The 69,401-nt window shown below is 37.2% G+C and overlaps 8 protein-coding genes across 13 annotated transcripts in view; 6 read left to right on the forward strand and 2 right to left on the reverse strand.

The window, feature by feature from the left end:
- Positions 1 to 2,615: 2,615 nt before the first annotated feature.
- Positions 2,616 to 5,565, forward strand: LOC112188124 (plant UBX domain-containing protein 4). Its single transcript, XM_024327172.2, has 4 exons — positions 2,616 to 3,198; positions 3,798 to 4,074; positions 4,741 to 4,836; positions 4,935 to 5,565. The coding sequence occupies exons 1-4, from the start codon at positions 2,708 to 2,710 to the stop codon at positions 5,325 to 5,327; spliced, it is 1,257 nt and encodes a 418-aa protein (XP_024182940.1). The 5' UTR covers positions 2,616 to 2,707; the 3' UTR covers positions 5,328 to 5,565.
- A 3,535-nt stretch (positions 5,566 to 9,100) lies between these two features.
- On the forward strand, positions 9,101 to 12,212 carry LOC112188125 (homeobox protein knotted-1-like LET6). The gene is made up of 4 exons (XM_024327173.2): positions 9,101 to 9,575; positions 9,679 to 9,931; positions 11,367 to 11,611; positions 11,866 to 12,212. The coding sequence occupies exons 1-4, from the start codon at positions 9,237 to 9,239 to the stop codon at positions 12,076 to 12,078; spliced, it is 1,050 nt and encodes a 349-aa protein (XP_024182941.1). The 5' UTR covers positions 9,101 to 9,236; the 3' UTR covers positions 12,079 to 12,212.
- A 7,593-nt stretch (positions 12,213 to 19,805) lies between these two features.
- On the forward strand, positions 19,806 to 23,467 carry LOC112188126 (chromatin remodeling protein EBS). Its single transcript, XM_024327174.2, has 5 exons — positions 19,806 to 20,148; positions 20,379 to 20,721; positions 20,822 to 20,890; positions 22,440 to 22,578; positions 22,914 to 23,467. Exons 1-5 carry the CDS (start codon positions 20,076 to 20,078, stop codon positions 22,938 to 22,940), a joined length of 651 nt encoding a protein of 216 aa, XP_024182942.1. The 5' UTR covers positions 19,806 to 20,075; the 3' UTR covers positions 22,941 to 23,467.
- A 1,523-nt stretch (positions 23,468 to 24,990) lies between these two features.
- On the forward strand, positions 24,991 to 28,603 carry LOC112188123 (serine/threonine protein phosphatase 2A 59 kDa regulatory subunit B' gamma isoform). The gene is made up of 2 exons (XM_024327171.2): positions 24,991 to 26,652; positions 27,917 to 28,603. Exons 1-2 carry the CDS (start codon positions 25,435 to 25,437, stop codon positions 28,301 to 28,303), a joined length of 1,605 nt encoding a protein of 534 aa, XP_024182939.1. The 5' UTR covers positions 24,991 to 25,434; the 3' UTR covers positions 28,304 to 28,603.
- Positions 28,604 to 28,788: 185 nt separating this feature from the next.
- Positions 28,789 to 30,030, reverse strand: LOC112188127. Of its 4 annotated transcripts, none has more exons than XM_040514841.1 (3): positions 29,881 to 29,949; positions 29,551 to 29,669; positions 28,789 to 29,306 (listed from the first exon to the last, which is right to left on the reverse strand). In XM_040514841.1, the coding sequence occupies exon 3, from the start codon at positions 29,294 to 29,296 to the stop codon at positions 28,859 to 28,861; it is 438 nt and encodes a 145-aa protein (XP_040370775.1). In that variant the 5' UTR covers positions 29,297 to 29,306; positions 29,551 to 29,669; positions 29,881 to 29,949; the 3' UTR covers positions 28,789 to 28,858. The 4 variants fall into 4 exon arrangements, with proteins under 4 accessions (XP_040370775.1, XP_024182944.1, XP_024182943.1 ...); XM_024327176.2 differs by having other exon boundaries at positions 29,551 to 29,656; positions 29,881 to 29,899; XM_024327175.2 differs by lacking the exon at positions 29,551 to 29,669 and having other exon boundaries at positions 29,881 to 30,030.
- Positions 30,031 to 30,130: 100 nt separating this feature from the next.
- Positions 30,131 to 34,526, forward strand: LOC112188432. 2 transcript variants are annotated; one of them, XM_024327551.2, is made up of 18 exons: positions 30,131 to 30,401; positions 30,540 to 30,657; positions 30,753 to 30,940; positions 31,050 to 31,157; positions 31,246 to 31,310; positions 31,509 to 31,614; positions 31,963 to 32,046; positions 32,212 to 32,358; positions 32,445 to 32,573; positions 32,672 to 32,739; positions 32,948 to 32,981; positions 33,069 to 33,153; positions 33,246 to 33,313; positions 33,413 to 33,526; positions 33,627 to 33,662; positions 33,777 to 33,863; positions 33,974 to 34,065; positions 34,148 to 34,526. In XM_024327551.2, exons 1-18 carry the CDS (start codon positions 30,267 to 30,269, stop codon positions 34,242 to 34,244), a joined length of 1,761 nt encoding a protein of 586 aa, XP_024183319.1. In that variant the 5' UTR covers positions 30,131 to 30,266; the 3' UTR covers positions 34,245 to 34,526. The 2 variants fall into 2 exon arrangements, 1 of the variants encoding a protein (XP_024183319.1); XR_002931433.2 differs by lacking the exons at positions 33,974 to 34,065; positions 34,148 to 34,526 and having other exon boundaries at positions 33,394 to 33,526.
- A 273-nt stretch (positions 34,527 to 34,799) lies between these two features.
- Positions 34,800 to 37,574, reverse strand: LOC112188433. The gene is made up of 5 exons (XM_024327552.2): positions 37,094 to 37,574; positions 36,481 to 36,605; positions 35,824 to 35,915; positions 35,055 to 35,141; positions 34,800 to 34,956 (listed from the first exon to the last, which is right to left on the reverse strand). The coding sequence occupies exons 1-5, from the start codon at positions 37,438 to 37,440 to the stop codon at positions 34,843 to 34,845; spliced, it is 765 nt and encodes a 254-aa protein (XP_024183320.1). The 5' UTR covers positions 37,441 to 37,574; the 3' UTR covers positions 34,800 to 34,842.
- A 24,714-nt stretch (positions 37,575 to 62,288) lies between these two features.
- Positions 62,289 to 69,401, forward strand: part of LOC112187135 (chitin elicitor receptor kinase 1) — an 8,278-nt gene continuing 1,165 nt past the window's right edge. Inside the window, exons 1-9 of one of the 2 annotated variants that reach the window (XM_024325792.2) lie at positions 62,289 to 63,433; positions 66,229 to 66,262; positions 66,374 to 66,381; positions 66,487 to 66,642; positions 67,249 to 67,439; positions 67,599 to 67,688; positions 68,603 to 68,696; positions 68,775 to 68,926; positions 69,014 to 69,105. In XM_024325792.2, coding sequence (XP_024181560.1) covers positions 62,797 to 63,433; positions 66,229 to 66,262; positions 66,374 to 66,381; positions 66,487 to 66,642; positions 67,249 to 67,439; positions 67,599 to 67,688; positions 68,603 to 68,696; positions 68,775 to 68,926; positions 69,014 to 69,105 — 1,454 coding nt within the window. In that variant the 5' untranslated portion in view covers positions 62,289 to 62,796. Of the gene's footprint in view, positions 63,434 to 64,659; positions 65,514 to 66,228; positions 66,263 to 66,373; positions 66,382 to 66,486; positions 66,643 to 67,248; positions 67,440 to 67,598; positions 67,689 to 68,602; positions 68,697 to 68,774; positions 68,927 to 69,013; positions 69,106 to 69,401 lie in introns of those variants that run through there. The other variant, XM_024325791.2, reaches the window with a different exon arrangement.

Below are 69,401 nucleotides of genomic sequence, written 5' to 3' on the forward strand. Positions count from 1 at the left end.
AATAAAGGGTGGTGCTATTCACACACTCCTCTATTTTTCTATTAATTTAATTCAATTTTATTTTCACAAATTACCCTAACTACCCTTCCTTGCAATTCTAGTTCTTTTTCTTTTTTCTATTTGGCAAGTTAATCATGAATCAAACTTCAACACATCATTATACAATAAATCAAAAAAAAAATTCACCTATAAATGAAGTAAAAATAATACGTTCATTAAGTGGAATGACATGTATTATTAGACAAGGAATATGCTTCCCAGGTTATTAACTGATTCTAAATTGTAAAGTTTGTCCTCAGCCTTGCATATTATATTCTTATTATTTATGGATGAGTGTTTTTTCAATATAGCTATCTAAAATACATTATATTATGAGTTCATACATTTGTCTAGCCCCTCAGGTTAGTCTTACTCAAACAATTAATTTTGAATCATACTCCATTTTTTTTTGTACCTACAAATTTCTCAAATTTCAGACTGCGTTTGAAAATGGCTTATTGCCAATCTATAAGAGACGAGAAACTCTAATAAGCTAGGTGGAATATTAGAACCTGAGACAACAAGGGAGTAAAGCATGTGTCTTACCCCTTCTATTTGTATGAGGACAAACTTTGCAAATTAGATTCAGTTGGATGAACGTAATTATTTGGGAAGCATATTCCTCGTCTAATAACACAAGTCATTCCACTTAATGAACGTATTATTTTTCCTTCATTTATAGTAAAAGAAAATTGATTTATTGCATAATGATGTTTGATTCATGATTGACTTACCTAATCACAGCAAAACATTTCAAAACCCAATTACACTGACGGATTGAGCAGCCCTAATCCCTAAACCCCATTTGTTCTTCCCTCTCAGTCCACTCTTCCGCTGACTCGATAATAAGTTGATCAATAATCAGATCCCACAATTCATCATCATCATCAGATCCAATCTCCATGTTCCAATCATCCGCGTTTTCAATGCAAACAAACTTAAAACTCTCATCAACATCATCTTCGTCCAAATACTTATTCGGTAAAAGATCAGCGTCACTGTGTTCGATGAAAAATGATAAAAGATAAAAGATAAACGATATAAGGGAGGATAGTTAGGGTAATTTGTAAAAAAAAAAATTAAAAAATTAAAAAATTAGAAAAATATAGAGGGTGTGTGAATAGCACCACCCAAAATAAAAAGAAATACAAACCTCTTCCATCTCTCGGAAGACTCTGTGAGTCTCCTCCTCCACTTCCTCGCTTAGAGTTAGGTTCTCCACGTCGATTTCCTCCGAAACCTCCACTAGATCTACAAAACCAATCAAACACTATTAAACCCTTATTCCTAATTTCAACAAACTATGAGAAATCAAATTAGGGTTAAGGAAGTTCACCGGTTGTTGCTGCCTTTGGCGACGACGACAAAGAGGCCATTGAATGAAGGTTGGTTTTGTGGGAGAGGGTTTTCAAACAGTAGAGGTATACACTGAGAAGAAGTGAGAACGTCGTCAAAGCTGGTCCTCTTTTTAGTGCCCAGCCCATAAAGGAACATGCTTAAAGATCCCAACAATTTATACAAATAACCTATACCTGCCACATCATCATCCTAAACTTCATAATTTCCAGCATGTCTTCCTATCAAATTCCTTTTGAATCTAAAATAAAAATCAATAATTAAAAAAAAATTATTTTGATATATTGTTTATTAGAAAACTGATATTATCGATGAATTAAGGGATATAGCTTTGAACTTACGTTCGTATAATTTCTCCAAAACTTACGTTCGTATAATTTCTCCAAAAAATTTCACATCAACTCGGTGATCGAACTTGGATTTTCTCTTCATCTTAGTGCACAATTTCGGATAATTTTGTTCTCTTTGCCTTCCCAGTCCATCACATCACCTATTTTTCTGAAAAGTTACATATAAATATTATTGGCTTAGATCTGGTAGAATTGTTAGTTCACTTGCATCGCCAAGAATTTTCCCTACTTTAGAGAGCTAAATTAATATTACACACTTTTGGGTGGTGTTGGTGTGTTTTAAATGGATAATGATCGTCAATTGCTATCGGTATAAAGAGATTCAAATTATAAACCACATTTACTAAGAATTTTACACTAACAGTAAACGAGGTAAAGAGTATCACTAACACTAACAGTGAACGAGGTAGAGAGTATCACTATTAAAAATGATGACAAGGAGACGATTCAAGATATTCTTGTTAATATTCCTATTGCTCGAGGATTCACATCTAACTACGTCCAACCCTATAATTGATATAGCAATATGAGAGAAATTAGATGCAACGGATATAAAAACTATAATCGTTAATTATATTTTTATTTTTAGTTGAACAGTTATTAAATGCAAATTGATGATTTCCCAATCAAGTAAGAATTTGTCAGACATGCAATGAGAACCATATTCATTAATTATATTTATTTAGTTGAGTAATCATCCTTTACACTCTATAACCTAAATATTATTTATTTTTTGTTGATTTAAACTTAAATAAGAGATATAATGAAACAGAGCAGTTGGGCCTATTCTTTTTCGGTTTAGGCATGGACTGAGCCCAATGTTTTCAGACTTTAAAAGCGGATTGTAAAGCGAGACGGGGAGGACGCATATATAAGATAGAGCGTAGAAGCTCCCAAACTGTTGTCTTGGAAAGCAATTTAAGAATCCGATCAAAAGAGTGAATAAGAAGAAGAGGAACACTATGGAAGCCGAAGCTCAAGAATCGAGCCCCCAAAACGACGCCGTCATCACCTCCTTCTGCGAGATCACCTCCGCCTCCAAACAAGAAGCCCTCTTCTTCCTCGAATCCCACAATTACGACCTCGACGCCGCCGTTTCCACTTTCTTGGACAACGAAAACGCCGCCGCTGACGACGACGCCGCCGTCACCGTCACCAACCCGGTCCAGCCCTCCCACTCGCTCTCGCCGTCTCCGTCACACTCGCCCGAGTACTCGCCCTCCCAGTCGCCCACGCGCTCTCGCTCCCCGTCGCCGGCTCCGTCTCGCCCGGCCTACCAGCTCCGGTCCAAACGCGCCGCCTCCGGGACCAGCAAGGAGGACAACAAGCCGCCGGCTGCGCGTACACGTGGCGGCATTCGCACGCTTTCCGATCTGAATCGGCGTCCGGTGAAGGATGGGTCTGACAGTGACTCCGATGAGCCCAACGAGTACTACACTGGTGGCGAGAAAAGGTATATTCTTTTTTGGTTCCCAAAACTTTGGAGTAAAATTATTGGCTTTTGTCCTTAGTAAGGATAATTTGCTGGTTTAGTAATGTGAATACAGAATCCAATGGTTTGTGTTAGTAATTTGCCATATTAACTCACTTACTGCATTAAGCTGCAAATTTTTGTTCTTAGCAATTGATAGGTTACTGAGAAAAGTAAAGGGTTTGCAGGAGAAACCATCTAAACTCGGCTGAATATGTTTTCGAGTTTGGTTTAGACAAACTCTTCTATCCCATGGAAATCCAATGCTACATTTTTTGTTGGTATATGTGTTTAATAAGCAATCATGCACTTCTTGCAAAAATTGTTTTGATCGGAAAGCAGGTTATTCCAATCATTATGTCCCAATTGTAGGTAGCCTTTACAAGAATCAACTTTTTGGAATTGAGGAGTCTATTATTAGTGGTCTACTCATCCTAAAACGTATTCCAATCACTGTCAAGTTTATTAGACATTCTTGCTTTTGTCAACCTGAAATTTCTTTGAGTTTTTATTTTATCCAGATATAGACCCTGTAGCATGTTTAATAATTTGCAATTGTTAATGTTGTTTGGTTGTTCCAGTGGTATGCTTGTCCAAGACCCCACCAGAGGCGGGGGTGACGTGGATTCAATTTTCACTCAAGCCAGACAGTTTGCACAAGGACCTCTGGAACCTTCGTCAAGCTCAAAAAGTTTTACTGGAACAGCTAGAACACTTACAGGAGAGACCGTTCCAACTGCTGCACCTCAGCCACCTGAGTCCATCAATCACACCATTACTTTCTGGAGGAATGGCTTTTCCATAGATGACGGTCCGCTGCGGAGGCTGGATGATCCTGCAAATGCAGCCTTCTTGGAAGTAAGTTTTCATGAAATTATCCAATCGTTTCAATTATTTTCAGAGCTCTATACCTTTTTATATATTTTTTGGCATACCAGCTTTTGTTTTAAGTGAAGTTTACTGCTTGGGATCCAGATCTTCTGTTTAGTCAACTAGCTCTTTGCTGTTTTACTTTTAGTCATCCCATTGTCCAAATGTCATTGGATTCTGAAAAGTTATATAAGATGCTAGATTGAAAATGTCCAAGTTTTAAAACAACATTACATGGTTTTGATACAAAGAGACCTGAAAGACTAAGGGAAGATGGTAGCCTATTGTTCTGGAATCCTTAAATTTATATTTTCTGCTAGAGATTGACGGTCAAGCAACGTATGGCGCTGCAGAGGAGAGTGTTCTATTTAAAGATGATTGGCCCAGATTTGATCGAAACTCTTAGGAATGACCGGATCTACTTCAACATGTTTTGCCTTCAATATTTTGATAATATGTCAGTAGTTAAAGAAAAATAAGAGGAGAGAGATGTATATACAAGTTGGTTTATTAGTTTTCATATGTGATTGCTTACATGCCATAATTAGTTGCTCTTCTTTTGCCTTTTTTGCACTTGTTTGTGGTACTTTATTTTTCTCTGTTTTCTGGTTTTATCTCTCTTCTGATAGAGATGATGTCTTATTTTAAATACAGAGCATCAAGAAGTCTGAGTGCCCAAAAGAGCTTGAACCAGCTAGTAGGAGGACTACTGTTCATGTCAGTCTTATGAAGCGGGAGGAAGACTACCCTGTATGTGCTAGTTCTTTTCTATTCTCTCGTAGTATGTTTGTTGTTGATCTTCATCCTATTCATTGTTTTTGATGTCTAGTTGCTTAACCTATTTGCAGGAACCATTGAAGCAGCGGGGTCAGGTTGCTTTTCAGGGTGTTGGAAGAACATTAGGTGGCAGCAGCTCGGAGTCAGCTGCCTCTGAGTCAACTGCTGCTGCCAGTCCTCCTCTTACAACTGCTCCATTGCCATCAATGGGCTTAACTGTTGATCAGTCATTGCCGTCGACCTCTATTCAGCTAAGGTTGGCAGATGGTACCCGGATGGTGTCTCGCTTCAACAACCACCATACAATCAGAGAAATCCATGCTTTTATCGATGCATCAAGACCTGGTGGGGTAAGAAATTACCGATTGCAGACAATGGGTTTTCCTCCAAAACAGCTCACTGATCTGGACCAGACAATTGAGCAGGCCGGTGTCGCCAATTCTGTTATCATCCAAAAACTCTAGGAACGTTGTAGACGCTTGAGTCTCAGAGCCAGATTTAAGTACATCTATCCTAGTTATGATGAATTCTTATTAGACCCAAGGAAGTTGAAATTATCCATGGAGGCGTTCATCAAACGGTTTATGTTTTTCTTATGCAAGATATTATGTGTTTCTAAAGCATAGGAAGCTAGTATGTTAAGTACATTGTTGTTGAATGAAGAACCTCTTTCAGGCAAAATGGCTTTCCTTCGTTCTTTTCTCTTTTCTCGGTCTACTTTTTCCCCTTCTAGTCTTCTACACAACTTCAAATGAATTTGTTTTTCAGGTTTAGCTTCATATATCTGCCAACAGAAAGAAGTGAATACAATCATCAATCATCAATCATCATGTATACTATATTTCAGGGTGGAAATCTGCCAAGCATATATAGTTTAGGATCTATATGCCACTCTATCTGAGTGGCCTGATCTTGCTTTTCAAATGCCATAATGATGCACTGAAGCATAGCTTCACGTACTGTCATTAGGCAAAACTTGTTCATGATCTAGTGAAAACACAAATATCAATCTGCAGTAAAGTTTACCCTTTTTATTTATTTAGGTAGTAGGCTATAACAGGTGTCTGCTCTCACATGTGTTGCCAACGAATTGTCGGTCGGTACTTGCACTTCCACATGTGTTGCCGACAAATTGTCCGTCGGTGTTTGCATTTTTCAAAAATTTTGCTGATATATCGTTGGCGTTGCAAGGTTTTTTGCACTTTCACAAATATATCCAGACAAATTGTTTCTCTAAAAGTGTTTTTTTGCCCTTTCAAAAAAAAGAAGTATTTTTGCTTTTACCGATAAAAAAAGTGTTTAAAGGTGTGTGTTTTCACAACTAGTTTTTCTAACAAACGCTTCATCGCTGAAAGATGTTTATATTTTCACAAGTTTTTCTCGTGAATGTCTTGTCACTAAAAGGTATTTAAACTTTCACAAAATTTACCAACCGGTATGTGGATTCCTTGTTTTGTTTACCTAGATTAACCTCGATCGCCAAATTGTCACTAATTTTCACCCAGCTTGAATCAACTTTTTTATTCCCTTCATAACTATTTTCGATAACAATAAGAGCAATATATTTCTTCCTTTCTTTCCCTTGTGCTGATTGCTGACATATCATCAGATTCCAAAATTTGTCTATGTTGAAAGGGAAGAAAACACGGATCAGAAACTCTTTTTGCTACCAGTCAAGTACCATATTGAATTATTGATAAGTGTCTGATATATATACTAAGCTAATAACCATACATTATTGCTTGATTTAGTTTTTAATGGTTAGTTATATGCATGACACACTGGAAATTATTCTAATGAGATTATTTTATAAAGGTTGGGTCACTTACACCGTCGGTGCATAGAATAATTTCCAATGTTTAGTAACCTAAGAAAAGTTGTTAGAAAGTTTGTAATTAATGTAATAAAATAATGTGTTGTGAGTAATAAATCCCCCCCCCCCCAAATTTTCCTTTGCTTTAGGAAACTGTTGCATTTCCTATTGCATTCCAAATGCAAGAAATGAACAACTTTCATTTTCCGATACTTACTTTATGCGAATCCAACAAGACTTTAATGTATGTATATATGAACTTATAGTTCATAAGGGTAACAATGCACGATGTGGTTTGCATAAGGTCGTTCATATTGTTAAAACAGCGCTTGCAATTTACTGATGATTGATTGTAGTGAGCTCGATTAGCCAGTAACCAATACTTTTGCATAATAATAAGAAAATTAAACTAAATGAAATGAAATAAAGAGTTCATGCACGTACGTGACATAAAAATCATTTTGAAGGCATCCCATATCATGTAACTTTTCATTACTATGATAATGAAATTTGAGGTTATGAACAAAGTAGATGTAAAATATTAGAAGTAAGTTATACGTACTTGAAGGGTGTTGAGTTGGTTAATCTTTCATTATCCAAACTCGAAAGAATAATATTGGATATAAGATTCAAACGTTTATGAAATAAATCTGCAAACTTTAAGGTTGTGTTTGTAGTCTTGTACAAGTGATGTATGTATTTAAGTATATTGTTTCGTAAGGATTTTACAACATTAATTTGCATATAAAGTTAAGGAAATAAGCAGTATGAAAAAACTGAGGTCGATTCTGAATGTTATGTTGAAATTTGCATTTCTCTATATATACGTGGCTCCAAAGAAGCGAAAGCATGAAACTTGCCACGAAAAAATAAGTAATTAATAATTCTAACTTGCAGTGGGAATGAAACCAAAATACGAGCAGAGAAGTGAGGAAGAAGAAGAAGACTGGAGTCAAGGAAAGACAGAAGGGAACTTGCAGTGGGAATGAAACCAAAATACGAGCAGAGAAGCGAGGAAGAAGAAGAAGACTGGAGTCAAGGAAAGACAGAAGGGATGTAGGGACGTTCCGACAGCTTTTCTCTTTTCCCTTCCCCACGGCTACAGCTCCCAAAACCCACTTTTTCTAATCCTGAATTATTAAGAACTAGACCTAAACCTAGCTCAGTCCATGCTTTGATTGATGCTGATCTGCAATTCTGCAACATAGATAGATCAGTATCAACCAGTATCAATTTTCATTTTATATCTTGAGAAGTATACGAATTCTGAGTATAAAAATAAGGACCCTAATTCACATTTTCCATAGATCCAGTTCTGTCCACTCCACAACGAATGAGTAACAACTAGCAACACATTGTGGTTTGCACTTGTTTATATGAGTACATACAGATGTCTTGGAGACTGATTCTGTTTGTTGGTCAATTTTTATGTGGTAGTTAACTAATTTTATCCCTACTAAGTATAAAACTTCAAGTTAGAACTCAAATAAAAACATGATTATGTCCATCAATCAAATAATCTTTGAAAATGAAGACGTACGTAATTAATAAAATTATATAATTTTTTAAGAAACTGGTAAAAGAAGGGAGAAATAGTATTTAAATTCTAAAAACCATTAGTATACATTAGCACGTTTATCGATTGATGCATTAGTAGGTTATTAAATTGGTGTATTATTTATCGACATGTTAATTCATTCTATATTAATGTATTAATACGTTTCTTTTAACATTAGATTACATTTCTGCTGAAGTTGATAATAAATATTAAGGATTGAGATTATTTTATAAAGGTTGGATCACTTACACCTTCGGTCCATAAAATAATTTCCAATTAGAGAGATGGTTATATACATGGGAAAGAGAGAGGGGGCAATGGACACTGGACAAATAGGACAATCCAATCAAATGACCAGAGTATATTAAACAGGTTTTAATGGATGGAAGAAAGGAATGAGACAGACTAGCATCAAGCTCAATCAGTAAAATGACGGTTGACGTTTGATCATTTCCCATCAATCCACCACCACCGGGCCAACTGGCCAAGAAAAAAAAGAGAGGGAGAGACAGAGTATAGTAGTAGTGGTACATACAGATGCTTGTGTCACAGTACTGTCAAACAACATCATTAACCTCTCCCCCTTAAACCCTAATAATTAGACTCAAGACCTGCAATTCAGATACAGTTAGACGTCACTCACTGCGGTTCCAGTAATCGAGATGAAGAAAGACAAAGAGCTAGCTAGCTTTGCTTTTTGTATCGGGAAGGAAACATTTTAAGCTTCAGTAGGAGTTGCACAACTACACGTTAACTCCGCGTGCACACCTCGTTCACTGTGCATATCTCTCTCTCTCTCTCTCATCTCGGGCTCCTGTTTATGCACAGAAGCAAGATGAAAAAAAAAAAAAATTCTTCATGTTTCTGACTGACCGCGACTGTTCACTGCCACACCCCCTTGGTCTTTCTAGCTAGCTGTAAAATGTACACTCTCAAGCTTAAAAACCGGGAGGCATTCCCCTCTTGTAGTAGAGCTCATAATTATTTACCAGCATTGAACAGATGGAGAGTGAAAGATGGTTTAGGGTTTCTAATGTGAGAGAGATAGAGAAGATGGAGGGTGGGAGTAATAATTGTAATAGTAAGTATTACAGTCATGGTGTGATGGGATCTGGGTCTTCTTCTGGGATGTTGATGCCTCCTCCTCTTGTGAATTCTTATGCTACTGCTGCAGATCAAACTAGTAGTTCTAGTAACCAGCAGCACTACGTTTCTCTGCCTTTTACCAACATCAACCCAAACCAAAATGATAGTCAGGAATATGAGATGAGTATGAAAGCTAAGATCATGGGTCATCCTCTCTTCCCTCGCCTCTTGGCCTCTTATGTCAATTGTCAAAAGGTATATATAGCTTCTAGATTCTCTGATCTAGCTGCATGCCCTTGTTATGTCTCTCAATTTATTTGCTATTAATCATGAGGGTTTTTATTTTTATTTTTTCAAGGTTGGGGCACCTGCTGAAGTGGTGGCTAGGTTAGAGCATGCGGCTGCGGCCTCAATATCTTATGCGGCTGCAATTTCGGAAGCATGTGAAGAATCAGAACCAGACCCAGAGCTGGATCAGTTCATGGAGGCCTATTGTGAGATGCTTGCTAAGTACCATGAAGAGCTCACAAAGCCCTTCCATGAAGCCATGCTTGGCCTCTCTAAAATCAACTCCCAGCTCAAAGCTCTATCCGTTTCACCATCATATTCTGGTGACGATCCTTGTTTCTTCTCTAATTTATCTAATACTGCAATGAGATCGATCTAGAGGTCCTTCGAATTCCTTATTCCATGCATGTGTAACTTTTAATGGAATAAGAAAAGGGCTATCTTTCTAGCTTATTAATCAGGAAAAAAGCTTTTTGCTTAGTGGGTAGACTATTTAGTTCTAGCTCTTTTCTTTGTCTGGTCTAGAATGGGGTATCTACTTAGTTACTTGGTTATTTAATTATTGATGTCGTTCCATTTTCTAGTCTGTAGTGTTCAAGCCTTGAACAGTTTTCGAAGGCATTAGGATAATGAACAAGTGCATTTCTTTGAAAGCAATTGGAATGTAACACAAAATTTTAGTTTGGTAGGGTGGAACAAACTTTGCTTGCACAATTGCTGTGTTAGCATCCCAACTATAAAACTATTAATATTTCTCACTTGCAAGTTATTGGTGCATAGAACTAGCTTGATATTACCCTTGGATATACTCAGTTTATGCTTATGGCTGTAGACATTTCTTAAATAATCATGTCTAATCATAATTATAAGGCTGTCCTCAAATGTACCTGAAGAATCCTGATATATTTCTCATTAGCCTTTCATGCATATGGGAGATAGATGAGAAAGGCCATGTTTTCAAGTGAAAACGGGAGTCTTGGAGTCTGAGTTTGAAAATTTATCAAGAATGGACTTGACTGAGGAATTCCCTCTTCAAGCTAGGCATTGCTAAAAGTTGAAAGCATGAGGTTGAGTTAGATATAGATTTTACAGTATGAGGATATATGTAACTATATATACACGTGTGTGTGTGTGTTTCAATTAATTTTCAGATAATCAATTTATGTAGTTGGTTTCTCACTTGTGGTAATGGAAGTTGGATTTCTCTTAGTTTCCAATGGAGTGACTGCTGTTTTAATACTTTATAGTACTATCATTCCCTAATATTAAGTTTTATATATCCATGAGATGGATCTGTTCATTCAAAAGTTACGTGTATGTGAGCTAGGGCACTTATCATTCAGTTCCCATTGATCAGCGTATTTGCTAGTTTATTATATTGTTGATGGAGATGACTTAGCATTCCAATTCAGCTAGCTAGGTGATTGTATAATAATTTTTAAGCATAGCTACATGTATTAGTCACCATATGCCTTTGACATGACACTTAGTTCTCACTCTTTTACTGTTACTCAAATCCTAATCATTTATGCATAATTAAACTCTCTGCTATTTTTGGTTATAAGAAACAAAGTTGATTAGTCAAGTGACTCTAGGCACCTAGGCAAAAATTTGGCCACCAAGTTGAAGCTATATATACTTTTTGCATGTTTTTCTACCCAATCATTTGTTCATTGATGGATATGACTGAAGCATATGGTTAAGTACTTACATTTGCATCTTATATATGATTCTTCCACTGATTTGTGGCACGGTCAGCTAGTACTGGTGATCTTGTTAGACAAAGGGGATCTTCAGAAGAGGCTGATGTGAATGAGAGTGGCATAGATCCAAGAGCCGAAGATTGGGATATTAAAGCTAAGCTTCTGCAAAAATATGGTGGATGTCTTGGCAGTCTCAGCCAGGAGTTGAAGCAGAAGAAAAAAAACGGAAAGTTGCCCAAGGAAGCCCGGGTTCAATTGCAAGAATGGTGGAGCAGAAATTACACATGGCCCTATCCATCGGTATGCATCAGTTCCACTCTATATACATGTTCTTGAACACAATTCAGATTATCTATCTTTACTCTTGCACACGCATAACTCGTGATAGTTAATCTTCATCTGTAGCAGTATCTATGATTGGTTATACATTAGAATAATACTAGTTTGTGCTGGTGATAGTCTTGAATCTATTATTATACATGGTAATCTTCTTTTTCTGATAGTTTTCCGGTATGAATGATACTATATATATATATGTACATTGGTATATGCAGGAGCCTCAAAAGTTCGGACTAGCAGCATCTACAGGTCTGACTGTGAAGCAGATAAACAACTGGTTCATAAACCAAAGGAAACGCCATTGGAAGCCGTCTTCAGAGGGTATGCAACTTGCTATGGTGGACGTGGATCATCCCCAATTCTACTATATGGACCATCTCATCTGCAATCCTTTACCTATGGATTGCACATCTACTCCTTTGGTTTGATTGATCATATGTATGGAACATACCCTAGCTGGCTGAATATCGAAGGGCTAATGTACTTGAACTAGCAATGATGTTTACATATAACTAATTTCCATTTTGAGGCACAGTGAACTTATCAATGTATGGTAAATATGGATTGCACGTCTACTCCTTTGGTTTGATTGATAATATGTATGGAAAATATCCTAGCTTAGCTGATTGATAATCGTTGGGCTCATGTTACTTGGACTTGCAATGATGTTTACATCTAACTAATCACCATTTTGAGGCCACAATTAACGTACCATTGTAAACCGGCTACTTCCTTTGGTAGATTTCCAGATAGAGAACTTCGGTGTCTCTGGAGCCCAACCTACACCGCTTTATCGTTTAATAAATATTCTTTCCTTCTAACTCTTCCCATGAAATCGGCATGAAATTCATTGATTACAAACATAGGGCCTAAAAGAAAATAAAACTGGATTCTAAACTCTGCATGGCTCTCATTTGTTCCTCTTCTCTCATATCATCTCCTTGAACAACTTTACCAGCATCATTTGCAGCACCAACTTCAACAGCACTACTCCAAGGAACATCTTGCATTTTCAGCACCGGGGTTTGAACCATATCACCAGCACCGACATCAGCAGGCGGCTGATACACTGGGATCTCTACAAATCTACAATGTCGGCCAAGTTATGGATTGGGTCCACGGATCCGAACCAGCCTTAAGCTTTAGTAAGGCAATGTGACGGCATCTCTAACTCGCTGCCCTCAGTAACCACCGGCAATTCCCGAATGGTATTGAGGTGCTTCAACTCCAACAACATGCATGATGAACCTGTAGGATTTCCCTCGAGTCGTTGTGACTTGTGAGCCATTCTACAATCCTCGTTTGGTTCGCAGAAAGTAAGCATCAGGAAAGGAAAGTTGTTCATTTCCTGTCTTTGGGATGCAAAAAGAAAGGAAATACTTTCCTGAAGCAAAGGAAATACTTTCCTGAAGCAAAGGGAAATAGGGGGAAAATGGTTCATTCCATACTCCAAATGAATCACTTTCCCCCCTTCTTTCCTTGCATTTATTACTCACAACATATTATTTTATTCCATTAATTACATACTTTTTAACAACTTTCCGGATAACTTTCCTTACATTACCAAACATCGGAATGGAAAGTTCTTTAGAAAGTTCATTTCCCTTCCCATGGGAAAGACAAAGGAACTACTTTCCTTTCTGTGAACCAAACGAGTAAGAGACAAACTCTGACATGCATCATCATTTGATAAAAAAGGAATAGCACATCGCAAAACCAAATTTGATTTTTTCAACAAGTGATCGTGTGCAACTTCTTAGTCCAAATCCCCTATGAAATGGATCAAAGTAATCGAAAAGAAAATATTAATTCGAATCCAAGATCGTATATCAATAAAACACTTTTCTTGCAATATATATCCAATGTTTTCTAAACAGAACAAAGCTAAAGAATCCAAAATAATATACTCAATCATGTGGCTTTAGTTCCAAGAACCGTAGATGAACAAGTCGATTTGATCAAGGACAGGGCCGGTCCTGAGATTTCGGAGGCCTAGAGAGATAATTATAATGAGGCTTACTAATTGTGTATCCATTAAAACACTAGGACAATTTTGGTGCCACAGAGAAAGTAAAATAAGTTTGATAACTTGAAAATGACTATTAAGTACTAAATATAAAGTTTATTTTTGTTGAGTTTCAGTTTCCTTGTTTGTTGTAAGGCCTATATCCTCCAATTTGGTATTTTCAAAAAAACAGCGGCAAAAATTGAGAGAGGAAAGAGAAAGAAAAAAAAGCTAGAGGAAAAGGAAAAATAGGAAAGAAGGAGAGATCATAAAAGGGGAAGAAAGAAAATCTTTCCAAATAAAGACCACTAAATGGGAGAGAGAAAAAAATAAAAAAATAAATAAACATAATTGATAGGAGAGTGGGAGTAGTGAATTAAACCCACAACCAAGAGTCATTTCTATCAGCCACGTTGACAATATTTCTATCAGCCACGTTAACAATTCTGCTATGCATGATATTTGTTATGAGTGAACCTATATATCTACTCAATCAATTAGAAGATCGGAGGCCTCCAAAACTCGGAGGCCTTGTGAGGTTGTACCAGTTGAACTACCCCAGGGCCGGCCCTGATCAAGGACGGTCATGAAGAAACTAATCATATGATTCAAATCAAAGTATACGATAGCTCATCTGGAAAAGCGTAACAATACACTTTTTCTTTTCTTTTTTCTAATAAAGGGTTGGTGCGGTTGCCCTCAAGCCTTGATTAATGAAACTGTAGAATACAAAGAGGGGTATTGAGCCTAAACCCCTGATTACAATAAGCATCTAGAGTATTTTCTGAAATAATATTAGAAATCTCTATAGGAGACTTGTATTATAACAAGCACCAACTAGTAAAGAGTGCACAATTAGCTACTCTATTTGCTTTAACATAACAGTGACATAGCGGAGATATAACTCGATATGTAACCCGACACACATTTTTTCTTTTGCAGGAACGGAATACACAAAAAAACCCAAGAACACACATGTATACACTATAAAGATATTAAATTATTATTTTTTTGTTATTTTTTTTTTTTTGAGAAATATTTTTTTGTTAATGCTACTAACTTAAAGTATCTTTAGCAGACTATCTATCTTGGCTCTTTAGGTATATTAGAGCATCTTTAGTAATGCTAGCCATTTTAAAGTCAAATTTTAACTAAAGTAGCTAAAAAGTCATTTTGACTAACCACTTTAAAAATATGTCTGCATTAATGCTCTCTATTTTAGCTAGTTTTGAATTTATATTAATTTTTAAATAAAGATTAAATCGTTTAAATGTATTTATAAATTACATAAAATAACTTAAAAAGAATGTTTTAAATTATAGAGAGCCTCATCCGACTCTCTATATTTAGGAGTGAGATAGCTAAAAGTTATAATAGAGAGCCACTTAGAGCATCTTTAATTAGCAGACTCTCTATTGTGGCTCCTTAGCTATTTTGGAGAGCATGTTTAGCTTTTTATCTATTTTAGCAGCTGCATCAGACTCCTAAGTGGCTATCTATTATAACTTTTAGCTATCTCGCTCCTAAATATAGAAAGCGGGATGATGCTCTCTATAATTTAAAACATTCATTTTAAGTTATTTTATGTAATTTATAAATACATTTAAACTATTGAATATTCATTTAAAAAATAATATAAATTCAAAACTAGCTAAAATAGAGAGCATTGATGCATACGTAATTCTAAAGTGGCTAGCTAAAATGACTTTGTAGTTACTTTAGCTCAAATTTGACTCAAAAATGGCTAGCATTACTAAAGATGCTCTTAGGAGTCTGATGCAGCTGCTAAGATAGATAAAAAGCTAAACATGCTCTCCAAAATAGCTAAGAAGCCACAATAGAGAGTCTGCTAAAGATGCTCTAAGTGGCTCTCTATTTTAACTATTAGCTATCTCACTCCAAAATATAGAGAGCGAGACAAGACTCTTTATTATTTTTGTTAATTGAAATAATTTTTTCAAGTCATTCTATGTAATTCATAAATATATTTAAATTACTTTTTCTTTATTCAATAAATAATATAAATTCAAATCTAACTAAAATAGAAAAAACTTATACAGACTTTATTTCTAAAGTGGCTAGCCAAAATTATTTTTTAGCTACTCTGACAAAAATTTAACTAAAAAATGGCTAGCATTGCTAAAAAATATTCTTATATGTCTATAATTTATTAAAAAATTTGCATTCAAATCCCTCTAGTATTCGACAATAATTCAATTACTCAATAACGGACCATGTTCTATGAACCAAACAATGTTTTATATGAGTAGTTCTTGCAATGACAATCTAGTAATCAATGAACCATCCTATTCCAACTAACAAATTTTGAGTTGGAATATATATATAAAGGCCTGCTCACCTAAGGGACAGGTTTTAAGTGACTGTGATGGACAAGTGAATCTGACGGCTGAAAATAAATGCACAGTTTTAAGTTATTATAATTTATACTTTTATATTTAATACATGTGGTTAAGATGCATTTGTCCCTCATAGTCCCTTAAAACTGTCCCTTAGGTGAGCAAATCTGTATATATATATAAATATATATATATATATATATATATATATAATTAAGCCAATTCTTGAGGGAATGGTTAAATTTTTGAATTACCATATATGCCCTCACGTAGTATAGATATTAATAAATAAATTATTTCTATATGAGTACAAGATAGTCAATTGACTATATCTATATCGTATTTCAAAATATTGCAATACCTCCCATGAAAAAAGGAGAAACTTCCTGAAAATCAGGAGATAAACTACTGTAACTTTTTTTAATTTAAAAAAATAAAAATAAAAACCAATTGACATGTGCTCCGGGCTAGTATATATATAGTCTAAGGACCTCCTTAGATTTTAAAGTTAAGGATTTCCTTGAATAGATTCACTTTTTTATCACATATCCACATCTTAACCATTTAGTTTTTAGGTATATCATATGAGTAGATCATTTCTGTAAATTTTTAGCCAAATTGATAATCATTAAGGCATTCAAAACTGCGATTTACAATTATAAACACGAAAGGTTCAGGATGGACAAACTCGGTTTGTTCATTGATTTAATTTAGTTCAATACCTTAACGATCATCAATTTGACTGAAAATTTACAGAAAATGATCTATACATTAAGATCTAAAAACTGAACGGTCAAGATGCAAAAATACGATCGAAAAGTGAATCTCATAAGTTATCTCTTAAAATGGCAAAAAAAAGAGAATCTCTTAATAAAATGGCCCTACACACACACACACACACACACATATATATAGAGAGAGAGAGAGTCATGTATGGTTATGTAGACTTCAGCAGGGACGTAGCCAGGAATCCTCGGAGGGTTGGGCTAATTTTAGCCATACAAAAATTTTGCACTGAACTCTTTTCCTAGTGCTCTCATCCAAAGGGCCTTTGGCAAAGGCTGATGAGTTTTGACGGTTTCTGACTCGGCATTGCCTCCTTTTCTCGCAATTGACAAGGCCAAGGACGCCTTGGCCTTATGAATGAGCTAGTCAATGGCCTTGCTTGGTCTATCAAAGCCAAGACGGTCTTGAACATCATAGAACTCTATGGCAGACTGAGCTGAAAGCCGGACCTCCTGTCTCTTCGGCCCTTGGACGTGTAGATCTTGCTGTGCCTGTCTTTTCTCGCAATTGATCTAATAACGTGGCCTCCTTGAACCTTCACAATCCTCATGACACCACCAATCTTGGGATCAATCACATTCAGCAAAAGAATAGTTTCATCTCATCCTGTCCTATATTAGCAGCAAATGGATACACCGGCCTCTGACTTTCCTTGGCAGCAAGCCTCGGTGCCTAAAATATGACCAATATGACTAGAATTAACAACGCATAAACTGAAAGACCTAATCTTTATACACCATTTCTAGTTCTAAACTTAAAAACTATTTCTTGAAACTCATCAAACACAATGTTTCTCCAAAATGGACATAATCAACAAAACCCATCAAAATAAACAGAACTTTCATCTCAAATCACACCAAGGCAAGCCAATTACAATTGCATAAAGGTCATCAATTATCACAGACAATCAATTATCATTTATCAAACATGATGAGCATCATCAACAATTTTTGCCAAAAAAAAAAAAAAACCATCATGAGGTTTCGAGTTTCGACCTCACGGGCAAACACCAAAGTGACCAAACCAGGACCAAACAACACAATCTGGACAACCCATTCCCAATTATCAAACAAACATCATCACTTCATCAGCAATTCAGTAAATTACGACCTCACCCAGTCACATTAAACACCAAACATCACGAATTCACGATTCAAAGTTTCAATTTTCAAACATCATCAGCATGGTAGTGGAGGTACCTGAGAATTTGAGATTCAGGGATTGGAGGTGGCTCGGTGGACTGAAACTCTGAGAATTTGAGATGCTCTGTTGCAGACTCGCAGAGATGCAGACCGTGGCGGAGGAGGTAGCTCAGGCAGGCAGACTGAAAATCTAAAAGGGGAGGTGGCTCGGTGGCTGGAGCCTGGAATTCTAGAAGGCGGAACCGATCTGAAGTTCTGAACGGGGAGACGGCCGACGCGTTTGGTGTTTGAGAGTCGGGACGGACTCGGGACCGACAGCAGCAACTCAACAACTCTTTGAAGCATTAATATTTTATTTATTTATTTGGGATATACCCCTACTTGGCCCATTTTGGGCCAAATTTTCCCTTGAGCTGTAGCCCAAGTAGCCCTGTGAGTGACTACGTCCCTGGACTTTAGTCCAAAATTTGAGAACCAAAAAAATGAAAAATATGATAGAATTGAAGTGCCGAAGGACATGGCATTTTTCATGTCCATGTTTGCAAATTATACAGTGCCACAACGACATTCTGCATAATTATTTCCTATTACTACATACCATGTTTAGATGTCACATCCTTCGTAAAATGATTTGGACTCTGTAAATAAATAATGGAAAGTTATGAGTTTAACCGATACATCATGAACATATATGCTGTATAAGGTTATTGATTAGCTCCATAATTCAGTTAATGATTTTTTAGGTTGACAAAACAATATGAGTTGAGGTTTGGTTCTCTATTCACATGATCAACACTGTCGAAAGAGTTTTGGTTTTAGTAAGGTTAAATAACAATTTAATATTTTATTTTTGCTTGCAGTTTGAGTGAATTTATATCTCAATTCTCTTCACTCTAGAAAATGAGCAAAGATAAACTTTTTATTTCTGTTCGGTAACAATTTTTTGTTGGTCAGCAGTTTGGAAATCGTCATTCAAAATTACAATGCATCTTTGCTATGAGTTTTTCACGGAAAGTACCATGAGTAAACCTTAGAAACAAGTGAAATTATTAGGTTTTAAGGAGGCTATTGAGTTCCATGTGATGATTGAGACATATGTTTCACAAGTTTCTGTATTGCGATTTATAATTTCGTTGACATTATTGAATTGTCTCATGTTCACGAGATCATTCAAGATGCACTTGTTAATAATTGAAATCGTACTGAACTTTTAATAAAGTTACATTCTTTTCTAAAAACATCAAGGTTCTAAAAAACGCTGGCGGTCACTCCGAGACTAGCGCCTAGGGGCCTAAGTGGGGACAAGGCGGTTTTTATTTTTTAAATTATTTTATGACCTATAAAAATAAAAATAAAAATATTTAAAGTCTGAAAATTAATTATAAATATAAAAATAGACAAAATATAGAATAAATTAGGGTTTAGAGCCGCCTAGCACTGCCTAGCCCCCCAAGGCGGACGCCTAGTAGCCTAGTGCCTAAGGGTAATGCCTAGGCCGAAATCCGATCGGTTCCTTAACGCCTACCGCCTAAGCGCTGCCTGAGCCGTTTTTGAGAACATTGAAAAACATAACTTGTTCTTATAATAAGAACGCGTTTCACTCTAATTTATATGCAACTAATAGTGTGTGACGTGGTTTAACTCATTTCACGAATATGACCATATGTGCATTGATTAACCATCGATCGTTCGTGAGCAAAGATGCACTGTAATCTATATCCAAAAAAAAAAGATGCACTGTAATCTCACCAAACCCCTTAATAAAGTTAATTTATTTCTAACAAAGACAACTTTTTAATTTTGGTTTTTTTTAAAGTTTTTATAGATGTGCATGAATGTATGCAAAAATGGATGATGATGATACATGATGATGTGTCATCCATTCCGTTCATCCTCGCAAGTCGCGAAGACACCATTCTCTCTCTCTCTCTCTCTTCTCCGAGCACTCACCTCCTCCCCCTCTATTTTCCAGTCTAGGGTTTCCTTTTACTCCCCAAGACTTTCCCTTCTAAACCCCTTTTCTCAAATCCACCCAACTCTGCTTTAAAGCTCCTCACTTTTCACCTCATCTCCCTCACATTTTCCGCTCAAATCATTTAATCTGAAATCCCACAAGTCCCAGCTCCACAACTTTCATGGCCAAGACCAAACCTGGCAAGAAGGACCTTGACTCCTACAACATCAAGGGCACCAACAAAGCCGTTCGGGGTACTATACTATACTATCTTCATCCCTCTCAAAAACCCAGATTTTATTTTTCAATTTTAGCTTCTGAAAACACTGAAATGTCTACTTTGTTTACTGAATCTTGCTCCAAGAAACCCTAAATTTGATTCTGTGTTATATGCTGAGTTTGTTTCTCAAATCCCAGTAGAACCCAGGTTCAAAGTTCCAAACTTTCTGCTAATGAATTTTTGAAATTTCATATCTCTATGTAGTTGGGGATTGTGTGTTGATGAGACCATCGGACACTGATAAGCCTCCATACGTGGCAAGGGTGGAGAAGCTTGAAGCTGACCACCGGAACAATGTGAAGGTTCGGGTTCGATGGTATTACCGGCCGGAGGAGTCAATAGGAGGAAGGAGACAGTTCCATGGAGCTAAGGAACTGTTTTTGTCAGATCACTTTGATGTGCAGAGTGCACACACTATCGAAGGGAAGTGTACAGTCCACTCCTTCAAGAACTACACTAAGCTTGAGAATGTGGGAGCTGAAGACTATTTTTGTAGGTTTGAGTATAAGGCTGCCACTGGTGGTTTCACACCGGACCGTGTGGCTGTGTAAGTAATGTGTTAGTTTTTGGCTCTTAGGTGGTGTTTATCTGTGTTTGATTGGTAATGAGTGGTATCTGAAGTTATGCTTTTTGGTTTTGGGTTGTAGGTATTGTAAATGTGAGATGCCATACAATCCGGACGACCTTATGGTGCAGTGTGAGGGATGCAAGGACTGGTAAATTTAGCTGCACACCCTTCTTTGTTCATGCTTTGCCATTGTTCAATCCATTTCAAAGTTGCATGCATTTTTCGTCCATCAATTAGTGAATGTGTGATACTATTAATATGAATATTTATCTAGAAGCTTTCTTATTTGAGTTTTCGGGCTTATAGTGCCCATATGATGCCATTTGTAGAAGGTTATGATTGTTGAATTCAGTTGCTTTATTTTTTGGACAATGGGTTACGATGTTTGTCTGACCTTCAGATTTGCTTGATGGCAAACCCCAATTGAGTTTCACATTATGTTATTGGAGTTGGTGAAGCATGAAGCATGTGGAATGTTGCATGATGAGTGTTTATACAAAGCGAATCTTCAGGTCTTATTAATCATGTTTCTGTTTCAGAACATATGCTTTGGTTCAAATTCAGCAGCCCTCAACACTTGAAGTTATTTCTCTTGTTTCCGATATAAACAGTGAGATTTTAATGTGTGTTGGGGTTCATCTGATTTCCATTTTTAGCCCTTTCCAATAATCAGACTGGCCCCTCTCCCTTCCAGTTTGCTGACAAATCAAGGTTATAAATGTTTCCCTATCCTTAACAAATCCGAATCTTTGCACATGGTCTCTTTTGCTTCATTAAGTTCAATAATTGGTGGATAGGTGTTTAAGAACTTGATATAAGGTAAGATATTAGATATCAACAGTAATGAAAATTTGAAATGTTTGATAGTAGATAATTATATATGGAAGTATTGATGAAATATCAATATCGAGAATATTAGATTGCTAGTTTGAACAAAATCTCCTAAAGAAACTTCCAGAAAAGTATTACATCTGATGATGCTCTATAAAATGTAATATATTGGTGATATGTCTTGATGTTTTCAGTATTCGATACTTCATCCAAGCTATATTTGGATAGATGGCGTTGTATGTTTGCATAGTTAAACAAACAAAGAAAGAAAGAGTAATTAATTTTGATCAGGAACCTTTGGTACATAGTACCTGGGCTAGCAAGATGTTTCTAATCTGAGCTTCAAAGAATTTCCCTTGATCTTTTCTTTGAAGTTTGAACGCATCATGAATTATCAAATTTACACGTTAAGTGTGACGTTACTCATGCAAACTCTTAAATATGCATTTTGGAAAATGCAATTACGTGTGCTGGGCTAGGTTTCATGTTTGGTGTTGAGCCTTAATTATGTTACGTTTATTGAATTCCATCATATGAGTTGAGCATATAGAATCAAATTTTGGTTGATTGTTTTTAAGCAACTCTTCAAACACAATGGTAAGTTTGCCTTATAACACACATATTTAAGATCCTCAATCATCCAATGTACCTTTTAACTGCATCAGTGCTTTTGTCTTGGAAACACTGACTTTTTCATGCTTAGGTCAAGCTACATGTTTGTAGAATTTCAAGTGCTAATACACACTAATTTTATTTAGTTTACCAGATGTCATTTACTATATGTTGGTGCTTTGATTGGAACTAACAATTGTGGGCTTGTATTAGTGGTAATAACGGACAGGTTTCCTGGCTTACAATTTTTGCAGGTTTCATCCCTCTTGTATGGGTATGTCCATTGAAGATGCCAAAAAGTTGGAACACTTCCTCTGTTCTGACTGTTCATCTGATGATGATGCCAAAAGATCCATGAATGCATTTCCAATGTCACCCTCTGTTGAGACTAAGGTGATAATCTTATGTTTGTGTGTATGATTTCAAAAGGTCTTGAATGCAGTCCCAGTATTGCCATTATTGAGACTTAGTGGGAGTTTATGTGTTTGTGGTACTAGTGTAACTTTTACCCAATCATTGAATATATTGGAAGATAAATGAGGTAATGCTGTTAGTACATTTTTTTTTTTTGAAGCTATGTCAGAATTAGTAACTATGTCAGAATTTTTTTTTTAGTATAGTTCTGACTGTTTCTGATATAATATATTGTTGCATACATCAATATCTTGCTATTCCTTACCTCTGTTAACTTGGTATGAATAATGGTATTCTGCTTTTAATATTTTTAGGTTGAGCCAAAGCGCCGGAAGAGATGACCTTGTGATTGGGATGCTTAGCGAGGAGTGTTCAACTTCTTTGGCATTACCTCCAGTGTTGTGTGTTGTGGAAAAGTATAGTGCAGAGAAGATACTGTGCTTGCACAATCCAGAGGCGTTTTTTAGATTACCAATGTTTGTATGAGTGTGTTAGACCTAGGCGATGACTCGGTGATCTGTGTTGTCCTTGCAAAAAATTAAAATCATATTTAATCACAGAACACATGAGAACACATCAAACCAACCATTTAGGGGGAACCTTGTATTTGTTGTTTTGAGTTTATTGCTGGCAGTACTAGTATGCATGCGATGATAACTGTTGTAGTTTTTTTTTTTTAAATCCATTTCCCCCATTGTTTCATTGTCTTTCCCTTTTGGGAGGGTGGGGGTTCTTCTGTCAGCCCTTGATAGTGCTGCATCTGTGGACTAGGTTCCAGATATGCAGGTTTTGGAAAGGCTTCGTATTGTGTATCCAGAGGCACGGTGATGCAGTTGCAGGAGCAACTGGAATAGCCCATTTGGCTTAACTGTTGGTTTTGCTTCTATGTTTTTGTAAGCATATCAGTTGCCATTGGGTTTATCTTAAGGAATGGTTCTGTTCTATCAGCCTGCTTTTCTCCCAACCATTTTATGCCATGTTGTTCGAAGATATCAATCAACAGACCTATGAATGTGAAGGTCCATGTTGAATTGTTGAGCATTTAGCACTCACAACTGGTGTTCTACACTACTTGTGCATGCATGACTGAAATTTTGAAGTCACTTCTTGGTACACAAAGCAACATATAGTAGTCATTCATTTTACAATTTGATTAAACCTATGAATTACATCTATTTTTAGCTTCTTTTTGTTTTGTAATTGTGATTCTAACTTTTGTATTGTGGCTTTAGATGCTGAGATTGGACCTCTGGTGTCTTGAACTAATATTTATTTCTGAGAACCCGAGGTCTAATGACCAAATAGACAGATGATATGTTAAAGTGGGCATCTTATGCAATTGATGGTTTCTGTTCACGTTGACTGTGAATCCACCAGATGTTCTTGTATTTTTCAGAAAAAGGAGCTACTATATAAACATTGACCTAAAAGCCGGAAGGGCATTATTGAAAATTTGAAACAAAGAAAAAGTAGAGGATCGTAGTAATTTCATTTCATGTGCCACAAATTTGATCAAGTGGATTTAAAATCTGTGGCATATAATCTTCCATTCGTGCAAATCTTATGCACGTTTGCACCTTGCAGCTTCTATCACTAAATTACTAAAAGTGATTCACTTTTACATGTGACAAATTCAATTTCATTGGCTGTATCGGCATAAGCCTAAGTGCCTAACCATCTGAGTTCCTGATCTGAGAATTCAATTCAGTTACCCTTCTCTGAAGTTCCTAAACATATGTACCGTCTCCCGGTCACTTGGCGATCAAGAATCATGGTCACTCACCTATGTCAATGGAAATTAATTTTGTTCTATTACTAAGAGATATCAAAAACCATCATGGCACCTGATCAACAAACTTCATAAATGATCTCCTAGTCACCTTTTAGCAGAGAAAATATGGTCATTTACCTTTGGGTTCAGCATCAATGATTGAAACTCTATAAAACTAATATAATGTTTGTATATCAATTCTTAATATCGGATTTTAAGTTTTTAACTTGATAACTAGTCGATTCTTTAATTTTCATGTGATTAATAAATTATTACTCCTACAAATGTATTGAATTATTTATTCCTTCATAAATGTTTAGTGCTTGTTTGAAAGATATACATTCTTCACTCTCATTCAAATTTTGAATAACTCTGAGCTCCTGTTTTAAAGACATTCTTTACTTCTATTATAATTCTAAACAACTCTGTTCTCATCGATTCAAGAATTAGAATAACATCCATTACGAATCCAACTCATGATATTATTCTTTTTCCTATTTCTTCTTTTAGAGTATAAGAACTTAAAATATTAAATAGACATTTTACAGTTTAGACAATGAGTCAGTTTCTTTCCATTTGGCCTGCTTTCCTGGCTGTATTTGTATAACAGAAATTTCCTGTTTTATCTAAATTAATTAAAAATTTCCATTCTTTCTGTTTTAGGCCTTTCTTTCTCTCTCTGTTTCTCTTCAAATCAAGACTTAATTAGGGTTTTAAACTTTATCTTTATCCATTGAAGACCCCAAGTCCCTGACTCCCAGCTCCGATTTATAGCTCTTCTTCTCCTATAATTTTCCCCTTTTCCCGGATCCCTTTTTCTTCTGTAGTCAATGTAAGTCAAAATTTCTCTTTCCCCATCTCTTCAAATTCTTCAAAATCCAATCTTTGTTGTTCTTCAATCTGAATTCCCAGCTCAGAATTATGAGGGTTTTGTGCAAAGAATCGTCTAGGGTATGTTCTTCTTATTGGCTTTTTGCTTATCTGCATGGATTATGATAATGCCAAATGATTTGGGCTAGTTTGGAAACTTGATTAGAGTTCAGGGTCGAGGTTTTTTTGTAGATATGATCAAACAAATTCTGGGTAGAATACCTCGAAAACCCTCGAAAGCATCGCAAAACGATGCATATAACGATGGAGGGGTTAATGGGATTGGACCCAATTCCATTAACAGCTCAAAGTCTACTTCTGCTGCTGCATCAAAGTCTTCGAATTCGGGTTCTGGGGCTTCAAGAACCAGCAATGGGATTCTTGCCCCACAGTCAAGTAAGTCCAATCAATCCAAGAAACCCGGTCAAGTAGGTCCTTTGTTGCTTTCAGGAGCCTATGAGGCCCTGCCGAGTTTCAGGGATGTTCCCAGTGCAGAGAAGCAGGGTCTTTTCATCAAGAAATTGAATATGTGTTGTGTTGTATTTGATTTCAATGATCCGTCGAAGAATGTCAGGGAGAAGGACATAAAGCGGCAGACTTTGCTTGAACTTGTGGATTACATTTCATCTGTGAGTTCGAAATTCAATGAGGTGACAATGCAGGGGATTACCAAGATGGTGTCTACCAATTTGTTTCGGACTTTTCCATCTTCGAATCATGAGAAGAAGGCTCTTGAGAGTTATGACCAAGATGAGGAGGACCAGATGTTGGAGCCTGCTTGGTCTCATCTTCAGGTTGTGTATGAGTTTCTGTTGAGATTTGTGGCCTCCCCGGAGACAGATGCTAAGCTAGCTAAAAGATATATTGACCAAGCGTTTGTTTTGAAATTGCTTGATTTGTTTGACTCTGAGGATCAAAGAGAGAGGGAATACTTGAAAACGATTCTCCACCGGGTTTATGGGAAGTTCATGGTACATCGACCGTTCATTAGGAAAGCCATCAACAATATCTTCTTTTGGTTCATATTTGAGACTCAGAAGCACAATGGGATTGCAGAAATGCTTGAAATTCTAGGCAGTATAATCAATGGTTTTGCTTTGCCTTTGAAGGAAGAGCACAAGCTGTTCCTTGTCCGCGCCTTGATTCCCCTTCACAAGCCTAAATGTGTATCTATGTACCATCAGCAACTTTCCTATTGCATTACTCAGTTCGTGGAGAAAGATGCCAAGCTATCTGATACCGTGATTAGAGGACTGTTGAAGTATTGGCCCATAACCAATAGTTCAAAGGAAGTTATGTTCCTTGGTGAATTGGAAGAAGTTCTGGAAGCTACCCAGCCATCAGAATTTCAGCGGTGCATGGTCCCTCTTTTCCGTCAAATTGGTCAGTGCCTCAGCAGCTCACATTTTCAGGTACTTTTCTAATTATTATCTTTATCTTTTACTTAAGTTTGTTTTTTCTACCATGTTTTATCTGTGTATGCACATGGACACAATATTTGCTTCATTTATCTATATTCATTAATATTTGTCCAGTGGAACATTCTTCATCATGCTATGATTTAGATTTTCATCTGAATTGTTGCCTTTTCAACTTGACATGAATAAGATGTTTCAGAGCTGGAGGTTTTGATGTTTGTTGGGATTTTTGTCTTGAACAAACCTGTGCTATATTTGTTTCTTTCTTATGCTATCAAGTTGACCTGCACTCATTCTCATGATGCTCGCTGGCATTGGTTATATGCCTATACCAGTTGTTGGAATAAAAAATTGAGTTCCTGGATGGATAGGAGAGAAATTTTCATAGCAACAATCCAACTACCAATGTAAATGCCCCTTACATTTATTTGGTGGCTTACAAATCTCTCTCTGGTCCACCACTTCAAATTGTGAGAATAATTGTTGTATGTGTTAAGTTCATTGATACGGCAAACCATTGCCTTCTAAAGCTTGAGGAGGTTGAGTATTATGCTAGGAGCCTATTAGTTCTCTCCAGAAGCTCAATTCCACGTCTTGAATAGGTAATTTAATGGTGTCTTGCGCACACATCTAACATCCCACACATTCGGGAATATTTAGAAAGTATCATTATTCCATTTCTAACCAGTTATAATGATTTCCTTTGTTCGGAACTGGGAACTGTTGGTTTACATTAGTAATCGACTAATTGTTTATGGAACCTGGGTGTGTCAACAAACAAGTTGCCACAACTTGGAAGAGTTATCACAACACCTTAGTGTTTTTGGGTGCATAAACAGAAAACTTGATTTTTTTCTGCAAGTTGTGTAATTCTTTAATTATGTCATTTGGAGGAAAAAAAAAAAGGAATCTGAGTGATAGTAGGAATTTAAAAATCATTTGAAGTTGGAAACTATAGGTATCACTAGTAGCTAAGCTTGCTGGTGCACAACCAATGAGGCAGACTATGAGCATTTTTGCTCCTCACAGGTAATGGGAATATGTAGATTCAGTGTTCCACACAAGGCAATGTCTGTTTAAGCACCTTACTCAGATGGTATTTCACATTTTCACTTGATGGTTTAGAAAACTGGAAACTAATGGTTTTACCATGCATGATTGAGTAAATGTGCATTGTTCTATTACTAAAACTAAATTCTACATCATCACTTTAGTTCTAATCAATGAGATGTGTCTTTAACTTCTTTTCCGCTGGCAGGTAGCTGAACGTGCATTGTTTTTGTGGAATAATGATCACATAAGAACTTTGATCACACAGAACCGCCAAGTGATTCTGCCAATAATCTTCCCTGCTATGGAGGAAAACACTCGGAGTCACTGGAATCAAGCTGTTCGGAGTTTGACATTGAATGTGAGAAAGATATTCTCAGATGTTGATCAAGAACTCTTTGATGAGTGCTTGGCTACATTCCAAGAAGATGAAACTAAAGAGAAGGAAACACAGGAGAAACGTGAATCAACCTGGAAGCGCTTGGAAGATGTGGCTGCCTCCAAGGCTTTGAATACTGAAGTCGGGCTTGTCTCAAGGTTTGACTCCACTGCCATTTCTACTAGCCAAAAACCCCGAGCCACTCCTGGTAGTTGATATCCTCGCAATTGCTAAGTGCAAGTCTTACGTGAATGAAAGTGGGTGGGACTCAGCCTCACTTCTCTTGGGCTTGTTGTAACTGTAGTTTTGTTCTGATAAGGGATACTGTGAAGGTGGGGGGCTCTTGCCAATATTGAAACAGCCCCTTGTTTATCAGTCAATTCAGTTTCTTTTGTACTCTTCAGCCATGGAGGGTGTGTGTATCATAAGATATTCGTTGTTATAGTGATAAGTGGTGGTTTGAATTCCCACCAGATAGTTTTTATTGTATAATGGTGCAGAAAGTATTTCATTTTCTCCTTCTGTTTCCATTCAGGCGGTATATCTTGTCTTTGAAATTCATTGTAATACCAATTCCAGAGTTTGATCGACTGTATTACAAACATCCATCCGTCTTTTTCATGTATCATGCCACCATTAAAAACGGTTCAATGAAGAAATTGTTCTAAATCGGATCTTTGTGTTCTGGAAAAGACATTAGCTCTGGCAAAACCATTAAAAGCAGGCAAGAGTACACATATATATCATGTCAAAATATGTAATACAAGTCTATTAATCATCTCCATATGCTCTGAAACTGTAACGCTCTTGGTATGGACCATTGAACCATAGGTCAGCTTCAAACCACTTGGGGTAACGAACAAGATCTCCAGCCACAAATCGCATGAACTTCTTGCTTCCTTCCGGCACAACCCTTACCTCTCCTTCCTCAATGTAAACCAGCTGGTCCACCTGCCAGTCCCACGGCAACTTGCACTTGCCGGTCTTCCATGTTGACCACCTTGAAACTCCAAGCTCTGCTACTCGTTCAGGCGACACTTTGCGCTCGACTCTAACTTCATACAATTCCTCCAGACTTTTCTCCACCCGCATTGCCTTCACCGTTAGACCACTGCGTTTCCCATTAGTACTACTCCATTTGCTGCAATCTCTGCTGCTTCTGTTTACAGAGAATGAGCCCAAGGTTGGGGCCATAATCACACTCGCCATGTTTGGTTCCCTATTATAAATCAAATACAATCAGACATTTCATTATTGATCACTGCCTTCATCACAATCTATGAACTATCAAGATATCCATATGCAAACACTGTACAAAGAAACAAATATGCTATTCTTCTTTATGATGCAAAATGGTTCAATTGCAGACTTGCAGTGTCTACTTTGTATTGCTTGCAGTAATATCAAATTAACATTTATCAAGAAATTCTGATATCTCAAGTAAATTGGAAATTTGGACTTACCCCCTAAAACCCCAATCTCAAATCTCAAACAACTTTTATCTTTGATTCTTAGAATGGTTCTTCTTTTCCTCCTAATTATGTAAAACCCACCTCCAGCCAAGTGAACCTAATAAGACCATCTGGGATGTATTAGGTCAAAGATGTCAACTTTCCTGGGAATTCCACACAAGTTATCTATAAATATTTCAATTCCAAGATTTTTCATTTCTACTTCATAACCCCAAATCAACAAAGGAAGAGAAACCCAGAAACCACAGAGCCAAATATGGACTGGGAAAAAACAAAACTTGAATAGTGAATTAAAGAAGAAATAAGTTGTGGGTGTGTTACCTTCTGAATAAAGCCTTCAGCTTCAGATTCAAAGAAGAAGAGTGAGACTGAGGAGCAGTAGCTTCAGCTCTTAAACCCCAAAAGCAAGGTTTTATCCAGATACTTGAAAACTTACAACGAGGTTAAAGTCACCCAGCTGTGACCTTTCTTTCCTCACCCACGGGACACAATCTACTTTGGACCGGGAACCGGCTCTTTCAGTAACCTTTTCTTTTCCTTTCTTGACAAAAAGAAGGGAAGTCAGTTTTGGTCGTTATTCGTTAACGTGTCTAATCCAGGGACCGTTGAATGAGAAGCTGAGAAACAGTGTAAGAAAGCTTAAGACTTGGTTGGAATTGTGAAATGGGTTAGTAAAGGAATCACTTTTACACATAATTTCAGAACTGATGGTGGTTCTTCAGCTTCAATCCATTAATGGGTTGTTGTTTCAGTGCCCAAAGAAGAGCCCAGTAACTCAGAGAAGAGCCAGGGCTCAAAAATGTCTCTGCTTGCAAACACAGACCCTTCCCTCCAAAACCCAGGTACCTATTTTCTCTGATTCCAAGATTGCATTTTTAATCTTAGTTAAATTGTTATTTTCATGTTTGTAGTTTTGGGTGCTTGAATTGTATGCCAACTGTTTTGAGGTAATGACTGTTTGTGATGATGATTTTTGGTAGAGGATAATGGAGAGTTTGCCGGTGAGTAGTGAAGTTGGTGGTGCTGGTGGAGCTTACTCATATAGTGCTTTGAAGAGGCTGGATCAAGTTTGGTCTAGAATTTGCAAAGCTAAAACCGGTGGGAATAGTTGTTATTTCAGTAATGATGGGATTGTGAATCAGTGTGTGGAAAATGATTCAAATTTTGGGTGGTTTTGACTTGTTATCTTGTAGTTGTGGAAGAACCAAAGGAAGTGGTTTCGAATTTTCCTGGTTTGCTTAGGAATTCTGATCTGGCTGAAAAAGTGGTGGATACATTTGATGTGTTGATTTGTGGTGGAACTCTGGGGATCTTCATAGCAACAGCATTGTGTGCCAAAGGTCTTCGAGTTGGCGTTGTGGAAAGAAATGTACTACAAGGGGTAATATCCTGTTCTATGAAGTTCGTTTTGTTAGATCTAATCATGGTATGGGAATGGCTTGTTGGATTTTCTAGTGAGTGACACGGGATGTTTTGGTATCAATGATCAGAGGGAACAGGAGTGGAATATCTCGAGGAAAGAGCTCTTGGAATTTGTAGAAATCGGAATTCTTGCAGAAGATGAGATTGAACAAGCTACAGCGATGAAATTCAATCCTGTAAGTTGTCTGGTTGCATAGTCTTGCAAAAAAAACTAGTAAGCTACATACTTTAACCATTTGTTTTTGTATTTTGTGAATTGCACAGAACAGATGTGGATTTGAGGGGAAGGGTGATATCTGGGTTGAAGACATTCTTAATCTTGGTATTTCGTGAGTTATCTTGCCTTCTTGTACAATGCATTTGTTAATTTATTTTATATCAGAGACAATTCATTCTCATTGATTGTTTCCTTTCTACACTAGTTGAGGATCTGATAGCGTGATAGGATTATGAGTAAAACCAGAAAATGAATGGTGGTTTATTTCTCCATAACTCATTTCTTGAATGTCTCTGTTGCATCATTACAGACCAGTAAAGCTAATAGAGATTGTGAAGAATCGTTTTATTTCTCTAGGTGGAGTTGTATTGGAAGGCTACAGTATGTCCAGCATTTCCATTTATGAAGATGCAGCTGTGAGTTGTTAACAATTTTCATTTATTTATTCTAGTGCCTTAACTTATATAAGTTTATTCACTAAAGGATTCCTCTTCATTATGTTGCTGTGAGACAATTATGTACCTATGCTTTCTAAAGATGTTGTCTTTTTATAGAAAGGCTAATGGTCCCTAGAAAGGGTATCCGAGTTATGCCAGTTAGCATGCTAAAAAACAAAGGATTAGACTTGTCTCAAAACCTTATACCAACTACCAAAAGCAATCTTATTATTATCTGAGAGATGACTGTATAATGATAATAATATATAAGAAACTTATGACTTATGAACAATGGAATAACACAAATTTCTCTTACTTTTCTCATAGGTCTTGCAACTCGGTGAGGGAAAGATTTTGTCATCCCGCCTCGTCATTGATGCAATGGGGAATTTCTCTCCAGTTGTAAAACAGGCAGGCTTTTCGTTTTCTGAATAATTGCTGATGAGTGTACTTGTGTGTATATCCATGATTCAAATAAGCTATTGATCCTTAGAATCTGAAGATTTCTAAGAGTATCCTTAGAACTTTTACTCACAATCTGCCTAAATTAGCTCTCACTGTTGACTTCATTGGCAGATAAGATCCGGTAGGAAGCCAGATGGTGTTTGCCTTGTTGTTGGATCTTGTGCTCGTGGGTTCAAGAATAACTCTCACAGTGATGTTATATATAGTAGTTCATCGGTGAAGAAGGTCGGGGCCTCTGCAGCACAATTCTTTTGGGAGGTAACTTGATTTCTAGTTTCTCAGTAATTAATGTTGAAAGGAGACTTTTAGCTTTTCAGAATCAAGCTTTCCTAAACATTTCACAGGCATTTCCAGCTGGTTCAGGTCCTACAGATCGTACAACTTATATGTTCACTTATGTTGATCCTCAACCCCAGTCGCCAAAACTGGAAGAATTATTAGAAGAATATTGGAAACTGATGCCCGAATATCAGGTTAGTCTGGATAGTGTTCCAGTTGAAAACTGTCCGCATGCTACTTGTATGTTAACTTATAGCGAAGTTTTAGTAATTTGGAAATGTATATTTTGTAGGGAGTCTCTCTTGATGAGTTGGAGATACAGAGGGTTCTATATGGTATTTTCCCTACATACCGTGACAGGTACTGGTGCAAGTATTGCTTGACCACAATGGGATTTATTTTATGATGATAGAAGTAATTTAGGGTATCAAACCAATTACTGTGTTTTTAATCTGATAAGAAACTGGGGAATCTGCAAACTTTAAATTTATACACTGGATACTTATTTTCTTTATATCTGACACCTTTTCAACTCTTGAATGGGGACGATGAACTTGACACTTGACAGCCCGCTGCCAGCAGCTTTTAATCGTGTTTTACAGGTGGTAAAAATTATACATTACTAAGCATCCTATAGATTATGGTAGATTACCAAAGAGGAAAGACATGATAAAAATCATTCTCTGCAGTTTGGTGATGCTAGTGGAATTCAATCACCTGTTTCATTTGGTGGCTTTGGAAGCTTGACTAGGCATCTCAATAGACTGTCAACAGGTACATATGTACTCCATATGCAATTGATAACCTGTGCAATGGTATGACGTCATGAAATTTACTAGCGTCCATCTTTTTTGCATGTTAAAAAGGAATATACGAAGCAATTAACGGCGATTTTCTTGACTCACACAACTTGTCCCTGCTCAATCCTTACATGGTTTGTGTCTCTCTGATATCTGTTTTAAGTAATAACCTGCCTTTAAATTCTAGTATCTTTCAAGATTATCTGAATTTCAGTTGAATCTATGTTGTGCAGCCCAACTTAAGTTCTTCATGGTTGTTTCAAAGAGCAATGTCAGCAAAGGAACCGTCTAATGTGTCACCAGATTTTATCAATGAGCTTCTGTATGCCAATTTTCAGAGTATGCAGGTAGGTTTGTTTTAGTCTGTCTGGAAAAGTGGAGCAAATGTCTTCTTTTTTGTTTGAATTGCTTCCCATTTTCCTAATGTATGTGTTTCCACTTTTTCAGAAGCTTGGGGATCCAGTACTCAGACCATTTCTTCAGGTAATTGTATTTGATTGGCTATGTGAATCCATCTGATCAATTAGCTGAACTGATGTCAACAGTAATGGTTAGCTTTGTTTCAAATAATAACCAAGAGAACATTTAATTTGACAGGATGTTGTACAGTTTGGGCCTCTTACCAAGACATTAGGCCTAGTCATGTTAAATAAACCTCAAATTATCCCATCAATATTCAAGCAGGTAATCAACGACTTGAGCATCCTTTTTCTTTCTAATAATGTTTATTAGGTACCGTAATTAGCTTATTTCAGTTGGTACACCAAACGAAGTGTAAGTTTCTTGTGTTTCAGGTTGGGATTCCTGTACTTCTTGACTGGTCTGGACATTTTTTCATGCTTGGATACTATACGTTACTCTCAACTTTTGCCGACCCTGTAGTGAGGTAACTACATTTCCATGTCATGGTAAATACACCATATTGACATAAACATAATGTATATCTCTTTTCTTGCATATTTCACAAGGCCTCTATTAAGTGCACTACCGCCGGAGATGAAGTATGGGTGGAAGAGACGTCTCGAGGCTTGGAAATATGGTGCTGGTTTAGATTACAAGCTATGAAGATAACATGACTAGAAGACGATAATGGAGGTCTTGAAGGGGACCTGGTTTGCCTGTTGATAATTCACTTCGGAGGTGGCTCCCCCACAAGTATTCAGCCGGCGAGTACTAATGAGCTTCGAACTCAAAGATATTAGAACAGAAAATATAAAAATGTAAATGAACTTCAAGGGATTGAGTGTTCAGACTGACTTGAGTGACTTTGAAGTAGGCAAGTATGTCTGAGACAATGTCCATAACCACAAGCTTCTTTGAATCACCATTCATCTTTTTGTTGGATTAGAAAAGTGATTTCTATTACAAGTAAATGGCTTTTCAAAAACCCGGGCTAGAAAAAGAAAAAGTTTCTCACAAAAGACTAAAGAAATTCTAATCTTATTACAATAAGTAAACCATATATATATAGGGCCCTTCATGCATATTTTTATATATAGAGGCCACTGATATCACTTATAGAACAAACATCATGCACATGCCCCTCGTCTATTCATCGAGCATTATTCCTATTACTTTCACTTATTCAGCACCACCACTGTTAACTATTTACACCGAAAAAAAAGAACGAAAAAAAAAGTAAATAACAATCATAATTATAACATTATTGTCTGTTGGATGTCTTGGCACCTAACATTTTAGAAAGTGACTTTATAAGAGGCTTCTCCTTTACATCTTCCCCCTTTTCCAAGTGCCATTTCCTGGACATATTTTCAACCTGCATTTAGGAGCTCCAAGTTAATCATGAGCAAGCTAAAGTTTATACAGGAAAAAGAAAAGGCAATCCCCCCACTCAATACTTCAACTTTGACATACCCAAGCCTTTAAGGGGACCAGTTGCTCACGTATCTCTTCAAATTTTGGCTCCACCAGGTCTTTCCCTTTTGTTCGGATGTCATCACTCTGTTCATAAAAATAAAACTCAAAATAAAATTGTCACGACATATAAATTTAAATACACACAATTCATCTTACAATCTGAACCTAATTATAATGGGGGGAATATAGTTATGAACTCACGAGTTAGAGCTTATGGCCCCTAATAGCGCTTAGGGTAAGCAATAACCTATTGAAGACAAGCAGTACACTTTAAGTTAAAATACCAGCTCAGACATTATGAGCTTCTCTCTCTCTCTCCCTAAAACATCAATAATGTAAGGAACTGTTCTGAAAGTCAAGGATTCCCAGATTAAGGTATTGGTTGTCAGTGCTTTACTAAATGCTATGATCTTGTGCATGTCAAAATACTCTCTTTTCTGGAGCTCTTATAGGTGTTGACAACTGTAGACAAATTCCACCAGTTATGTATACTTTTCATATCGACACTTAACTCTGTACTCCATTGCAGAAGTAGAAATTCTATTACTAATTAGTTTTTATTGAAAAAGAATCTCACAATCAGAATGCATTCACCCTAACATATTCACCTTGATTGTATCTTTCGATACATGAGCACATTTGAACACGTACATATATGCACAGAACAAGCAACAGGACATGTACAAATTATACTTTTAGCAGCGTACAGTAAACGAGTACCCCATAGTAATAGAAAGAAGATCAGGAATCAACACACTGTACTTACATTCTGCACCTGTAGCTTTGAGACAGCCATTCCAATTACCAAGGTGGCACCACCAAAAACTATTGCAGTTGCAATAGCAAATGCCACTCCAACTACAGAAAAGCATAATACAACTTTAGAAACAAAAAACAAGTATTGCTGAACCAAAAAAAAAAAAAAGACAATACAAAACAGAAAACAACTATTGCTTGTGAGAATTGTACTAAGCAATATCTTTCAGTACTGAGACAAGAGCGGAAGTGCAGGAATACAAACACAATACCAAAAATCAACATTTACGATAAGTTCCCCATATATTATTTAAAGAAGAATGACGCACCACATTAATGACTTCTCCAGACTCTATAATTTGACTGTTCGTAGTAAGAACAATTTATATGACAAATCTAGTTGAGTTTAATCATGCTTTGTAACAAATGCCTATTCTTTTAGCAAGAGACCTTCTCTCCTTGCCTACACCATCTTCATTGATATTTATTACGCCAAAATCAACATAGGCCTTATATCTGGTAACATGGAGGTTCAGCTCAAGCTTTAACAAAAACATAGAAGCAAAAGCACTGGCGTGCTTCAACACAAGTATGCTCAATAATCACCAACAAGCTTTCTGAACCATATCAAATAAATTGAAAGAATGGAGAGATTCATTGGACCTACTTCGTGTAAGCCCTTCAGCTGCAGCCTTAAACTTTTCAGGATTAATGGGGGTGGGGTGCCTGTCTCGTCGCAATTCATTAGCTGTTGAGGCCAACATCGAGTTTTCTGATTCAGGCAGCTGCCACCTGCATTCAGTAATGTGATGTGTACTAATCAGACACCAGACCAATACACCAAGCAAACTCATCTTAATTTCAACTCACAACACCCTGATTATCTCATTCATATTCATTCCTTCCAAACAGTACTTGATATTCAATTTCCACACTAGAGCATCTCAAAGCTTCAGTCTTTGCACACAAAATCCAAAAAAGTTTTCAGCATTCCCTTACATTCCCCATACACTGATTAGCTCACCATAACAAATTAACAATGCACCAAAGCCAATTTCTCTTAATTTCAACTCAGACTGATTAGCTCATTCATATACATTCCTCCCAAACATACATTATGCATCATAAAGATTCAAACTTTTTGCAAAATTACACAAAATCAAACAACTTTCAGCTATCCCAACATACCCACCAAGCCAAATCCACCTAAAACATCCTAAATTCTTCAATTTCTACCAAACAAATGCAAAATTGAGCAACTACACAAGTAAAGGTAGCACCTTTTGGGGCCAAAAGTGACCTGCGGCAGGGACACATAATCCCTAAGAGGGTTAAGAGTCTGAGAAGAGATGGAAAATGGGTTCTTGGAATCAGATTTAAGAACCCATTTGGAAGCTGTGTCCAGAGACGACGCCATTTCGGGCTGTTGATGGTAAATTCTGGGGGGCAGAGAGTGCCTCAGCACCTCGGGAAGCACGTCGGCTTGGGATTCCTGCTCAGTCGCCGCCGACGGGAGCTTCTTGTGGGCCGGACCTTTCCGGGATACGAGACGGCCCACGGCCTGTTTGGATTCCTGGAAGAAGTAGGCTCCTTCTTTCCCGGCTAATCTTCCCGCGAGAAAACTCATCTCTTTTCCCTTTTATTAAAACTGTGAAAGTCGATCTGAGGCTTTTCTTGCCTTATTGAGTTTCGTGAAAACTATACCCGATATGTAGTTCAAATTTTGCCTTGTCACTCAAGTATCAAGCTTTATTATTTAGCCAATTCAAAGTTTCTAAGGTCACACTTTTTGTATCTTCATGTCATTTTATAAGCCCTTGATCCTCATTACATCACATAACATTAGCTTTTAGTCTTTTACCAAAACTGAAAAAGTACGACTTTTTACCACAGGTAACGAGGAAAATGTTGTTGTTGTTTTCTGTTTTTGCATAGCCAAAAAGAAAATTTATTGGGTTACATCCGAAGGAAAGAGTTGCATGATTGAGAAATATAAGAACAAAAATAAGAGCTGAAATGTTTCAATCATTCTTTTGCCTCTAGAAGGAGGTGGCCGTGAGCAAAACTATCCTCGATTAGCATAACACAAAATAGGAATAGTCTCCTAAGAATGAGGCTCAAGCATGATTGAAGAAACCTTTAATGTGATACATTTTTTTGTTTATGTATCTATGTGTCGTAAAAAAAAATTTAGAAGAAATATGCAGACAGATTTTATCTTATGATAATATTATGTGTTATGATAATATATGTACGTGTTAACTACATACATTGATACTATCACTACTTGATATGGTTTTGGATAAACACTGAAACTTTTACAGTAAAGCCAGTCTCCCTAAACACACACCTTATTACATATTAAAGGCGACAGTATGAGAATAGCACTAGCATGGTTTTCAACAAGCTAGATTCCCGATCTTTGAAAACGTAAGGGACCACACCTTCTTCTTAATATACGTTTGTGCAATCTTTTTTTATTTTTTATTAACGGGCTATATTTTATTTCGACAATTTGCCAAAATAGACAGCTATGAATAGGAATGGAACTGAGGGCATGGTCTGATGCTGATGCTCAACTCTCTTCGATGAGCTAGAAAAAATAAAATAATAATAATAAAAAAACCGAGAATGATTTTTAAGGAGAATGATAGAGCATTGTCAAATGTCAACATTCATGAATTAATTGAATAATAGATGATCAAAATATGTTATAGAATTCACATGAAAACAAGAATAGTCAAATTGTATGTACATTAGAATGCCTCAATTTCTATCCATCTAGCGACGGGATCGATTAATTAGAGCATTTTTCTTCTTGCACAGAAAGCTACCCGATCATGTTGGTTTTGCTTCTCTTTCTTGCTTGGGGGTGAAGTTTTTCCTTTATTTTCTTCAAGTAAATAGAAGCAATAATTAGAAGGAAATTCTCTGGCAATCTCTCCCCTTCTCTCACATCGCACTGTAGTCTCATTCATCCCGATCACCCTTTAAATATCACCTCTAGCTAGACCATCTATTAATTGATAATGATGATCAAACAATCAAATCATCTTTTATTTATTAGCTTTATTTTACATCGATGACTTTCATCGGTGATCATTATGTATTGAAGGAAAATAATAAAGATATTGAAAACGTTACAAGAAAAATGTTGTTAGCATTCCTTTTAAATAATGTGTTTCTGGACTACGAACACTTACAATTGCTCATCGATAACATTCGTATATGTAATAGTTTTTCTTAATTTATAGTATATAATCAAATCTAAATCATCTTAATTTATGTAAAACTTCAAGAAAAGTATACAAATTAGAGAATCGAGATCATCCATTTTGAACACACATCAGTTGTATACATTGGTTGAGCAACAAACCCTAGTTCACCAAAATTAGGGTTTTCTATTACATCCTTCACTAATTTGTCCCATGATCATCGATCTGTATGCTAGCTCTACTCTGCCAATAAACACCGTTGCTGAACAAACTAACACCAATATGGTCCTAAGGCCACTCTGAGACGCGCTCCTTTCCACGTGCCAAGCTAGCCTAATTGGTTGGTGCTTGGGAGTGGGGCAAAGCAATTATAAACACATATTTTGCCAATTGACTTGAAATCATGTTGGTCAAATTTTCAACTGCGTAATAATTTGTTCAACTAATATATCAAGTGCAAATTTTACACGCGCATCCACAGAGACACACTGCACAGTAGTAAAGTAGCTAGTCCATTTCTAAAGGCTGGTTACTGGTGGGGAGGTGGTGTAGGCCAGTTCCTGCACTCACCCACAGTGGACCTCACCCACCTCAGTAAGATTAGTTTTCATCAGCTTTCATGTAGTAGTTTAACCCAGAAAGAAGAAGGAACATTCATATCACAGAATTGAATTGAAATCAATGTGCAACAACTAGATCGACAAGGGCTGTAATAAATATCCCTCTCTGCATTTTCATGCGGTTGAGTTATGGATTGTGGACCAGTACGTTGCATGTATATATATATTTTATTTCCGAATCTGTGTAAGTATGGTATCTGGTTTCTTAATTGCTTGGTGGTTGTAAGAAGTAATGGGAATTTACACACTGTATTCAAATATTGGAGGAGGCTCTGATAATAAAGCTCAGCTGCAGCTAGCTACCAGGCACTACTCAATTGCTATATGGTCATGAGGCCCAGTAGATTTATTAATATGTACACCTTGATTAATGGCATCACCATCTCTCACTTAATGCTTTGCCTTTGTCATAGAGTCAGTGATATGATAACCAACTCAGCCTTAGCCTCATTCATGAAACTCAGCAAACTAATAACTAGTACTCCTCGCATGGAGATAAAGGCCATTGTTAATGCTGCTACTACTGTTTGATCATGTATTTCGTGCAGCAGCAACTGTTTGATGCTCAATTTCCAATGGGGATCACATATATACAGTCAAAAATGCCAGCATCATGTATGCTTTACCAAGGTTTATATTTTTATTCTGGTGCAGATACCTAGAAAAACCATGAAGATTAAAATAAAAGGGGAAATTTTGGTTCTTATTTGCAAGTTGCTGCACAGAGTTTCAAAGATGAAAGAAGTAAGAAACCAAATGCTTGGCATGCATCCAATTTGAATTCCAAAGTACTGCATAAAAAAAAATTAGCTTCATGTTATCATGTACATGTAGCTAGCTAGCATGATCTTTACCAAGCAAAAAACAAAAAGGAAATTTAATTAGTGGTCTATCATATGAACATATAAATATAATTCAATGCAAGCTAATTAGTATATATTCAAACTGGCCCAACACAAAATGATTAAAGTCATCTGTCTTGAAAGCTCTTGATGATAGTATGTTATATATGTACAACAAAACCTCCATAGGAATAATGGAGCTACTGGATGACTATAGATATCTTGATGATCATCATGTAGTATAGAAATTCTTCAACTATATATTCAATCTAAGAAATAACTAGCTAGCAAAAATGAACATATTGTAAAACTATATATGAAACAAGAGCTAGCTAGCTAGCAAGAAGATATAAATAATTATCTGAAAGGGGTCTTCAAAATCTTCATCGCTTGTTGTGTAAGGGGTTGGATCCTGTGGGAACCTTTCGCTTCTCGGATTCGTAGTAGTTCTCTTTGGGTTTAGAAGGACCACTGGTAACTGCTGGCCGGAAATGAAAAACTCGTTGCTGTTGGGTTCTTCTTCTTCTAGCTAATGATGAAGAAGGGCTGGGAAAGCCGGTGATCAGAGTGCCATGACTACTACTCGGAGCAAACAACAGAATCAGAAGAGTAAAGAGAACGCAAAGCTCACGAAAACGATTCATATTCTGGTGAGGATGATGAAGATGAAGGAGGAGGAGAATGAATATGTGAGGGCTTTGTGAGACTCAGTGAGAGTGATATATGAAAAAGTCACACGGTGAAAGGCCTTATATATATGGTTTGACATATATAGATTGGTGTGTTTTTCAATTTGGCAATAGATTTCAGCACCAAAATGCATTATATAATTGGATGAATTAACCACTACCGTCCATTACAGTGATCCCAGTGGTGATCGATCAGTCGGCTAGAATGACGGTTGGGGGGACGGTATGGGGTCATAATTCAATTAGGATGGTGACACATATACCAAAAACCCTACTACACACACAACCAGAAACAAGCTCATCATATGTGAAATGAAATGTTGGAGTAGGCTAGGGCTTTAAAAAACTGTTGGAAGAACCAATATGCCTGCCGGTGTTTATTTCACATTGACAAGATTAATCAACAAGTTTGCCGATTTAACTAATACTTCAAACAGTGAGGGGTATTACGGTCATACGAAAAACAAAGGTCTAATGTCGGCTGCTTTGATCTTCTTTTTTTGATAGGCTGCTTCGATCTTTGATTAGTCTAAGTTAAACAAACGTTATTACTGTTTCTTGCCTGTACGTACTCATAGAAGTTTGGTATACGTCCCTTTTAATCTTCTAAATTCAGGGTATTGTTTAATTATTACCTAGCTTAGCTCCCCATCTTATGATGATCACGTTAGGGAGCTAGTGTAAACGATCACCTAGCTAGCTTAGCTCGCCGGACTCTATCTTATAAAGATCACCAAAGTGATTACTTGGTCATATTCTCATACTATAAATTTACAAGATATTTTAATATTAGGTTTGTAAGTAATGTATTTTTATTGTTTGAATTTTATATTAATATTTTTTATATGTATTTACTTTAAAGTTCTTACTTATTATGTCGTATACGTACTTACATTTTATATTTCAACAAAGTTGATCATAAGTTAGGTATAGAAATAATCTTATGAAGTCTAAAACCAATTGCAACATTTACATACACTGAATCACAATCATTGAATTTGGAAGAAGTCAAGAAACTCAATCACCTATACAGAATTTTAATATGAAACATGTACACCATGTACCTGGATGTCGATCAGTGATGCCCTAAATATTATTTGTAGGATCCCTATTTGTATATGTGATATATTAGAATCCATGAAAGATCGTTACTTAAATAAAAGGTGGTTAGCTAGGGCTGTGTATGCAAGTAATCTTAGTCCTCCTTTTAAAAAGAGCCAACACGTGGGCTCTAGCATTGGCAAATTTTCAAGAAGCAGTTGCTCACTTGCTCCCAAATACGTACGCAATGCTTCTCGAAGAAAGCTTTTTCTGCTAGTGATCAAGACAACGAAATAAACCTTTTTTTTTCCCTATATCTTTTACATTTATGTTTAGACTTTAACTCCTCAACAGAAAATTCAGTCAATTAGCAAGTCATAAGTGGTCTATTCGAAATTATTCATGTCCCAAATGATGCAACTTTGAATGCTATATCATATATCTGTAATATAAAATTGAAAAAGAGCAATGGCACCATAAGTTTCTTAACTTTTCCAAATTAAGTTTTTTTTTGTTTGTTAGTTTTTTTTGTTTTTAAACTCAAAAGTTTATAGAAAATTACACATAAGTGTTATTTTGAAATTTTAATTAGCCATAAGGCCATCTAATTGTTCTTGTTCACATAGGGCCACTTGCATTATCAAATTTCTCTATCCTTCACGATTTTACCCTTCTATCTAAGAAAACAAACTGCTTCTTATTATATTAATCATTCTCTCTCCACTCTCTTCCCCCGACGAAACTCTCTCCTCCCTTTCTCTCTCGCCGGCGAAATACTCCATCTCTCTCTCGCCGGCAATACTCACTCTCTCCACCATCACGTCGGCAACCGGAACTGGAATTGAATCGCCGACTCACTACGCCGTTTCTGGACTGGATCTCCGACGCCGACTTGAACTGGATCTCTGACTCTCTCCTCTTCCTCTCAATTCCACCGACCACATCTCCGTCTCAGGCTCCTCGATGACTCCCTCCGACTCCTTCCCTCCACGGTTTTGTCATCCAAGGCAAGCGAATTTCGAGCCTGACCCGAAACATTTGATTCTCAACAACCGGGTTAACCTTCTGATCTTAGATCTCGACTGCAGAGAATTGACTCAGGAGATCCGTCATTTCTGCTAACGACGGTAATGAGGTCTGTTCTACTTCTGACGAACACAATCGAACGCCAGCGAGTCCAAAGAGCAGCGTCGCCTCAATCGAGAAGCCTCAACAAGTTGAGGTCGTGGATCCGAACGATGATGTTCGACGGCCAGAATCCTGGAACCTCAGGTCTCCGAGAGAAGTTTCGTCTCTGACCTTTTCAATTTCTAATCAAACATTTCAGAAGCTCAATCTATTTCATTCTCTTACTCTGCTTGTAATTTGATTTGTGAATTCTCACATTGTTATCCTTGATCTGGTGTTAACAAATCATCAGATTAGTTCATTTGATTGAAATTGTTTCAGTTTGATCTATATTCGATCAAATGATAATCGCTTGTTGCCTATGTATCGTTGTAGATCCATTGTGGTTTTCTAATTGGATAACATTATAGTTGTAGACAAAATGAGAATTGCTGAAGTTTTGTTAAGAAGGATCGTAGTTTTGTTATGGTTTACATGGATGAATATGATGATTAATTACTTCATTAAGTTCTTGAGTTCTGTTTGGTTGAAGTTGAAATTGGAGTAATTTGATTCTAGTATTTGAGATTTTCAATCTATAGTTGTTTTGATATTTTGGAGTAGCTTTTGTATTGCTTGGTAATATATAGCTTTCATAGTTGTTGGGAGTAGCTTTATTAGTCTCGACTTTAGGGAATAGCTTTTGTTGTACTTAGTAGTAGTTTTTGTTGGTGGTAAGAGTAGTTTTTGTTGTCGGTGACAGTAGCTTTTAGTGTTGGTTACAGTAGTTTTTCTTACCTCGTCGGAAATCTCACTGGAGTAGCTTTTATTGCTGGTGATAGTAATTTTTCTTATCTCGTTAGGAATCTCATTGGAGTAGGTTTTGTTGCTAGTAAGATTAGCTTTTGGTTGTGGAGATAGTAGCTTTTGTTGGTGGGAATAGTAGTTTTTGGTTTTGAGGAGCGTAGCTTTTGGTGGTGGGGACCGTAGCTTTTGCTGGTGATAGTAGCTTTTATTGCTGGTGACAGTAGCTTTTGTGACTTCGCCGAAGGTCGTCGGAAATCTCACCATAGTATCTTTTGTTGCTAGCGACAGTAGTTTTTGATGTTAATAACAGTAGCTTTTGTGGTCATCGAAAACTTTGCCGGAAGTCACCGGAGTTCTCTGAAGGTCAGCCGAAGTTCACCGGAGGTCAGCCGGAGACCTGCCGGAGTTCACCGGAGGTCGACCGGAGACTGGCCGGAGTTCACCGGAGGTCGACCGGAGACTGGCCGGAGAAGGGAGAGAGAATGATTATTGACTTTTTACTCTAGTGGCATTTACGTAAATATGTTAGTTTTTATATCCAAAATTTAAAAACTATTTTAATCTAGTGGCCTTATGAGGGAAAAAAATAGTTGGTGGCCCTATAACAAAAAAAACATTTAAAAATGGCCTTATATGTAATTGGCCCAAAGTTTATAGTGCTTGGAAATAATATATTTTTTTTTTGAATCGAAATAGGTCAACCCGGTTTTATAATTCAGCAAGTAGTACCAAACGACACATCTCAATATAGTCGACAGAAAGAGCTGTCTTTTAGGACATACAAAAATCCTATTCTAGAAAACAGAACCCCGTAAACCCACCTTTTAGGAAATCCACGCACCATTATTCTAACAAAAACTAGATGCTCAGAAGCTAATTAAATAAATATTTTCAACTGAGCACTAGTGTTTGCGACCAATACAGAATTTAAATAAAACTAGTAGTTGAGGATGCCGTGGCATCCTCTATACCTCCTCCATCATTGCCCTTCCATGTGCACATAACCTGAGTCATCTCCAGTCTTCTCATCCGTTGGACCGGCCTTTGCATGACCAACTCTTGCATCCTCCTCCCAGCCTCGCAAAAAGCCAACCATCCAATAACAGACCCAAATGGCCCGGTTGGTGAAGCTGCCAAGATCCAGCCAAACATGGCCCATATGGCCCAAGTGGTCCAAACGACCCTCCACCAGCAACCTAGCAAGGAAACTGCTAAGGCCACCACGTGTAGGTTTAAGCCGCCACCACCGGCCAACTCTGCCACCGCCGTAGAGCTCTAGCCTGCCCATAACTAATCACCACGATCAGCAAAGAAAGCAGACCCACTTTCGCCAACAGAAGGAATCCAACCTCAATCAACCATGACCCAATCTCCATCGTCCTGGGCTCGAACGCTAGCAATCATTTCTTGTGGAAGCCCAAGTGCTCAATCCACCCATGGTGCCATATCCCATAATCAATCCGCCCTTGGAACAGTCGCGAAGCATCGCCCCCAGTCCGACCTCATCAGATCTCGGGCCATCCCATCAAACCAGAGAAGACGTTCTCCATCAAAACTGAAAACCAAACCATCCATCACAAAATCATCTCGAAGTCGAAAGGACTCCGAGATAAGAAGGGAGCGAAGCTCCTGGTGTTCACCGCTATTGGCCATAATTGGAAGATTTATCAAAAGTTGTCGCCGTCGAGTAAACCCTAGCAGAGCGGTAAAAAAAAAAACGGAAAGGATAAAATTTTGAATTCATAAGCCAACGTTAAATAAGTTTATGTTTATTGAATATGTCACACATTGAATTCATCTAATCACTCAAGCCTTTGATTTAACTATACTTCTTATCAGAAGTTCAATGATTTTACCAAATTTGATAATTTTTTTATATTTCAAGTGTAAATACGATCTATATATATATATATATATATATATATATATTCTATAGATTGCTGCTCCAATCTAGATCAACAAGTCTGCATTACCTAGGGTTTGAAGCAGGTTCAAGTCAATAATCTAACAAAGCGAGGTTTGACCTAGACAAGCATGATGAATAATCATTCATCTAAGAATAAGTTGATGAAATCCTTGACGAAATAAATACAATGAAATCGATCAATAGTTCAGACACCTAACCAAGCTGGCAAATCTGAAGAGTTCATCATAACCAGTCATGAATGAAACTATATTGTATACAAGCTTTACGATTTCTATATTCATCATAGAGGTCAAGGAATCACTTTTCCTATTTGTACGGCATCGTGGTGATTATGTTCTCTTTTCCCTTTTCAAACCTAACCCTACAAAAATAACTACAACTACAACCATGTCCATAACTATAACTATAACTATAACTATAATATTAATGGGTGGGCGGTACACGGATTTTCTGGAGTCCGCCACCATAGATATTCACTTTCAAAGTTGTGTTCATTAGATTGTCAAAGATACAAACCGACTCTTTAATTTTGTTATAGTTTTAGGATCCAACCGACCTATTAATCGGAAGAGAGGAACATGTTATCTATAGTTTAAGAATTAAGGGTCTTTCTCGTGTATTTTCATCCATAAACTATATACGAATTGATGTTGTAATTAATGTGATTGTCACATGAATTGATGATGATGCCTAATTAACTTAACTGCTCCGTTTAAGTTTGCATGATGTGGCACCAGCTGCTAATTTCTGAGAAGTTTCTGTGGCAAAAACTGTTTGGTTAATTTCAAGGCAATAATCACTTTTCATTAGTCATTATCATTGTCCTCTCAGAAACTTTACCGCTAATTAATCACACCATCAAATGGATCATTGAGTCTTACTGTGCAACTACACCAAAACTCAGAAGTCACAAACAATCCCTCTATTCCCTAGGGTTCTGCCGTCAAAGAAATTATTATTATTATTATTTTTATAAATTCTTTATTATAATGAACGTATAATGACGCCAGAATTCTAATAAGTGGCTTCATTATAATCGTTTTCATTTGAAAATTTAATGCTGCAAATATATTTCTTTTCGGCAATTTAACTTTTACCCTAAAATCTGTTTAGGTCCTATAATGAAATTTGGCGATATATGTATACTAGTAATGTGCTTGTGTATCTCACAAGCGATATTGTGATGTTAATGAAAAATAGATCGACTAAAAAGAATGGTGGTTATTTATTTTTTGAACATAAAAAAGTGGTGGTTTGACTATTTTTTTAATGTACATTTTTATCTATTTATATTTTATTAACTTAATTTGATAATTATATTATTGAAGGGTATTATAGGCACCTTAAAATTTGGTGAAGCCCTTTGACACCAAAAAAGGGCCTCCATTTATAGTAGTAAAGATAACTACATTTATATAAGGGTGTTTCTAAACGTACCCCGCAAAATTCTTAATGCACCCAACAAATTTATTTATATTTAAATATGTTTTTAAATATTGAATTAAACCTAACAAGTTTCCCAAAGTACCCCATCTTTAACAAAACTATGCACCCATCAAGAGTGATCGACCTATCACTAATGTATTGGTGCAGTTCTGATGCAAACCCTATTTTACCTAGCGGCGATTGCCATGCTCACCCTATCGTTGTCTCCTCATGGCGGCAACATCTATGGCGGCTCCGGCCAGCCTCCAAGCCCAAAAATTTTGGGTCTAATCCTCTTTCTCTCATTGATTGTCTTCGATTTGTCACGATGTGTATTGTCCTCTTGGGATGGCAGCATACAGTCGTGGTGGTGGCCGGATCATTGGAGGCTCCACTTTCATATCCCTATTCTTGATAATGATGGCGGTGGTCTGTACTACGGAGGCGCGGTTTTTACAGTCAGGTTGACTTCGTCCGGAAGCATAACTGCATGTAGGTGCAGTCCAGAGGTTTCCCATCATCAGCATGCTTCATCGACGTCGAACTGGTCTTGGCCGGAACCGCGAGTGCTACCGGAGTTTATGGCGTAGCGTAGTTGGACCTGGGTGTCCAGATCAATGCAAATGGGCCGATTTTGGCCTCCATTCCGAACCCAGCTTGCAATGACTTCAACAAAGGACGTGGCATCGGACATGACCCTCATCGGTGGTCACTTGGATGGCTTCGAATTTTGGCACGGAGATGCTGGCTTGAGCTATGCCGGCAGTGGTGTTACTGCCGCTGGTTTAGAGTGTTGGGCTTGGGCCAATCTCTATGGCTTCGACCTACTTCCTGCTCTGGGCCAGAGAATAAAGATGAAAGAGGAGATGGGCTTGGGCCCTTCATTATTGAGGCATCCATGGTAAGGTGGGTTCGGAGTTTGGGCAGCTGTGGGGCCCACTACATTCTGATGTTGAGCCAATTCTCTATATGGAACGGGCAACACTTGTGCTCGACAAAACATCCAAGCCCTAGCTTGCAGGGCACAGGAAAAATATAGATAGGTGTGGTAGGGGCCTATTTATTATGTCTTGCTATTCTCCATAGTTTATAGGCTCACTTTTAAATAAGTAAGCGTTAGTTCGAATATAGGTGATCTGTTTATATATATCACATTATTTCTCTTACTACAACTTCTTGATCTGTCTAGTTGAAGGCAGCAGAAGGATATGTAATGGCCATTTTGGCATGTGTTAATGAAATCCATATTTCTTTCAAAAAAAAAAAAAAAAAAAACTATGCACCCAGCACAAACGATCCCAGAATTCTGAGCGTACTTCTCCAGCATCACTCTTCCCACAAGACAATGGTTTTAATGTGATAGGAGCATTTTAATGTGATATTTTAATAGTTAATTCCTCACATTTTGCTTAGTTAATTCCTTAACGAATCGATTTTTAACTCAATTTCTATTTTCTTAGGTACATTGGAGTAAATGATGGTGAAATGAGCATTATGTCCACACTTACCTACAAATGGTGGAGATAAAATTGAAGTAAATGAGTAGGAAATCCATCATCATCATCACCCAAAAATATTCCATGTTTTAGGGTGTAATCATCATGTTTTCTCCATCATTACTCACACTAACATACTCCACTTTCATTATTTTTCTTCCACTCATCATTTCACTCTTCTTTTTCTTCCCTATATAAACACCTTCTCCTCTCATTCCAAAATACATTCCTTCATCCATTTCATCTCCTTGTCTCACCATTTCCTCTCCATTTTTCCTTAGTCACCATTACCAATTCCTTCATCCATCTCATCTTCTTTGTCTCTCCATTTCCTTTCCATTTTCCTAAACCAATTCCTTCATCCATCTCATCTTCTTTGTCTCTCCATTTCCTCTCCATATTTCTTTTTCATTCTCTAGTTTTCTTGTTCCATTCTCTAGTTGCAAAGTTCTGCGTTTTCAAGCAAGGAGAGGAAGAAGAAGAAGGAGCCGTGAAGATCATATCCTCCATCATCCACCTTGAAGGCTTGCTTCCAAGATTCAAGATCCAACCATCTAGCTCTCCATCTCCATCTCCCCTCACGGTGTAATTCATTCTTTTTCCTTGTAATGATCTTTTGTTTTCCTTGTTTGAATTCATATGAACTTGTTTCTAGTTAACAATAATGTTTAGGGCAAAGTTTAAGCCCAATTTCTATGTTTAAATAAAGTTTTCGAATTCTATAATTGTGATTCTAAGTCGCTTATGTGAGTTTGTTCGATTAAATTTGCTTTACAGAAAACTTTTATATGTTTATCTTATTTGGGTCGACACTTATAGGATTTGCATGTAATTGGTGCTAGGTTTAAGAACATGAAATCGACTTTTCGTTTTGTGTAACTTGAATCAAAAGTAGTAAAGGTTCTGGACAAGAATCGAATTTAATTGAAGAGGATTGCAATTAGGTGGACTTTTCCATAACTAAGTTGTACACTTGAGTTGATAGCCTTTCTCTATGTCTAATGCGTTGAACATGTCATGATTGACTAGCTTTCTAGGGCTTGATTGCATGTTTGATAGGATTAATCTAGGTGCTTTCGCTTAGGTTAATTAGCATTGAAAAGTAAAATATGGGAAATCATTTGCTTTCGAATGTTTCACATGATCAACTCCTCTCTCATGACTTGGAAGAACAATTATAGGGTTTGAATCGAATTTGATTACATGGAATTGATTTTGATCTTTGTTCCTTGCGTTCCACCCTTGTATATATGTTTTTATGTTTTCTTTATTTTATTTATTTTAATTTTAATTTTAAGAATCCTAATCCCCCTTATTTGTGTTTACTTGTATATATTTATTCTTTATTTTATTTTTGTAAATAATACTTTTCTTTATTTGTTTCACAATAACAAGTGTACCCTCAATCCCCGGATAGAACGATCCCTATTTGCTTATACTACTAACGATATTTCAGGGTTAAATTATGCGCTTCCCAAAAGCGACATCAATTTTTGGCGCCGTTGCCGGGGATTGAAAAATCACTTGCTAAATTGTGTCATTTATTGTATATATTTGTTGTATATAAATTGTTTAAAACTTAGTTTAAATATTATTTATATTATTGAACACGAATTTTAATTGTAGGTTGTAAATTGAGAGGAATAGGTGAAGTCTCTTTTGTTAATATTGGCCTAAACCCCTTATTGTTACCTAGCTCAGGTCCCTTAAGGTTGAGGGCAGCCTTTATTAACACTTGTTGAACTGTCTTCACACTTATGAACTTTTTCATCTTAGTAAGTATAGCCTATGTGGAATGGTGTCTAGGAAGGGGACAACGTTCATGACGGGTTTTTGAATCCAGAAGTGCTTGCAAATGGGCCTAAACCACTATGTGGGAGTAGCTCATGCCAAAATGGATTTTTCCTCTCGTGTTCGTCCTCCCCCACCTGGCCATTTCACTAAGGTTGCCCAAACGATTTGAAAGGGAGTTTGTGTCTAGGCGACTATACTTGGGCCGCACGTCCACTTGATTTACCGCTTGGAATTTGATTCGATATCAATAATGTTTATAACAAAAGAAATACTTGTGAATACTCTATACGTGTAAATTATTTTGTTGTTTCACACTTTAAACTTGTAAAAATACTTTTCACGTTTTATACTCACTTGTATACTTAACTTGTGTCTTTTGTACAATATACTTGTTAATTATACTTGTAGTTTGTAATTAATAGTTATACTTGTTTTTATTTTGTATTTCTTTGTTAATTATAGTTACTAACTTTATTTAATGTAGGTACCGTCTGGCTGCAAGACGTAAAATACAAGCGCTACTTGGGAGGCAACCCATGCAAATCAGATTTGTTTTCTCTTTCCCTATTTCTTTTTATTTTTCAATTTTTCTCTTTAGTTTTTATTTTAGGATTTGTTTTCGTAAATGTCTTCTATCTATGCTTACTTATTTCATTGCATGCTTTTAATTAATTACATTGAGGATAATGCAATATTTAAGTGTGGGGGAAGAGATTTATATTTTGTCTTTCATTTTGAGTCCTATATATATATATTTGTCTTTTATTTTTGAGTCCTTTCTATAAAAAAAAAATATAAAAAAAAATTGCATTCATTCAGTCTTATTTACAAAAAAAAAAAAAAAAATTAAAAAAAATATATATATATAATAATAATAATAATAATGCTAAGTCATGTCTGCATCTCTGTAGGAGTTGAGACTGAGCTCAAGGGAAATGTGAGAGCCACCGCCATAACCGCCACCTCCCTCGGAAGTAGTCTTCATGTTGCCCAAGATGTCCTCACCATGCATGGGGAATAGTGGAAGGGTTTCAATCTCCTGGTGATATTCTCCTCGTTGTTCCATGATCGATCCATCAGCACCATAGCCGACACGTGACCCAAAGTTTAGATCAATGGATCTACCATCATCAGTAGAACTAGTGGATCCAAAATTGAGATCGAGAGATCCACCAACCGGAACGTTCCGAAATTCCTTCAACTTCTGCCTCTCACGAGCCTTGAGGTTCTGGAACCAAAAGAAGACGTTTTTGTCCTCGATCTGCCCATACTGTTTCAGATGGAGGCAGATCTCTTGAATCTGCTCTGGAGTTGGGTACTTAAAACCCTTATCATAGTAAAGGCCCTTGAGGATTCTTAGTTGAGGCGGTGTGGGAGCCCACCGGTTATTAGTCCCGGCTGCTTGGTTGTTTCCTCCATCCTCGATTTGTTGTTGGGTCTGTTGCTCCATTAGTTGCAGAGTTCGTGGTTCCATGTTGATGAAGAAAGGATTTGAGTTTCGAAAGAAAGGCTGAAGGGTTGAGAGAGAAAGGCTGGAACTCGGAAGAATTTTCTTTTGGAGTGAACAGTCGCTCAGAATGCACCTATTTATAGAACGAGTGAGCAGATCTCCACCGTTGGATCGACGATCTCTGAGATTAAATCTACGCGTTGGATTAAAGTCACCCGAAAACACGGAAAAGCTGTTGGCTCGTGAAGGACACGTGGGGGAACCAAACTGATCTCGAGGAGCTGTGACAGATAAGCTACAGCCGAAAGCAGGTTTAATTGCCGTGAATCAAGGAAAAGAAAGGACGCGTGGGGGAATCAAACGAATCTCGAGGATCCGTGACAGACAAGCTATAGCCGAAAGCATGCCATAAATCCAGGAAAAGAAAGGAATATTTACACGTGGGGGAGTTTCTTGGGCCGTGAACTATCATAACTCTTCTCCTTCCCGGAGAAGCTTTGTTAAAACTGTGTGCCTGTTGAGATTTCTACCCTATTTTGTGCTTTACATATACATCCTTTTTTGTCTCCTCCAGATTTTACTAAGGTTTGTCTAAGCGTGCAGTTTCAAATTCCTTCTATTTCCTCATGGCTCGAACCAAGGTTACCCCTCGCAGGGGCGTCAATCAACGCCGTGTTCTCTCTTTGGAAGAAGAAGGTCGTCAAGCGGCCACTAGAGCTGGGCTTACTCGTCCATGGGACCATCGTCCTATCCGTGAGCGTACCCGCAGTCCCCCTCCTCTGCCTCGTCGCTCTCCCAGACTGCATCCCGGAGAGTCTTCTTCCTCACCAGCTGCTCGTGCTCCTCGGCCTATGGCCACCCTGGAAAGCTTGTCGGATTCGATTGATGATTTGCGTTCCTCTCTCCGCGATGGTATTATGGTGACAGATTGGAGAGTCAATTGCATGATCGATTACATCTCTGAGATGAACTGCTCTTTGATCCGCTGTCACACTGCAATAAACAAGCTTGCTCAGGAAGTCAATAACTTGCAGAGTTATCCTCCTGGGTTTCCTCGCAAGGACGCTACTGCATCACAACATGAGGACCCGCCTCCGAAGGCTGAAACCAGCAAGAGGGCTGCCACTCGCCCGCATACCGCTCCTCCAAAGGAGTAAATGGAGGTACAAGTCTAGGCTGAAAGACTTTAAACATTAAGCGCTGCATGGGAGGCAACCCATTTCAACCGTATCTGTGGAGGAGCCATCAAACGCAGATTTGCTTTCTTGAACTCTTCCTTCTATTTTATTTTCATGAATTTTAAGTTGTTTTAAGTTTCGTTGTGTTAACTTTCTCTTCTATGCTTGATTTATGCTTTGCATGATTTATATTTGTTTATACATTGAGGACAATGCATGAATTAAGTATGGGGAAGGATTATTGCTTTATTGTGTTTTTAGTAGTTAGTATATAAAAAAAAAATTGAAAAATAGTTGATGTTGGATTGTGTTTTTATTGTGTTTTTAGTTGATGTTGTGATACACTAAGGTATATTGGATTAAACATAGTCTTGAAAAAGGGTAGCTGTTTCAGTCCCATTGCACATCGAGACTCCCTGTTCCCGTACCTAAGTGTTGAAATTGAATTAAATTGTAAAAAAAAAAAAAAAAAAGTTGGTTTTAGAGTGTTTTTGTTTGTTTGAGTCTCAGGATGCTCCTAACGTCTAGGATGAACATGTCTCCGAATTCATGGCTGAAGGTTTTCACAATCAAAATAGGACTTAATTGAATTCTGTGGTTAATCGACATTGTGATGCTTGTATGAAGATTTGAGATAGGATTGTAACTTGGTTCATTAAGCATGCTAGGATTAAGTCTGATTCATTTGACCCAAGTGAGCTGTTGAGCTAAAATACTTTCTTTTTGAGTGCTTACTGATAATTTCAGAATTTCATGGCTGTATTTGCAAAACCTCATCATTCTTTGGAAATCCAATGATCATGTGCCATAGATTTTAATGGACTAGAGAGTACTAGAACTCGACTGTTGTGACTGTCAAAACTTGTATGCCATAATATGCACTGATCCTGGATAGGATAGAAGGCATTAGGGTAACCACCATACCCAAACAAGCATGTGTCCCCAATTGTGCCCGTCGTGGGACTCCTTAGAATGAACCCCTTTGAGCCTACGTTGAAAACCTTTGTTTCATCACCCTCACTACCCTACCATGAGCTTAGTACATGATATCTCTACCCTGGTCTTAAGGACTTAGTAGAGCATGACATAGTATGTAGGGGTGACGATGAAAGACAAGTATGGGGTGGAAAAAATCCAAGAAAAAAAAAAATTTTGCCTTGAAAAAAAAAAAAAAAAAAAGAAAGAAAGAAAAGCGGCAAAAGAGAAGAAAAATTGGAAAGAAAACTCTTGGGAAAATGTTGAAGTGTGGTTTTGGACTTGCAAATTTGTAGAAGGCTCAAAGTTGAAAATTATGCCTTTGTCCATTCCCATGTTGGTTAGAGTGAAGGTTTGGCCCAAAACAATGATATTTGGTCTACAAAAATGATGACATAAGGTGGTCCTTATATGCTCTGCTAGGTCCTTAGGATTTTTTTGTATCCTTAATCTTCATTTCGAAAACCCTAGCTTAGCCCCATTACAACCTGTTTTAAGTGCTGACTTGATCCTTGAGATGGGCAGTCTTTGGTTAGTGGAGTCAGTTACGCAGTCGAGCTTATGGTTTAGGTCCATTTGTGCACTTAGTCATTTCATGAGGTCTTTAAAAATTCTTCACAAAATGTGTTTATTGATGAAATATGCAAGCTGTTTGTTGCCTTACAATTTGTTCTCTTGCATATACTTGAGTGTGAAGCTTTTAAGCATAGCCATTTCTGAGAGAAAAATCGAGAGTATGCCCTGTGAGTTTGGATTGGACTTGTTCAAAACATGCTATCATTCACTGTATAACTTAAGTTCTCCATATCTTGCTTAGTCATATGAATGTCACAGGTTTATTAACCATGGAATTATCTTTGTGATTTTGATTAAAGTGTTTAACGTGAAAGCCATGAGTTTGGAGTCTCTGAGACAACAGTTAGGAGCAATAGAGTCATTTACTTGCTTTTTGTCAAGTCTTTGTTCTGTTTTGGATTTTTTTTGTTTTGTTTTGCTAAGGGACTAGCAAAAGCTAAGTGTGGGGGAATTTGATAGGAGCATTTTAATGTGATATTTTAATAGTTAATTCCTCACATTTTGCTTAGTTAATTCCTTAACGAATCGATTTTTAACTCAATTTCTATTTTCTTAGGTACATTGGAGTAAATGATGGTGAAATGAGCATTATGTCCACACTTACCTACAAATGGTGGAGATAAAATTGAAGTAAATGAGTAGGAAATCCATCATCATCATCACCCAAAAATATTCCATGTTTTAGGGTGTAATCATCATGTTTTCTCCATCATTACTCACACTAACATACTCCACTTTCATTATTTTTCTTCCACTCATCATTTCACTCTTCTTTTTCTTCCCTATATAAACACCTTCTCCTCTCATTCCAAAATACATTCCTTCATCCATTTCATCTCCTTGTCTCACCATTTCCTCTCCATTTTTCCTTAGTCACCATTACCAATTCCTTCATCCATCTCATCTTCTTTGTCTCTCCATTTCCTTTCCATTTTCCTAAACCAATTCCTTCATCCATCTCATCTTCTTTGTCTCTCCATTTCCTCTCCATATTTCTTTTTCATTCTCTAGTTTTCTTGTTCCATTCTCTAGTTGCAAAGTTCTGCGTTTTCAAGCAAGGAGAGGAAGAAGAAGAAGGAGCCGTGAAGATCATATCCTCCATCATCCACCTTGAAGGCTTGCTTCCAAGATTCAAGATCCAACCATCTAGCTCTCCATCTCCATCTCCCCTCACGGTGTAATTCATTCTTTTTCCTTGTAATGATCTTTTGTTTTCCTTGTTTGAATTCATATGAACTTGTTTCTAGTTAACAATAATGTTTAGGGCAAAGTTTAAGCCCAATTTCTATGTTTAAATAAAGTTTTCGAATTCTATAATTGTGATTCTAAGTCGCTTATGTGAGTTTGTTCGATTAAATTTGCTTTACAGAAAACTTTTATATGTTTATCTTATTTGGGTCGACACTTATAGGATTTGCATGTAATTGGTGCTAGGTTTAAGAACATGAAATCGACTTTTCGTTTTGTGTAACTTGAATCAAAAGTAGTAAAGGTTCTGGACAAGAATCGAATTTAATTGAAGAGGATTGCAATTAGGTGGACTTTTCCATAACTAAGTTGTACACTTGAGTTGATAGCCTTTCTCTATGTCTAATGCGTTGAACATGTCATGATTGACTAGCTTTCTAGGGCTTGATTGCATGTTTGATAGGATTAATCTAGGTGCTTTCGCTTAGGTTAATTAGCATTGAAAAGTAAAATATGGGAAATCATTTGCTTTCGAATGTTTCACATGATCAACTCCTCTCTCATGACTTGGAAGAACAATTATAGGGTTTGAATCGAATTTGATTACATGGAATTGATTTTGATCTTTGTTCCTTGCGTTCCACCCTTGTATATATGTTTTTATGTTTTCTTTATTTTATTTATTTTAATTTTAATTTTAAGAATCCTAATCCCCCCTTATTTGTGTTTACTTGTATATATTTATTCTTTATTTTATTTTTGTAAATAATACTTTTCTTTATTTGTTTCACAATAACAAGTGTACCCTCAATCCCCGGATAGAACGATCCCTATTTGCTTATACTACTAACGATATTTCAGGGTTAAATTATGCGCTTCCCAAAAGCGACATCATAATGTAATGGTCATGTGAGGCTGGTTTCATTTAATTGGGTGTGTATTTGAGAATAGAGAAGGGTATGGAATTTGGAAATGGCCCAATTCAACAATCTCAGCGTTAGAAACTTTTTTGATTCTTTCATACCCATGAATCCATGATTGTCTAATCGCTCCATTCACTGCTCTTTCATTCATCTATAGGGATGTTAACAAGCGAATAATATCACTTCCATAGATTCAGGAGTTTGGAAAATATGTTGCCGGACTGAAGCTTCATCCAAAAATGAGTGCTAAAGTACGGGTGATTGTTTTATGCTAATTAAGGATGCAACTTCCAGACTCATATTTGGAAGCCAACTTGGATGGCCAAGATGAAGTTATGATGTATTTATGCAAGATGTACATGGTCAAGGTACTATCAATATCACATATTAGAATGCAAGGCCGACCCTGAGGGTTGCCTAGTGAGGTGGCTGCCTCAGGCCACTGGCCGCCGGAGGCCTCCGGTTGATATAATTGTCTGACTTACTATATATATATATATATATATATATTATTTGTGAGACACAACCCTGTATGCCAAAGTGGCATAGCGGAAAAGCTACCTTAACATGCAAATGATGAGACTTCATAGGTTCGAATCCCTAGTTGTTTATTTTTCTTTATATCTTTCTTTTACTTCTTCTATTTTTTACTATCTTTAATTCTTTTGTCAAGATAATAAGTCTTATATCTATAAAGATATATATAAGAATAATAAAGCATTAAAAACTAGGCCCAAAAAGATTTAAAAAAAAATTATTTGATTGCTAAAATGTGAAATTCAAGTGAGGCCACAATTTTGTTTTTTTTTTGCCTCAGGCCTCTACAATCTCAGGACTGGCCCTGTTAGAATGGATACCAATCTAGAGTGGTAGCTGTAATGTAATGCACTGAAAAAACATCATACGCTTAGTTAGAACTACAAGGAAGTCTTTTGGCTATTGTAATTGTTGGATATGGATGTCTGTCTTATTATAACGAGTTTGAGACCTCATTTCATAACAGCCGTAATCCCATCTTTCGTCCCTTATTGCGATTTGTTTACATGTTTATTAAGTTTGCTGGGTGCATGTAATTTTTTGGGTGGGTATTTTGGGAATACTTACTGGGTTTTATTATAAATTTTTATTATAAATAAATTGCTGGGTATACATAGAAACTTGTTGGGTACATTAAGAAAGACTCTTATATAATGAACTGATAGTGAATCATAATTTTGATAAACCTACTACGTATAGTAACAAAACGTCATTAATTAAGCACATAAAAATTATCACTTGCATCACTAAGCCGATTGGTCTTTCACCAACAACAAACCCCACCATGCACCTTAATTATTTGATTAAGAACAACTTTGGATTGATGGGTGAATTAATATTGAAGCGGAACAAATTAATTCAATTAGTAATGGAAGTGTAAGAAGAGGTGATATGACAAATTAACAATAAAGGATCGATAAAATCAAAACAGTGTTACTAAATCCCAGTTGGCTATGATGATTTCTAATGCTATGAGCTTTAGCTAGCTAGCTCATTCACGAGAGATTATTCAAAACACCGTCGTGCACTTGCACCAACATAAATGAATGGTTAGATTGCATTAAATACACTTTTTGTTTATTAAAAATAAAGTTGATAATAAATATCAAGGGTTGAGATTATTTTATAAGGGTTCGGTCACTTACACAGTCAGTGCATAGAATAATTTCCACCCATTCACTTCCAATATTATTGGCTCAAACTTTGGGAGTAGGCTGCAATAAATCAAAACAAAATGAATGGAAGAGGCCGCATTGACGTGGCCAGTTATCATCCACAGACATTGTTGAAAAAAAATTGACTGTGAAAACCTCCGTTAACGTAATTCCATTGCCGTCATGGTTAAAGGAGTCGGGCTATCACGACATTTCCAAGCTTGGAAGAGTCTTTATCTGGTTTGTGAAAACTGAAAAGCATGGAGACTCTCTCTCTCTTCCTCCATCTTCATCGATAATCAAAGGTCCGCTTTGTGTTCCCCTCACATACTTGTTCCTCGATTCTCATCATTACTCTCTCTATCGCTAAAGATTTGAATAGATTCAAGGCTTCTCGATCCTTATCTCCAACGTTTGGAGGACGAGGACATTTCGAATTTTGCCAATGTTTCTTTTTTCTGCTTTGTATACGCTTACTTGTTCAGCATATATAAACTTCACAAGGATGCATAAGTGTCTTAAACTTTCCAATTTGCAGAATGAAAAAAAGTAGGTGGGCTTTCTTTCTTCTCTGATTGTTTGAGGAAAATACCAGGAAGTTATTTGATTATCATCGTCAGAGAAACTCAAGCACCACGTATATGTAATTCTAATATTGTGGATTTTGTAACAACCTAAATTAAAAAGAAGAGAGTTTTGATTGAGAGAGAGGAGCAGTATTGGAGACGCACGCGGTGGTCGTTTGAGAGAGAGAGAGAGAGAGAGAGAGAGAGAGAGAGAGAGAGAGAGAGAGAGAGGCAGACTTGACTAGGTTTTGGATTGAGAGAGTGATTAGCACCACCCAACAACGTACAACCCATTTGAATTGAATCATTGTTGGATAAGTAGAGGAAGAAGCGAAGCGCTCGGTTATAGTAGCCAAGACCAATGAAAACCCGCTCTCCTCCTCGATGCACATGCCTTTTTCCATCTTCCTTAAAAGCCCCTCCGGTAACAATACGAATAACAATTTCATCTTCTCTATCCTATATGTGTTGACCTGGTCAATGTCACGGCTAAACTGACGCCATCTGCTGGTCTACAATAGTTTTGGTTCATTGCAGACAACTCCCAAACTTTGACCTTTTTTATTTTTCCATTTAATTGTGTAACCCACCAATGTTAGCATCGATCCCTGGAGTTTCCTTGTGCAGACATTTGTCATCTTTACCTATACTTCGATCAGGACGTGTTGGAATCTAAGCCCCAAGAATTAGTGGAGCCTAATGTAAGTTAGCTGAAGTGGCGGCCACTCGCCGCCGGCCGGGACTTTGAAGTGTGTATGTCTGATATATTCGTGTTCCACGTAAATCTTCCCTCGATTCCCATCATGATAGCTGGCTTGTTCTAAACTGTTCATGGTTTACTTCGAAAATGTCAATACTCCAGCTCGATCGACGATCAAGAAGCAGGTAGTGTCCTAGCTGGGATCCCCATACATAAGCGCGTACAGGAAAAGAAACACGAGGCAGTTTTGTATCCCTACTTCCCTAGCTAGCTAAACCCCATAATCTCATTTTCAATTCATATGAGAATTTTAAAGTATAAGCTCGAAGATATATATGAATCCTCTATTGTTTTGATTTTTCAAGAAGTTAAGAATGAAAATTGTGTTGTTCGTCACCAACAAACTTTAGTTTGTAGTAAATGAATGTAGTACATCATTATTTGATCATTATTATAACTTTAATTTGTAGCAGATGAATGTAATAAATCATTTAATTGTTATCATAAGAAAATTTGTAACAAATTTTTGTCCAATATTAATAACAAGAATAATCAAGAAGATCTTCTTTTTATATTTTTTGATAAAAAATATAAAACTATACGTATTATGAATTTTAAAATATAAGAAAAATGATGTAAAAATAAAATTTACGAACTTTTATTTTAAATATTAAAGTAAATGCACCTCAAAATTACGAATCACATAGTTTATGAGTGTGGAGGAATATCATGTAACTGTCTAATGCACTTACCAAATATGACATATCCATTCCACCATTATTGAGTGCCAAATCGCAAACGAGAATGTGTAATGACTAATGAGAGAAAGAGACCAAAGATTACTTGTGGGAAAAAGTAAGAAAGTAGTCTTTATTTTATTGATTGAACTTGAGGTTGGGTGTGGGTGGTGTGCCATCAAATATATAACAACTAAGGAAAAGATTAATTGTGGGATTGTTCTGTAACAAGGTTGGATGGCATCAAATCAAATCCCAGAGACCACAAAGGCATCTCTTTACTTATTGTCACAAACTCACTCGAGTGGAGTGACTTGTCCCCTCTCATATAAAACTAATACTTTCAAATTCCTTCTTTTCAATATGAACGCCACAATGGAGACCTCGATCAATTTGGTCAACCCACTCCCACCATCATATTCTCCATCTTCATTTCTCAAGTCTTTTTCATGTTGATGCCAGCAGTGTCATTAAGTTATTAATCATTTTATATTCAGTTGGATATAGGAAATTTCTTTTTATTATTGTAATGGCCGGTATGAAAAAGGTTGCATTTATTTTCTATAAAACAACCATTTTATGTTTTATGTAGGAGCCTTCTGTTTGCTTAGTTCCACAGTTCCACTAATTAAATGACACCCACCCATGTCTTCGTTCTCATCCTCCCGGATTCTATCAATAGGAGGAAGAAAAAAGACAAGTAAATTAAGGTTATAAAAGACTTTTGAACATCATTCGAGTTTAATAGAAAACTTACAAAAATTTATTAATTTAAAAAGTTTGTTTGAAGTTTTTGAACATGATTTGAGCATTAGTGATGACTCCAAGCATGATTTAAGTCTAATATAAGTCTAATTCAGCTATTAAGTAACCTTGGCTTTTCCGCTCTAGGTAACTTTGGTTTAGACTTTAGACTCTAGACAAGTACTGGGAAAGAATAAAGTTCCTATCAATGCTAGGAACTAGGAAGTGAAAGGAAGAGAGGTAAAAAACAAGTGGACTGGCCAGCAGGTTTGGCCCAATACAAAAATTGGGCTTGAAAATGCAAAAATTATGTGGGCATAAGAAGCCTGTTTGGCCCAATACAAACAACTTATCCAAAACTACTTGGAAATAAATTTCTTGAATTATTTCCATATAGTTAGCTAGCAATTATGCAGGCGGACGTCGCAAGCTGGAGCTGGACCATAATTTTTTTCAAAGTCACGGCTCGTAGTCGTTCGTGTCCAATGAGTCTCTCCGATACATATTTTTTGGACCGTTCTACAATTACGTGTTCATGCGAGTAATGTTTTATCCGATTTTTAAGACATTAGGGACAATTTCATGACTTGATTTCTTTCATTTTCATGAAACGAATCTAGAAACTCTATTAATGAACAATACTCGCCAAAACTTTAGACTACAATTGAAAATTTGCCACTAGTCGATTAAAATTGAAAAAACGATAAGCGTATCGTTTTGTCGTTTAACACACTTTCTTTTTCATCTTACCTTACCTGTACAAAGACAGAGAGCTTCCTAATTCCAATACATACATAGGGAAGGTTTGGACTTTGAAGTCTGTTATAGGCTGCTATTAGACAGTACATTACGTACAGGCCACCATGAATTACTCTAATCATTCATGTCATTATATCCAGCAAAACATCTCCGGCTTCTGCATTCTATACGACAACGAAATCGAAAAATTCTCCGGTAGACGACAGTCCCAGAATTGTCGTTTTGGGATCTCATTGGACAGGCATTGCTGTAATGTTCTCCATCTCCATGACCCAGTCTCTGTTCCGGTGGAAGAAATCAACTCAAAACCGCTTGAAGGTTTAGCCCTTTAGCCTTTTTTACTGTTGGGCAGCCGCAGACGTAATGTACGACAAATTAAACCCTCTGATTAATTCTTTAAACAAATCCTTAATCACTTCTTATCACCTAATTCAATAATTGCAGACTATAACCCCAGAATAGTCACCACTCCATGGTCCAAAAAACCCACGTAAAAGCATTCATCTTTGTCTCTAGAACCAGCAACCCAGTTGATGGTTTCGAGTTTTGAATCGACCCAGATGAAGTTCCGGATTGGATGTGTGTTGTTTGTTGTGTTGTGTCTTTGTTCTGGAGCAAATTCCCAGTGCGGTAGTAGCCAAAGCTGCGATGCTTTGGGTTCTTATTACTTATGGCAGGGCACCAATCTCACCTTCACTGGAACGTTAATGAACACCAGCGACGCCATCATCACCAGTGTTAACAAATTGCCGAACAAGGACAGTGTTCAATCCGGGACGAGGGTCAATGTTCCGTTCAGCTGTGGCTGCATAAATGGTTCGTTTCTGGGCCACGTGTTCGAGTACGACGTCGTCAAAGGCGACACGTACGAAAAGGTTGCGAGTTTGTACTATGCCAACCTGACCACGGCGGATGCTATGGCGTGGTTCAATGAGTATTCTGAGATTGACATACCCGATAATGCGAAGCTGAATGTGGTGGTCAACTGTTCGTGTGGGAATAGCGCGGTTTCCGAGGACTATGGGTTGTTTATCACGTACCCACTTCTGCCCGGAGACAGTTTGGCTTCGATTGCTCAGACGGAGAATCTGGATCAGAATTTGCTGCAGGATTATAATCCGGGTGTGAACTTTAGCGGAGGGAGTGGTTACGTGTACATTCCGGGCAAAGGTATGAGCTTTTTTTTGGAGGCCAAAGTTTCATTTGACTATTTGAGTTGTTTGAGTCTTAAAATTTTGATGCCTGCGTTTGAAGTATGTAATGAATCTGCAGATTTGGCAAAAATGAATTGAGTACTGATATGATTATGGCATAGAAGCATTTTATATTAAATTGAGATGCTTGAATCCAGATTGCAATAGTAATGTGGTAATAAATTTCTTGAATTATTTCCATATAGTTAGCTAGCAATTATGAGGCAGAGGTAGCAGCCTGGAGCTGGACCATTTCTTTTCAATCTATTTGATTTTGTTGCGGGTCTTCTTCTCTAGTTTGTCCACAAATTTTTTCAGTGTCACGGCTCCTAGTCGTTTGTGTCCAATGAGTCTGTTCGAGACAGATTTTTTGGACCACCCTACAATTGCATGTTCATGTGATCGGTGCTTTATCTAACTTTTAATATGTAAGGGACAATTTCATGACTCGATTTCTTTCATTTCCATGAAATTCTAGAAACTCTGTTTGGTCTCTATTAGCGGACAATACTTGCCAAAATTTTAGACTACACAGTTGAAAACTTGTCACTAGTCGATTAAAATTAAACAAACGACAAACGCATCGTTCTGTCAAAACATTGATAGCTATACAATTTCCACAAGAGAATAGTGTCCTAATCTACTACATAGATAGTGAAGGTTTGAACTTTGGAGTCTGTTAGAGCAAGTTCACCCGCTAGGTCACCGGGTCACCTACTATTCACTGCTTTTTAGTGTATATTTTCATTCTCTGGGTCACGAAATACACTGTGCTCGTGACCTAGGGCACTAAATACACTGTGCAGGTCACCATGGTGACCCAGAACACTGTACAAGGTGACCCAGGGCACGAAATACACTGTGCTCGTGACCCAGAGGGTGAAATTAACACTAAAATACAGTGAATAGTGAGTGATCTAGTGACCCAACGGGTAAACTTGATCGCTGTTAGTAGACAATACATTATTATGTATAAATAGAGTACCCCATGTATTACTCTAATCATTCATGTCAAAACATCTCTGGCTTCTGCATTCTATACGACAACGAAATCGAAAAGACTCTCCGATAGACGACAATCCCAGAAATGTCGTCTTGGGATGTCATTGGACGTACGGGCGTCGCTGTAAATTGGAATGTTCTCCATCTCCATGACCCGGTCCCAGTTCTGGCAGAGAGAAATCAACCCAAAACCGCGGGAAGGCTTAGCCTTTAGGCTTTTTTACTGTTGGGCAGCCGCAGACGTAATGCACGACAAGTTAAACCCTCTAAATTAGTTCTTTAAACAAATCCTTAATCAACTCTTACCAGCTGGTCCAATAATTCAACTCTAGCTAGTCATCAGTCCACGGTCCAAAAAAACCCACCGAAAAGCATTCGTCTTTCTCTCTGGAACCAGCAAACCCAGTTGATGGTTTCGAGTTTTGGATCGACCCAGATGAAGTTCCGGATTGGATGTGTGTTGTTTGTTGTGTTGTGCCTTTGTTCTGGAGCAGAGTCCCAGTGCAGTAGTAGCAAAAGCTGCGATGCTTTGGGTTCTTATTCCATGTGGGCGGACGCCAATCTCACCTTCGTCGGAACGGTAATGAACACCACCGCCGACATCATCGTCAGCTACAACAAAGCGACGGTGCCGAACAAGGACAGTGTTCAAACTGGGACGAGGTTCAATGTTCCGTTCAGCTGTGGCTGCATAAATAGTTCGTTTCTGGGCCACGTGTTCGAGTACGACGTCGTCTCCGGCGACACGTACGAAAGGGTTGCGACTGAGTACTATGCCAACCTGACCACGGCGGATGCCATGGCGTGGTTCAATGAGTACCCTGCGAATAACATACCCGATACGAATACGAAGCTGAATGTGGTGGTCAACTGTTCGTGTGGGAATAGCGCGGTTTCCGAGGACTATGGGTTGTTTATCACGTACCCACTTCTGCCCGGAGACAGTTTGGCTTCGATTGCTCAGACGGAGAATCTGGATCCGAGTTTGCTGCAGGAGTACAATCCGGGTGTGAACTTTAGCCAGGGGAGTGGCTATGTGTATATTCCAGGCAAAGGTGTGAGCTTTTACTTTTTATTTGGGCCAAAGTTGGTTAGGATTTGAGTTGTTTGAGTTTTGAAATTTTGATGCCTGCGTTTGAAGCATATAATGAATCTCCAGATTTGGTAAAATGAGTTGACTACTGATTTGATTATGGCACAGAGGCATTTTATAGTAAATTGAGATTCTTGAATCCAGATTCCAATAGTAATGTGGTAATTAGAGTGAGGCACGAATTTGTGAAATTGAAAATCAGATAGGGCAATAGGATTCAGGATGACGTTAAGAAATCTAATAGAAATTTCACCGAAATTTTGAGGGTGCCGGATACACTATCATGGGAGGGTAATGAAGTGCGGTGGGGGGTGTAATGCTATTCTTGTGGCTCTGGATCCGTAGGGCATCTTGGAATTGATGTGTTGAACTTACAAAGCAAACATTAAAGCACTAAATGTATGGTTTTAAGTCGATTAGTAATAAGGTTTCTAGATTAATTTTCATTTGGTTTCATTGTGATGATTCATTTTCCTTTATAGACTGCGTAAATGCTACTGCAAATGTTGAGTTGTTTCTGCTATATGTTTTTCTAAGTGGCCTTCATGGTAATAAATCCAGTATCTTGAAGAGTTAATTTGATAGGAAGTGATTGTGGCTATTTATGAACACTAATTTCAATCCCGTTTTAGAGAGGCCTCAGTATTCTCACTTTAAGTTTTCTCTTTATCTTGTAGATCAAAATGGAAGCTATGTGCCTTTGAAGCAAAGGTATCTTCTACTAACTCCTCAATCCTCATGTTCTCTGAACCAAATTTATGTCTTCTTTCCCAATTGAGCCTTTTACAACTGCCATTAATCTTTCTTTTGTCCCTTTTGCAGTTCAGCTGGTATGACCTTCTCCAAAAGTTGGTCTGATATCCAATGCCAATGTGTAAGGGTTGACTCAGCAATCAACAGTAATTTGAGCTCAATTTTTGTGTCTGTATAAGCAGGACTGGCAGGTGGAGCCATTGCTGGCATAATTGTTGGAGTAATTGCTGGAGTGCTGTTAGTGGCTGGTTTTGTATATTTTGGATTTTACCGAAAGAAGAAGGTGGACACAACTGCACTGTTACCAACATCTGAACAATCTTCTCAAAATGGGCGCTGTACGTCACTTACTCCTTCTCCTTGTTTATTTTTTTATATATTGTGAATGATAGTGTTCTTCATTGATTCTTTGGATTAATCAAGTAGCTTTTAACATTAGTTCTGTGCAGAAGCACCAGTCAGAGTAGCTGACTATGGCCCTTGCTTTACAATGTTATCCTTCTCAGTTTCTTTCAATTTGTTTTCTCGTCCCCCTTTTCTGCAAATAACAGAGGGTCTTATGTTTGCGTCATTCCCCATATTTCCTTTTCAGAAGTGTAATAAAAAAAGACAGTTGCTTTTCAAATATTAGTGGCTCATTCGTGTAGAACAAATTCGTAACTTTTTTGTGTGTGTAGTTTCAGTGCCACTGATCTGTGCCTTTCATACTACCTGGGATTCTGTAAATGTTCTCTTGAAAATCCCATTTAATCAGTCCTGTAGAAAATTCTTGTGTCTTTTATTTTTAAGAGCTGTCATTCAAAAGTTTCATCTAACTGCTCCATATGTTCCTCCCTTAATTGCGCACATATTGAAACAAATTCATTTTATGTTACCAGTTCTATCTCTTACACTCTCCTATCAAATTGATATTTGACATGACTGATTGATGTTCCTCGGTCTAGCCCTTGGAATTATCCCAGATAAATCTACTGAAACCAACAGTGCTTCTAGAGGCCCAACAGGCATTACCGTGGACAAATCAGTGGAGTTCTCTTTTGAAGAACTTTCCAGGGCTACTGATGACTTCAGTCTGGCTAATAAGATTGGACAAGGTGGTTTTGGGGCTGTTTACTATGCCGAGCTGAGAGGCGAGGTCTGTTTTCTTTACTATTTTCTATTTTTCTAGCTCTGAGATTTTTAGTGCTATTAAGGAACTTATGCTCTTATTATTACCAGGCCAGGTTGTTTTCATTTGTCTGTGATCATTTATTTCTCTCCTAGAAGTTCCACCCTTATAATTCTCTCTATGCAGAAAGCTGCAATCAAGAAGATGGATATGCAAGCATCAAAAGAATTTCTTGCCGAATTAAACGTTTTGACTCGTGTACATCACTTGAATCTGGTAATGAACTTCTCCCTCCAAATGATGACATGCATATGAGTTCATCGCGTAGTAATTGGTGCTGATAACTATAATACAAGTACTGTTTCAGAATTTTCAAAGAATTGCTGGAATCAACTAGGAGAGTTTTTTTTTATGTCTATTTCTGGAAATATTTTTATCTGTTAGCATAGTGCTGCAGTGGATTAAAGATCCTCAGTTTAGAATCTCCGAATGCAATTTCCCTATATAGGTTGAATTCTATACGTTGATCTCACATCATCCCAACTTAAGCTTTTGGAGCAATGAGAAACCAACACAGTAAACTTTATCATAGTATTAAAAACAGGAGATCATTATTAGAATCTCAGCTCTTGCAATCTCCCAATATAAGTTGAATCCCACATTTGAGCTCACAGGCCTAGTTGGCTCACATCCTTGTAGCTTAAATTTTCTTTAACTATGGCAGTCCAGTAAACTTCATCATAGTATTAAAAACAGGCGATCATTATTAGAATCTCAGCTCTTGCAATCTCCCAATACAAGTTGAATCCCACATTTGAGCTCACATTCTAACAACTTAAGCTTTTGAAGCACTAAAAAACAAACAAACATTTTCAGATTGCATGTAAGACCGGGGGTTCTGATCAGACTTCAGAGGTTACATATGAGTGAAGAATTTTATTTTTATAGTATCTAGAATGATTATAAGGTTTTTAGTTTTTACTATATAAAAGATAGATGCAATATGGTTTGCATTTTACCATTATTTATTTTAGAATATAGAAATGCCTTTTTTTTTTTTTTCAATTTAGAATATTAAAATTATGACTACGACTAGATATAATCTTCCCCGTGAAGTATTACAGTACTACTCTGTATAACTGGTCTCTAAGACGTGTAATTATTTCTAATCTTCTAGACGTTCAATACAGGTGCGCTTGATTGGTTATTGTGTTGAGGGATCCCTTTTTCTCGTATATGAATACATTGAAAATGGCAATTTAAGCCAACATCTGCGCGGTTCAGGTTAGATTCTGCATTATGAGGAGATACTTGCTGGTGTATGCAGAAGAATGGTACTGATACTGTTTTAACTTTATCCAGGGAGGGACCCAATATCATGGTCTAATAGAGTGCAGATTGCCCTGGATTCAGCAAGAGGTCTTGAATACATTCATGAGCATACTGTTCCTGTTTATATCCACCGTGACATAAAGTCAGCCAATATATTAATAGACAAGAACTACCATGCAAAGGTTACTTTAGTGCCTGTATTGCCATTATGGTCCTTTTGAAGCTTATTCTTACAATTGCACTGTAATCTCTCTCTTTTTCTGTTGCAGGTTGCAGATTTTGGATTGACTAAACTGACTGAAGTTGGAAGTTCATCACTCCCCACGCGTCTTGTGGGGACATTTGGATACATGCCACCAGAGTAAGATATATATTTTTTTTATCTTGATTTTTTCCATCATTTAATCTGTCACATAACTAGAAAGCTTTAGCAATAACAGATTTCCTTTATATGCTAGAAGGACCTATTATGAGCTCAACAAGTGGCTATTCTAATTTCCTAGGTTTCTACCCATCATCCCCTGACTAATAAGCTGATAGCTAAAGGGCCATTGCATAGTAGAAATTTGAAATAGATAAATATCTATAGTTTTAGTCCAAATAGAAGATCAATTTCTAGTTTTTCGAATGTCATCAGAGGTTTTTAGCTATCTATAT

Source organism: Rosa chinensis, chromosome 2, assembly GCF_002994745.2.
Source record: "Rosa chinensis cultivar Old Blush chromosome 2, RchiOBHm-V2, whole genome shotgun sequence".
Lineage (NCBI taxonomy): Eukaryota > Viridiplantae > Streptophyta > Magnoliopsida > Rosales > Rosaceae > Rosa > Rosa chinensis.

Excerpts from the sequence above, each read along its gene's own strand:
- LOC112188432 (XM_024327551.2), top strand. The coding sequence starts at position 30,267 with ATGGTGGTTCTTCAGCTTCAATCCATTAATGGGTTGTTGTTTCAGTGC. Across the intron at positions 32,047-32,211 it reads TCTCTCCAGTTGTAAAACAG|ATAAGATCCGGTAGGAAGCC; the intron begins GCAGGCTTTTCG and ends CTTCATTGGCAG. Across the intron at positions 33,314-33,412 it reads CCCTGCTCAATCCTTACATG|CCCAACTTAAGTTCTTCATG; the intron begins GTTTGTGTCTCT and ends TATGTTGTGCAG.
- LOC112188127 (XM_024327175.2), bottom strand. The coding sequence starts at position 29,296 with ATGGCGAGTGTGATTATGGCCCCAACCTTGGGCTCATTCTCTGTAAAC.
- LOC112188123 (XM_024327171.2), top strand. The coding sequence starts at position 25,435 with ATGATCAAACAAATTCTGGGTAGAATACCTCGAAAACCCTCGAAAGCA. Across the intron at positions 26,653-27,916 it reads TCAGCAGCTCACATTTTCAG|GTAGCTGAACGTGCATTGTT; the intron begins GTACTTTTCTAA and ends TTCCGCTGGCAG.
- LOC112188433 (XM_024327552.2), bottom strand. The coding sequence starts at position 37,440 with ATGAGTTTTCTCGCGGGAAGATTAGCCGGGAAAGAAGGAGCCTACTTC. Across the intron at positions 36,606-37,093 it reads GTCACTTTTGGCCCCAAAAG|GTGGCAGCTGCCTGAATCAG; the intron begins GTGCTACCTTTA and ends TACTGAATGCAG. Across the intron at positions 34,957-35,054 it reads TGGTCCCCTTAAAGGCTTGG|GTTGAAAATATGTCCAGGAA; the intron begins GTATGTCAAAGT and ends TCCTAAATGCAG.
- LOC112188125 (XM_024327173.2), top strand. The coding sequence starts at position 9,237 with ATGGAGAGTGAAAGATGGTTTAGGGTTTCTAATGTGAGAGAGATAGAG. Across the intron at positions 9,932-11,366 it reads CGTTTCACCATCATATTCTG|CTAGTACTGGTGATCTTGTT; the intron begins GTGACGATCCTT and ends TGGCACGGTCAG. Across the intron at positions 11,612-11,865 it reads ACACATGGCCCTATCCATCG|GAGCCTCAAAAGTTCGGACT; the intron begins GTATGCATCAGT and ends TGGTATATGCAG.
- LOC112188124 (XM_024327172.2), top strand. The coding sequence starts at position 2,708 with ATGGAAGCCGAAGCTCAAGAATCGAGCCCCCAAAACGACGCCGTCATC. Across the intron at positions 3,199-3,797 it reads TACACTGGTGGCGAGAAAAG|TGGTATGCTTGTCCAAGACC; the intron begins GTATATTCTTTT and ends TGGTTGTTCCAG. Across the intron at positions 4,075-4,740 it reads CAAATGCAGCCTTCTTGGAA|AGCATCAAGAAGTCTGAGTG; the intron begins GTAAGTTTTCAT and ends TTTTAAATACAG.
- LOC112188126 (XM_024327174.2), top strand. The coding sequence starts at position 20,076 with ATGGCCAAGACCAAACCTGGCAAGAAGGACCTTGACTCCTACAACATC. Across the intron at positions 20,149-20,378 it reads CACCAACAAAGCCGTTCGGG|TTGGGGATTGTGTGTTGATG; the intron begins GTACTATACTAT and ends ATCTCTATGTAG. Across the intron at positions 20,891-22,439 it reads TGTGAGGGATGCAAGGACTG|GTTTCATCCCTCTTGTATGG; the intron begins GTAAATTTAGCT and ends CAATTTTTGCAG.